The 72,089-nt window shown below is 35.3% G+C and overlaps 1 protein-coding gene, 1 long non-coding RNA gene, 1 other non-coding gene and 1 pseudogene across 4 annotated transcripts; all 4 read right to left on the reverse strand.

Moving 5' to 3' along the window:
* Window positions 1–27,422: 27,422 nt before the first annotated feature.
* On the reverse strand, window positions 27,423–30,629 carry LOC146949458 (putative leucine-rich repeat receptor-like serine/threonine-protein kinase At3g14840). The gene is made up of 8 exons (XM_085748529.1): window positions 30,453–30,629; window positions 30,051–30,213; window positions 29,795–29,926; window positions 29,392–29,510; window positions 29,087–29,297; window positions 28,745–28,982; window positions 28,456–28,606; window positions 27,423–28,029 (listed from the first exon to the last, which is right to left on the reverse strand). Exons 1-8 carry the CDS (start codon window positions 30,627–30,629, stop codon window positions 27,712–27,714), a joined length of 1,509 nt encoding a protein of 502 aa, XP_085604655.1. The 3' UTR covers window positions 27,423–27,711.
* On the reverse strand, window positions 30,453–33,331 carry LOC146949459 (uncharacterized; annotated as a pseudogene). The gene is made up of 7 exons (XR_015028071.1): window positions 33,175–33,331; window positions 33,014–33,085; window positions 32,764–32,835; window positions 31,505–31,564; window positions 31,320–31,382; window positions 31,201–31,236; window positions 30,453–31,092 (listed from the first exon to the last, which is right to left on the reverse strand). The product of XR_015028071.1 is annotated as an uncharacterized LOC146949459 (transcript).
* A 344-nt stretch (window positions 33,332–33,675) lies between these two features.
* Window positions 33,676–39,935, reverse strand: LOC146949460 (uncharacterized). The gene is made up of 4 exons (XR_015027278.1): window positions 39,861–39,935; window positions 34,033–34,104; window positions 33,847–33,918; window positions 33,676–33,750 (listed from the first exon to the last, which is right to left on the reverse strand). It is a non-coding gene; the product is annotated as an uncharacterized LOC146949460 (long non-coding RNA).
* Window positions 39,936–50,077: 10,142 nt separating this feature from the next.
* LOC146949461 (small nucleolar RNA R71) lies at window positions 50,078–50,184 on the reverse strand. Its single transcript, XR_015029407.1, has one exon. It is a non-coding gene; the product is annotated as a small nucleolar RNA R71 (small nucleolar RNA).
* Between the last annotated feature and the right edge of the window lie 21,905 nt (window positions 50,185–72,089).

Below are 72,089 nucleotides of genomic sequence, written 5' to 3' on the forward strand. Positions count from 1 at the left end.
AGTTTCATATTTTGCACTAAAAGTGTTTGTTAAAATGCCTAAATGAGAATGTTGGTGTTAGTTGTTTTAGATTGTGATAGTGTATATGTCCATGATGTTAGAATTGTGAGAATTCTCAATAAGAATTGTATTTTTGATAAATGTATATGATGATGTTGATGAATGTATATTTTTATTAATTTTGATGTCAATTTTAGAATGCTAATTTTGTTAATTTAATGATGATATTAGATTGTTTTTTAGTTAGTTTATGATGTTCATTTTGTTAATTTTTTTTCAATGATGTTAATTTTTTTAAACATATGTGTAAATATATCTGATCAAGAGCAGAGGTGTAACACCCCGTTTTCCCAGCCTAAAAATTTCATAATTAAAAATCAGAGTAATTCAACTTTAAACGGAATGCTACACTTCTTAAAAATTCATAAACTGAATAAATAACAATTTATTTTTCAAAATCATTTAACATAAGTAATTCAAAACTTCGCAGCAGAATTATTTCATTCAACATAAAAAGTTTTTGTCACGCAGGCCTCATCAGAAAATCTCATAAGTCTTAGTTCAATATTTATTCATAAAAGTTCATAAACAATACGTAAGGAATAGAAGTAAAGTCAAGTCTCATCCCGTTACGTATCAGAGCACCTAGACACACATGCGAGGAGTCCACCCACGACGCCTCTAATCTTGATTACCTGCAAGTTACCCATACGAAGAGCAACATTTCCAAGCAGAGGGGTGAGATTTCTCAAACAATAATATAAAGCATATAAATCATGTAAAGTACATTCAACAACTTAAACATCCTATAATTCATTAATCATATCTAGCAACTTAAACTTCCTTAACTAGTATCATTATCCTTCCTACATTAGTCATATACTTCATCAAGTAATCTCAATTATTATTCATAAAACATCTTATCTTAAATCATGATCATAAGCATCAATATCTAACACCAAATATAATCGTAAGCATCATCATATAATTCACATAAGTATCATACATCATCTTAATCATAGACATAAACATCATCATATAACATCAAGTACTAATCATAACCAAAATCATCAATCATAATCATCAACTCATAAACAAACATCATCATCAAAACAATCATGAACATCAACAACAATAATCATCATAACAACTTCTTAATCAAACTCATAATCGACTTCATAATCATAGTCATAAACAACTTCATGATTGACTCGACTCTTGACTTGACAATGCGACTCAACTCGACTGTGCAACTCTTATCATCTTAAATCATCTTGAATCATTATGAAAATGCAAATGCATGTGGTACCAATCTACAACATAAATGAGCTTAATTAGGCTCTTCAACGTGTGAGCATAAAGCTGCCGGGCTTAAAGCCCCCAACATAGTTTGAGCACAAGGCTGCCAGGCCTAAAGCCCCCAACTTTAATGAGTATGCAATGGACTCAATCTTCCTACAACTTGACAACTTAAACAACATCATGAACATCTATGAAATCCTAACATCTTGACATCTTGACAACATAACAACTTAACAACTTGATGACTTCATAACGACTCGACGACTTAACAACTTCATATCATCTTAACGTCTTAACATCTTAACATCTTAGCATCATGACAACATATGGATCACATAAATAATTCATTTCATATTATAATATAACAATATCAAATGATAATAAATCTTAAAACATCATATTCATCAATCATAAACAACATCATATAACATCATATTTAAACATCAACAATAACTCACTATGTATCTTTGTAAAAACATAATAAATTATCCACAACATATTTTCATGTCAAACCAAAGCTACTGGAAAGGTATCACAAATATCAACAACTTTCATGTTTACAGCAAAGATCAATTCAAAACAGAAACATATGAACAAAACGCAAAAACATGAAACAGAGAATGCTGTCACCGTACAATTTTGCTAAGACCTCCCTGTAGTATTTTCGTCATAACTCACAGACCAAACATCATTTTCACGTAAAACTAAAGCCACTAGAAAGCTAACAAAATTATCTAAAACTTTCATCTTTACGCCTAAGACCAATTCTGTACCGATCAGTACCAGTTTTTATTTTAAATTCGGAAAAGTTGTGCAGAAAGTCCGTAAAAATTCACTATGACCTACGTGCGGTAATTTGATCATAACTGAAGTTCTATAAATTCTATTGACGTGAGACCAACGGCATTGGAAAGCTAACATCCATACCTACAACTTTCGGGTTTACATCTAAACCCAGTTCGGAACTTAAACTTGTCAAACTGAGACAATAAAAACGCGTTTTGCACATTGACAGCAAAATCGCAGTTCGGCTGCGATTTCGCTTTGGGGAAATCTTTTTCACTTCGTATTCGATCCAATACTCTCCAAACTTGACCCTAATCATTACCCTATGATTACCCTATCATTAGAACATTAATTATTCATCAACTTACTGTATGCAAATTCAAAGGGTTCTCAAATCTATTAACAACCTATTACAATTATTAAACCCTAATTCTTAAACTCACCAACATCTCATCCAATTCCATGGTTTAAACCTCCAAACTACATCCAATAATCATCCTATGGGTTATCTAAGGACTGTATACAATTTTTACATCAATTCAACAAGTTTTCATCATCTAATCATCAAATCTCTCTCAAAACCCTAATTCTTAAATTCTTACACACTTTCCCCAACTTGTTAGATGCAATCTAATGATTTAACAACTTAATATTAATGCAAGATAGTCTCACCCTCACCTTAGATTAATTCCTGAATCAGCAGCAGCGTTCTTCTTTCCTAAGGTATTCTCCTCTTCTCTTGACTTTTCTCTTCTCTTCTCTTCTTTCTTGTTCTCCTCTTTTCCAAAAAGCGGTTTAACGTAAAACTCTTTCTAACCTAAGCTTCTCTATTTATAATACTAAACGCTCTTCCTAAATCTATTTCAGCCCAACAACTTATTCTTCTTTCTATTCTAACCCCCTTGTTATTTCTCTTACACCTCAAAACTACTCTATTCCTCATAATCTTATTTATTTCTAAATTAAATATATCTCTCCTCCACTTAATAATAATAATACACCAATAACAAATATATCTCTAACAAATAACAAATATATTTCTACACCAAATAACAAATATATCTATAACAAATAACAAATATATTTCTACACCAAATAACAAATATATCTATAACAAATAACAAATATATTTCTACACCAAATAACAATTATATTATGCTAGTAAATACCAACATATAACATACCAAAATATCACATAAATCATGTAAATCATACCAATCATATAAATATATTCTAAAACTAATTAAAATAATTAAATAAAAAGGAGGGCGTTACAAGAGGCATCAACTTGACCAAAATAGGACCATATATGATAGGCTTGCCATGACTAGCTAGTAGCGTCAGGCAGAAAAGGATAAACGCTCATATCCTAAAGAGGGGAAGAGACCAGAGGTCGAATCGCAATGATGGTGGAGACAGTTCTCAGCCTACACAGTCACGAGTGGATGACCCGACCTAGTACATGAATAATCAAGATCAGCTAGACAATGTCACAGATGGTGGTTATGACGCCAGCAGTTTTCGGATGTGCTTGATGGTGGCGACGTTCAGCAGGGCGAGGATGATGTGCATCAACCAGTCGAGGATGTTGTCAATCAAGAAGTTAGGGTTTTAAGTGTTTGATTTGTAAGGGTTTGATGAGCACATGTAGTTTAGAGACGAGGATTGACAAGATGCCTCTGAACGAATATCGAGGACACACTAAAGAAGAGGCAACCCCAAGGAAGAAAGGTATGATAGATCTCAACACTCAGGATGCTTTACTTGCTAGCATTAAACTTCTCATCATACAACTAGAAACTATAGTAAAGAGGTTGGAAGCTCATGAAGTTGCAAATCTTTCTGCAAAAACCAACTGTGAGCAAGCTCATGAAAATGGTGCATGTTTGCCAACAAGTTTGGGGTTTTCATAAGAGCAGGTAAAGTATATGGGAAATTATTCCAGGCAGCAGAGGAATCCATGCTCCAACACTTACAATCTAGGTTGGGTAGAACACCCAAACTTCTCTTATAGAAGCAACAATGTTCTACAACTACCACAGACAAACCACCCCCAGGAACTCAGCAACAACCACCAAGGACAAGTCTAGAAGAGGTTATGTCTCAAAATATGAAGAAAACTCAAGGAAAAATAGAGAAGCTGACTAAGGAGGTTGATGAAATGCAAAAGCGATACGAAGCTTGCATGAAGAACTCTAGACAATCTTAGCAATGAAACTTTCAAGATGATGGAAGTGGAAAAGGATGAAGAGAAGGAAGTTGATCCTCCGATGACAGAACGCGAGTTTTTAGAAGCGTATCAGTTATTGGCAAAGGAATTAAAAACTCTCAGGGATATCCTGAAGACCAGGAAAGTTACCCAAAACCAATGTTGCAACAACCTTCTAGAATGCTTATTCTCACCAACGGGTAAACCACTTTTTAATAAGATGGTAGCTGTTACTAAGGAAGATAGCAAGGATGAAAACAATTTCCCCAAGAAAAGGAAGACCCTGGATGTTTCAGTGTGCCAGTTACTATCAAGGGATTCTATGTTGTTGAAGTAATGTCTGACCTCGGATCTAGCGCAAATATGATGTCACTATCACTATTCAACATGATTGGTGGAATGGAGTTGAGGCCTTGTGAGGTAAGACCTTTTCTCGCTACTGCTCGGGCTATAATAAAGGTGGATCAAGGTAAAGTCATCATTAGACCAGGAGAAGACTATATAACTTATAAAGTTTTTGGACATTACCATCTCCTTAAGCATGATGGAGTGCCGAAGGAAGAACCAAACCTGAAAGTCGAGGAGGAGGATGAAATCAAGGAGCCTGAAGGACAGGGGCTCCCAAGCACAAGTCAGACATATCCGTCAAGCCCGGGAAACTAAACACGCGCTGAATAGGAGGCAACCAATTTTCGTCAAGCTAATGACTCAAAAGAAGCGCTGAATAGGAGGCAAACTATTGATCGTCGGGACTCAGACGTTAAACAAGCGTTGAATTGGAGACAACCCAGTATTTTTATTTTCTGCATTTTATTTTTACTAAGCTGAGATGATCTGACTAATCAATTTCTTTTCTTTTTATGCTGCTTTTCTTTCAAGTATTATCTAATAAAAATGTATTTTTTTTGCATTACATTTACAGCCTTTCCTTGTATGCTTAAATTTATTTTAGTCTTAGGTATTCATTCAAAGCATTTTAGGCAGATGCTAGTTTACCCATACATTCAAAAGCACGATACATTTTGGAGCTTGCTAGTGAAGGTACTTATAGGATCACCTACTCTTTTCCAAATAGCATAACCGGTGAGATTCAGAGCCAAATATTTCCATATCCATACAAGGTTGTTAGATACTTAAATATTTCCAATACATATTATGAGTGTTCCACATGAATGCTATTTTTGCTTGAATTTGCGGCAGTTCTTTACGGACGATCGGTTAGGTTACTATACACTCGAGGCAATTTTTATTTGATACCTTGAGCCTTTCAAGCCACCCTGTTTATATTCTTAATATCCTTTATAAAACCACTTTGAGCCTCCAGACGAATTTTTGTTTTCTTTATTAGTGATGAATCATGTCACAGTCATGCACTTACATGAACCCTGTTTAATTTCAATTGGAGTTAGATATGTCATTTTTATGACTGCACATGCCTTGAAACTAAGTTTGGGGTTGCTCTTTGTAATTAGCAATATTGTAAGTTTGGGGTGGGATAACAGTAGAACACATTTGTGAAAGAAAAAAAATGTAGATGACCATGGATCTACACAAAAAAAAAAATTGAAAAAAAGAAGAAAAAAAATCAAGAGCCAAAAATGGTCTCTTAAAAAAAGTATTTCAAAAATAAAAAGACAAAAGTTCTAATGTTTAACCATCTTGTTTGAATCAAGGAAGGAAAGATGATAGTGCATTAATGTTTTATTTGTGTGGGATGTTCAATGTGAGAATAGTTTTAATGAATTGAAGCAACGGTTGAAGACGGCTCCGGTTTTGATTCTACCCAAGCCTGATGAACCTTTGTTGTGTATTGTGATGCTTCCAAGTCCAAGTTGGGTTTAGGTGGTGTACTTATGCAAGATGGTAAAGTAGTAGCATATGCATCAAGGCAGTTGAAGATTCATGAACGTAATTACCCTACTCATGATCTTGAGTTGGCTGCAGTTGTTTTTGTACTTAAGATTTGGAGGCATTACCTATACGGTGCTAGATTCGAAGTGTTTAGATCTCATAAAAGTATAAAATATTTGTTTGATCAGAAGGAGTTGAACATGAGGCAGAGAAGATGGCTTGAGTTACTAAAAGACTATGATTTTGGGTTGAATTACCATCCGGGGAAGGCTAATGTTGTTGCAGATGCTTTGAGCAGAAAGACTTTACACTTGTCGGCGATGATGGTTAAAGAGATGGAATTGCTTGAACAGTTCAGAGACTTGAGTTTGGTTTGTGAAGTGTCGCCACGGAGTATGAAATTGGGAATGTTAAAAATCAACAGTGAATTTCTGAATAGTATCAGGGAGGCTCAAAAAGTGGATGTAAAGTTAGTAGATTTAATGGTTGCAAGCAATCCTGCTGTAGACAGTGACTTTAAGGTTGATGATCAAGGAGTGTTGAGGTTTCGAGGAAGAATGTGTATTCCTGATAATGATGAGATGAAGAAGATGATCCTTGAGGAGGGCCATAGAAGTAGTTTGAGTATTCATCCAGGAGCTACGAAGATGTATCCTGATTTGAAGAAGTTGTCTTGGTGGTCTGGATTGAAACGTGACGTTGTCATACCCTAATTTTGGACCTAAAAATACTAATTCAATTCTTCTTTTCTTGCATTATAAATCATTTGAACTGTCTCTGATCAATCGCATCTTTCTCTGCATTTTATTTCAATGTTATTTGCAAAATTCACATATAAGGGTATTTTAGTCATTTCCTATGTCAAATTTCTCTCAGTCTTTCAAAATTTTGTTTGAGTCCTTTCAAATAGTGTGAATAAGTCTCTGTTTCATTCTATGTCAAAATCCATTTTAAAAATTGCATTTGAAGTCATTCTGAGTCAGTTTTGCCCCTAGGGGCATTTTAGTCTTTTCATGTGTTAAAACCCTGTTTAAATCCTAAAAATTGTCTCTGAGCCTTTTAATTTTGCTTGTATGAGTCTTTGATTCAATCTCTGTCGAAAATCCATTTTTCAACTGCATCTGAGTCATTTTTAGTCGTTTTCAGCCCCAGGGGCATTTTGGTCATTTCACACGAAATTTCGGCAGAGAGGTACTTTAAAGTACCTCATTTAGGCCATTGGTTCGTTTTAGTCCGTTTTGTCAATTTTAATCGTTTCACTTTACGTTATTTTCCAATTACCAATTTTAATTCATTTTATTTTTATTTTTAGTCCTAAATTCCTAAAAATTGCATTTTAGTCCATTTTTGTCCAAGTCATAGTTCAGTGCCACATGTCAGTCTTTTATTTGTCCTAAAGTTAGTTACGCCACATGGCAGTTTGTTATTGGTCCAGTCCATACACTTGTCAGCTATAAATCCAGTCACAGGCCCAGTCATCATTCACTATTCATTTTTCCACTTTTCCCCATTCATCCTCTGCCACATCACCAACCCTAACCAACTATCTCTCTCTCTCTCCTCCAACTCAACTCCACCGTAACAACCCAAGTAACCACCACTTCGCCGCCCTAACTCCACCGCAACAAACCACGAAAACGCCACCAATCACCGCAATCCACTACTGATTCATCAAAATCTTCCATTATCAACATCAACAGATCAGGATCAAGCTTTCAAATTCAAATTCCATAAAAACCGAATCAAAGTCCAGAATCCAGAAAAGAATCGAAAACAGCAATCTAAGGCAAATCCAGCACATACGAATTCGAAATCGCACGAAGTAGCTGAAGGTTGAGCCGAATTCGAAAGAAGCAAGAGGACGTGGTTTCGTAACAATCTCGAAGGAAGGACAAGAAGATAGAGACTGAGGTAACTCACCTTTCCTCCCTTTCTATGCGTTTTGTTCGAATTTGTATGTGAAGATTCATGTGCTTGCGAACTTGTTCTTGAGACTTTTAAGCCAGATCCAATTCTTCAGATCTACTCCGATCCGTCTATTACTTTTGAAAACTGATTTCGGATTTGAAAAGAGGAAAGAATTTGACGCTTAAAAACGTAAGAATTTTTTGAATCGGAGTAGATTTGTACCTCCGGCACCGGCGCCGCCACCGGAAGGTGACCGGCCGCCGTGCCGGAAGATGAAGAAGAAGGTCGGAGAAGAAAGGATTCATGTGCAGAGCTTCTCTCTCTAACCTTTGTTAGAGAGAGAAACGTAAGGTCTTTGTGAGGCTTTCTTCATGAGGCGTGCTTCTATACCCCCTGTGTTCCTCTACGCGCGCGCCCTTATTCATACCATGCTCCTTAGGCCTTCGCAATAGTTGGATCTTGGATCTGATCCATGTGGATCAATCCAACGATCCCTGCGCTCTCTGGTGATCCGTTTTCCTCTTGTGAACGGGCTTGGGCTTATTTCTTGCAAATCCTGCATTTTCTCTTATTGTTCTTGCTATTTCACACCTTGTTTTCGCTTTTCACACCTCTGGCCATGTCCAAATTTCCTTAGAAAATTCCATAAAAATTTGCATGTATTTCTTGTAACTCTTTGTGATGATTTTATGCATATTGCTACTGAAAATCTTGATGAAAAAGTTAAGTGTATGTTCTTGCTTCATTTCTTGTTTTTATGCAAAAAATTCATGAAAATTGTTTAGTTCTACTTCAAGTTCTTGATAATTGTTGGTGATAAATGTTACTTGAATGTTATGCGTTTATTGCTACTGTTTGTATTTGATTTTGACTGCATGTGTGGGAATTTTTCTTAATTGCTTGGTTTACAAGTTATGTTTGTAAATAAATAGTGTAAATATGCCTAAATTCACTTCAAAATGCAAAGCTTATCATATTGCTTCGATTCTCCTTCTAAAACCTGAGTTTGTGCCTTTGGAAAATATGTTGAATTGTGAGAATTATAAGCCATATGATTCTTGCATTTTGTTTGTTTGAATTTTGGCTATATTTTGCATTGTTTTGGTTTTGTCTTGTGTTGACTTCTATTGCACTTGTTATGGTATCTTACTTGCTTTATCTTTACCATATTATACCTTATGCCACTAACCACTTTCATTTCATGTTTCATCATTTCACAAGCATCTCCATTTCATCCTATATTCATCTCTATTTCTTTCATGCAATTTAATTTGTACCAAAGTTAGAATGTAAACACTTAGGAGTTTTGTAATATTTTTCCTTCATGCACTTTTAATTTCTTGGCAAAGAGGCCATAGAATGTATCTAGGGTATGATGTAAAGGACAATGGACTCTAATGATGTACACCGACACAAGCACCGACACATGCACACACATCACTATATAGCTAGAATATGCATGTTTAGATGTATGTTTAGGATTGTATGTTTAGATGAATGCCTAGGATTCATACTTAGAAAAACCAATTTTCCAAACAAATGTGAACAACTTCACTCAAATCTTTTCCCAATAAACCTTGGGATCCAACATCCCATTGAATTTTCCTTTTATTTTCTTGATCAAAAATCCAATGAAAATAATCATACTTTGACTTGTTTTTGCAAATGACTAATTCAACCTCACAATTTTCCAATCTCATGCCCTTGAGGCCTCTTTCTATTCTTCAAACTCCATTTTCAAACTTAAAATCAACCAACAAAAACAAAAACATTTTTGAGAGAGAACTACGGTGGATTTGATCCCTTAATCGGGTACGTAGGCAAGGAACAAAATTCCTTCAATTCAACTAAAATAAAAATCCAAAAACATTCTTCTCCCTCCAATTCTTCACTTAGCAAACTTTAGGTTTAAATAATACTTTCAAATAAGCATTTAAAAATAGAGCGCGCGCGTAGAAATTAAAGACGGTTCCTATAGGTTACTATAGTCGTTATGGGTGCCTAACACCTTCCCGTAGCGAAAACAACTCCCGGACCTCGATTCTCAAGGGTTTTGCTTACTTTTTCCCTTCCCAAGAAAAAATAAGATATCACCGGTTTAAAAGGTTCAAACGTAATCAATGTTTGACACCCGAAAACCAAGATAAAACAGCTGGCGACTTCACTGGGGACATTCGAGAGTTACGCCTAGTCTTTATTTCCACGCTTGCGCTTGTATTTTTACTTGCTTCTTTTACTTGTTTTCTTATGTGAATAAATGTTTAAATTCTTGCAAACGTGTGGGGTGAGAATATCAAAAGTCCTGCACCCGGGCTGAGTGAACTTAGGATTTAGGAGGGATATAATCGACAATTCATTCCGGGGGTTGCCTCGTGTTTTGGATTATGCGATCAATCCCACATAGCTGAGGCATTTTGGGGGTGATGTTGTCGGCGCGTGTCGTCGCGTTTAGGCACTTTACTTCTAATTGTTCTATGACGCTATGAACCGTAGATAACCAAACCCATCCATGGCCATTTTCTAGGATGTAGTGCGGAGGCTAAACCGAGTGTTGTCTCGAGTTTTAGTCATCACGCGATACTACACTCAAGTTAGACCTTCCACGGATAATCATGGAGCGAGTGTTGTCTCGTGACACCGTGATGTACGTCGGAGAGGTTGCAACTTGGGAACCTTTTTAGAACCCGGTTACTATTATCCTAAAGCCCTAGTTTCACCGGACACCGTGTCCACCCATGACTCCTCGACTTTGAACTTTAACCCACCATGTTTTCTCCGTACTTGAACATAATCATGCATTCATGCATACATGCATACATGCATAAACTTTTTTCCATTCATTTATCGGAGGACTTAGACAAGTCATCTTTTGAACATCACGGATGTGAACACCCAGTGATACCATCTCAAGTAAACTTCTAGTTTTGCTCAAGATCTTCAAATAAAACCGTGTTTCTCCGTGATGTTCACAACCACTTTGACAAAGTCCTCTGACAAAAAAGAGTCTTTTCGCATTTGCATATCATGCATCATATGCATCATTCATCGGTCACAAATGGCTTCCCGTGCTCATTGTCTCCTGGTTCTTCTACCGCAGTCTGAAAAGTGGCTCGTGCTCGTAAGGTTTACCAACCAGATAGAGTTTATCAGACAAGATTGTACAATAGAAGAAACATGGCTAACCTTGAGGGAGAGAATGCCAGCCCCTCGGGCCAGCCCATTGAAGAGTCTAATCTGGACGAGATTTTGAGGCTTATTAAAAAGAGCGATTATAAGATTGTTGACCAGCTGCTGCAAACTCCGTCAAAGATATCCATCTTGTCTCTGCTCTTGAGCTCAGAAGCTCACAGGAAAGTGTTAATGAAAGTACTTGAGCAAGCATATGTTGATCATGAAGTCTCTGTGGATCAGTTCGATGGAATAGTGGGTAACATTACCGCTTGCAATAACTTGGGGTTTGGTGATGATGAGCTCCCCGAGGCAGGGATGCACCACAACTTGGCTCTACATATCTCGGTGCACTGTGGGTCCGACATGATATCCAACGTTTTGGTGGACACTGGATCATCGTTGAATGTAATGCCTGAGTCCACACTAAGGCAATTAAGTCATCACGGAATTTCTCTGAGGGGTAGCAGTTATCTGGTTAAGGCTTTCGATGGATCCCGCAAAGATGTTCTTGGGGAAGTAGACTTGCAAATTACCATTGGTCCTGAGACATTCCGAATTACTTTCCAAGTCATGGACATCAATGCTTCTTATAGTTGTCTCCTCGGAAGACCGTGGATCCACGACGCTGGAGCAGTCACTTCTACTTTGCATCAGAAGCTCAAGTTCATGAGGAATGGTAAGATTGTCACTGTGCATGGTGAAGAGGCATTTCTGGTTAGCCAAGTATCATCTTTCTCTTGTGTTGAAGCAGGGTCCGCTGAAGGGACGTCGTTTCAAGGCTTGACTGTCGAGGGTACAGAACCCCGGAGGGCTGGTGCTGGCATGGCCTCACTGAAAGATGCCCAGAAGGCTGTCCAGGCAGGGCAAGCTGCTGGCTGGGGCAAAGTGATTCAGATTCTGGAAAACAAGCGTAAAGAGGGCCTTGGATTCTCCTCGACATCCGCTGTTTCAAAAGGAACTTTCTACAGTGCTGGGTTCATCAATGCTATTACTGAAGATGCTGCTGAAGGTGGTCACGTGCCTGCATTTGTTATACCAGGAGGCACCGTGAGAAATTGGGAGGCCATTGATGTTCCCTTAGTCATGCATGCTTCCATGTAATGTGTCTTGTTGCTCATGTTTTTTTGTTTTCAAAATAACAATCCTTGCGCTTTGCCTAAGGCGAAAGTGATATCATTGTAAGGGCGTGTTTGTTTCGGCATTGCCGTTATCAATAAAAGTTGTCGTCTTTCTCATGACTCTTTGTTTTTTACTTTTTAGTGCCTTTTTCTTGGAAATAATGGTAATGCCAGAAAAAACCAAAACATCTGTATTTTCTTATTAATTTCAAAAATCTGCATGAAAAACACTTTCTAAAAATCATCCCAATCATATTATGCAGATTGAACCATAATAAACCCGTTGAACACAGTGACCCTATGGTTCCTCCAAATTTTGAATTCCCTGTATATGAAGCTGAAGATGAGGAGGATGATGAAGAGATACCGTATGAGATCACTCGACTGCTTGAGCAAGAAAGAAGAGCCATTCAGCCTCACCAGGAAGAGATTGAACTCATCAACCTGGGTACTGAAGAAAACAAGCGAGAGATCAAGATCGGTGCTGCACTTGAGCCAGAAGTGAAAAAGAAGATTATTCAACTCCTTCATGATTATCCAGATGTCTTTGCATGGTCGTATGAAGATATGCCGGGTCTAGATCCCAAGATTGTGGAACATCGGATACCGACTAGGCCTGAATGTCCTCCTGTCAAACAGAAATTAAGAAGGTCTCGTCCAGACATGGCTCTTAAGATCAAGGCTGAAGTACAGAAGCAGATTGATGCGGGTTTCCTCATGACAGCTGAATATCCTGAATGGATTGCCAACATCGTACCAGTACCAAAGAAAGATGGGAAAGTTCGAATGTGTGTTGATTACAGAGACCTGAACAAAGCCAGTCCAAAAGACAACTTCCCATTACCTCATATTGATGTACTTGTTGACAGTACTGCTCAATCCAAAGTGTTCTCCTTTATGGATGGTTTCTCTGGTTATAATCAAATATGAATGTCTCCTGAAGATAGAGAAAAGACGTCCTTCATCACTCCGTGGGGAACGTTAGGCTATAAAGTGATGCCGTTCGGCTTGATAAATGCTGGTGCTACCTATCAAAGGGGTATGACCACTCTGTTTCATGATATGATTCACAAAGAGATTGAAGTATATGTTGATGATATGATTGTGAAGTCAAGTGATGAAGAGCAGCATGTTGTGTATTTGAAAAAGATGTTTGAAAGACTGAGAAAGTACAAGCTGCGGTTGAATCCTAACAAGTGCACATTTGGTGTAAGATCTGGAAAGTTGCTAGGCTTCATTGTCAGCCAGAGAGGCATTGAAGTTGATCCTGACAAAGTCCGAGCCATCAGAGAGATGCCGGCCCCTCAAACTGAGAAGCAAGTCAGAGGTTTCCTCGGACGTTTGAATTATATTTCACGGTTCATATCTCACATGACTACTACCTGTGGACCAATTTTCAAATTGCTCAGAAAGAATCAGCCTGTTGTATGGAATGATGAATGTCAGGAAGCTTTTGATAGCATTAAAGAATACCTGTCGGAACCACCTATCCTTGTCCCCCCAGTGGAAGGGAGGCCATTGATTATGTATCTGTCAGTGTTAGAAGATTCAGTGGGCTGTGTTCTCGGTCAGCAAGACGAGACTGGTAAGAAAGAGCATGCTATCTACTATCTGAGCAAGAAGTTCACCGACTGTGAGACTCGGTATACAATGCTTGAAAAAACTTGTTGTGCTTTAGCCTGGGCTGCCAAACGCCTGCGTCATTATATGGTGAATCATACAACTTGGTTGATATCCCGAATGGATCCAATCAGGTACATCTTTGAAAAGCCTGCTGTTACTGGAAGGATTGCGCGTTGCCAAATGTTATTGTCTGAATATGATATTGTGTACAAAGCTCAGAAAGCAATCAAAGGAAGTGTCCTTGCTGAGCATCTTGCTTGTCAACCTCTAGATGATTACCAGCCAATTAAATTTGATTTCCCTGATGAAGAAGTTATGTATCTGAAGGCAAAAGACTGTGAAGAGCCACTGATCAATGAAGGGCCGGACCCCAATAGCAAATGGGGATTGGTGTTTGATGGCGCTGTTAATGCTTATGGTAAAGGAATTGGGGCCATCATTGTAACTCCGCAGGGGCACCACATTCCTTTCACTGCTCGAATAACTTTTGAATGCACAAACAATATAGCTGAATATGAAGCATGCATCTTGGGCATTGAAGAAGCCCTTGATCTGAGAATTAAGCACCTTGATATCTATGGAGATTCTGCACTTGTTATTAATCAGATAAAGGGTGAATGGGAGACTCATCATGAGAAGCTGATCCCATACCATGACTATGCAAGACGTCTGTTGACATACTTTACCAAGGTCGAGCTGCACCATATCCCTCGGGATGAAAATCAGATGGCTGATGCTCTCGCTACTTTGTCCTCCATGTTTCGTGTGAACCATTGGAATGATGTGCCCGTGATCAAAGTACAACGTCTTGATAGACCCGCTCATGTGTTTACTATTGAAAATATGCCCGATCAAGCTGATGAGGTTGTGAATGATAAAAAGCCTTGGTATTACAACATCAAACAATTCTTGCAGAATCGTGAATATCCACCTGGTGCTTCCAACAGGGATAAAAAGACTTTGAGACGATGGGCTAGCAGATTCCTTCTGGACGGAGAAATCCTATACAAGAGGAACTATGACATGGTCTTGTTAAGATGTGTTGACAAACAAGAAGCTGAGAAGTTGATGCATGATGTACATGACGGTACTTTTGGGACCCATGCTTCGGGTCACACTATGTCAAGAAAGCTGTTAAGAGCCGGCTATTACTGGATAACTATGGAGCGTGACTGCCACAAACATGCTAAGAGATGCCACAAATGTCAAATTTATGCTGACAAGATTCATGTGCCTCCACATGCTCTCAATGTTATCTCTTCCCCGTGGCCTTTCTCTATGTGGGGCATTGACATGATCGGAAGAATTGAACCAAAGGCTTCCAATGGACACCGTTTCATTCTAGTGGCAATTGATTACTTCACCAAGTGGGTTGAAGCTGCCTCCTATGCAAATGTGACCAAGCAAGTGGTTGTCAAGTTTATCAAGAATAACATCATCTGTCGATATGGTGTTCCCAACAAAATCATCACTGACAATGGTTCCAATCTGAACAATAGTATGATGCAAGCTTTATGTGAAGAATTCAAAATTGAACATCACAACTCTTCTCCTTATAGACCTCAGATGAATGGTGCAGTTGAGGCCGCTAACAAGAACATCAAGAAGATTGTTCAGAAGATGGTCACTACTTACAAAGACTGGCACGAAATGCTACCGTTTGCCTTGCATGGTTACCGTACTACAGTGCGCAGTTCAACCGGGGCAACTCATTTCTCTCTTGTGTATGGTATGGAAGCAGTTCTCCCTCTAGAAGTGGAGATTCCATCTCTTCGAGTGATCATGGAAGCAAAATTAACTGAGGCTGAATGGTGTCAAAGTCGGTATGATCAATTGAATCTGATTGAAGAGAAACGTATGGATGCTATGACTCATGGACAGTTGTATCAAGTGCGAATGAAGAATGCCTTTGACAAGAAAGTCCGACCTCGAGAATTCGAGGAAGGCGAACTTGTATTGAAAAGAAGAATAAACCAGCAACCCGACCCAAGGGGCAAGTGGACACCTAACTACGAAGGTCCTTATGTTGTCAAGAAGGCTTTCTCTGGTGGTGCTTTGATTCTTACACACATGGATGGTGTTGAGCTCCCAAATCCTGTTAATGCCGATATAGTCAAGAAATACTTTGTCTAGAAAGAAAAGAACAGCGTGGTAGGTAGAAAACCCAAAAGGGCGGCCTAGGCAAAAATGCGCTTCCCGGTGGATCGAAAACCCGAAAGGGCGATCCAGGCAAAAGTTAGGGACAAAAAAAAATGAATATGAAAGAGCTCGCTGAGATTGTACGCAACTCAGGCAAGAATGAGCGCCTCGATGAGCCGAAAACCCGAAAGGGCGGTTCATGCAAAAATGAGGTTGATAAAAGACAAGTAACTATATCTGGCAAATCACCATCACCCCTTGGGGCATCTGCAACTGTCAATGATCATCTTCATCAGAGGCTTCTGTACTTGTGAATTCAAAATTTCTATGAAATGTAGCGGTCATCGTGTTCAATGTATCACCAACCAATAAAATTACCATTTTCCAAGCTTTGTAAATCCGTGAGGTCATGCCTTTGGCTGATTTTCACTCTCCTACATCAATTTGAGCCTTTCTATTGTTTGAAACTCTATTTTTCTTTCTACCTTCAATGCTGTATATAAAACATTTTCTTTCTATTTGATGATGTCAATGTCTGAAACAAACATCTTTTGAAAATTGAAAAATCTTTTTCCGTCTATTTTGAAAGCAAACCTGAGCAATAAGGTACATTTCAATGAAACACGCATGAATGAATGAGTGTCAATGTCTATTTCAATACATGTTACAAGCAGGTTACTCCCCCGGGATGATCTGTGGTCAATGGCAAGAATGAAAAAACAGAATGAAAATGAAAGTGAAAAAATGAAAAAATGAAAATGAAAGGCTCGCTAAGTTGAAAACCCGAAAGGGTGGCTTAGGCAAAAATGAGCACCCCGCTGATTGACAACCTATGAAGGCAATTCAGGCAAAAATGGGGCAATGAAAAGAATATTTATTCCCCGGTGAATCAAAAACCCGAAAGGGCGGTTCAGGCAAAAGTGGGGTTTGAAAATAAAAAATGAAAGAATGAAATATATAAAAGCATTGACCACAGATGCGAACATCCAATGTTTACCCAGCACTAACACGCCTAGCAACGGCGACCTGTATCCAAGAACCTTCCAAGGGTCCTCCTTTACAAGTTTTATTGCCCTCAGCCATGGTTTTGATACGTCTCTCAAACGACGGTCTCTCCAAAGAGGTTTTCCCCTGTGAATATGTCGCAGCACGAGCCACTACGTGCCCAATCTTCCAATGTCTTGTCTGCCTTTGTGAAATTTCTCTGCCAAATTGCCAACCAATCATGCATTCCAAGCATTCATACATGCATAATCATGCATTTTATGTGCTCATACATCCAATAATCTTGCTATACCATGCATACATGTTGCATATCCAACTGTCAACTGTCAAATTCAACTTCAAATTTCAATCTCAATTTCAACTGTCAAGTTCAATTCAATTTCAAATGTCAAATTCGAAGCAATTTCCAATCTCAATTTCAATTCAATGTCAATTCGAAGCAATCTCCAATGTCAATTTCAATGTCAATGCCAATGTCAATGTCAATACCAATCCAATGTCAATGTCAATGTCAATATCCAATTTCAATGTCAAATGTCAATATCCAATGCCAATGTCAATGTCAATGCCAATGTTAATGTCAATGTCAATGTTAATGTCAATGCCAATGTCAATTTCAATATCCAATGCCAATGTCAATGTCAATGTCAATGTCAATGTCAATGCCAATGTCAATGTCAATGTCAATTTCAATATCCAATGCCAATGTCAATGTCAATGTCAATGTCAATGCCAATGTCAATGTCAATGTCAATTTCAATTTCCAAGCCAATGCCAATGTCAATGTCAATTTCAACTTTCAATTCAATTCAAATCAATGTCAATTTACTCTCAATTCACTTTTGGGCCAACAAAAATGGTCATGTCTATTTCCAAATCAAGTCAATAACAATTTACCCTCAATTGGTATCTTGTTAAACCATACTTTCAATTTGTATCTTGTTACTGGTCAAGTGCCAGGTTCAATCCAAAAAAGAACCACTTGTACCCGCTTATATACCTATACCTCCGGACAAACGGCAAGTTCGATATGAAGAACAGTTTGTACCCAGCTTATGCTTTGTTATCGGTCAAACGGCAAGTTCGATCTAAAAAGAACAGTTTGTACCCAGCTTATGCTTTGTTATTGGTCAAACGGCAAGTTCGATCTAAAAGAACAGTTTGCACCCTCCCACATGACGTGGTGATAATCCAACAAGCAAGTTCGATCCAAAGAACAGCTTGTATCAACCCTTTTGACTATGTTTCCAGCCAAACAGCCAGTTCAATCCAAAAGAACAGTTTGTGTCTGCCTATCTGTTTGTATCTTCAACCAAGTGCCAAGTTCGATCCAAAGAACAACTTGTATCTGCCTATATGTCTATGTTTCCGGTCAAGTGCCAAGTTCAATCCCAAGAACAGCTTGCACACATCTCTTGTTTTGTATTCCTTGGTCAAGTGGCCAGTTCGACCCAAAGAACAACTTGTACCCTTTTCTACCCCCTGGTTTGTCTACCCTGTCAATGTCCACCGGAGTCCCCAGTGACATGACAGGTTCCATAGACTCCAGTTGTTTGTCTTGCATTCATAATCAACATATTGCATAACATTCATGTTTTTCAACTCTGAAAACGTATTTTTATGTCCAAAAGCAGTGCAAATGTTAATATTTAAGTATCTTCGTCCCGTCAACTCTAAGACTTCGTCTCTTGACTCTCCGGACAAAGAAACTTAAATAGGGGCAGCTGTCATACCCTAATTTTGGACCTAAAAATACTAATTCAATTCTTCTTTTCTTGCATTATAAATCATTTGAACTGTCTCTGATCAATCGCATCTTTCTCTGCATTTTATTTCAATGTTATTTGCAAAATTCACATAAAAGGGTATTTTAGTCATTTCCTATGTCAAATTTCTCTCAGTCTTTCAAAATTTTGTTTGAGTCCTTTCAAATAGTGTGAATAAGTCTCTGTTTCATTCTATGTCAAAATCCATTTTAAAAATTGCATTTGAAGTCATTCTGAGTCAGTTTTGCCCCTAGGGGCATTTTAGTCTTTTCATGTGTTAAAACCCTGTTTAAATCCTAAAAATTGTCTCTGAGCCTTTTAATTTTGCTTGTATGAGTCTTTGATTCAATCTCTGTCGAAAATCCATTTTTCAACTGCATCTGAGTCATTTTTAGTCGTTTTCAGCCCCAGGGGCATTTTGGTCATTTCACACGAAATTTCGGCAGAGAGGTACTTTAAAGTACCTCATTTAGGCCATTGGTTCGTTTTAGTCCGTTTTGTCAATTTTAATCGTTTCACTTTACGTTATTTTCCAATTACCAATTTTAATTCATTTTATTTTTATTTTTAGTCCTAAATTCCTAAAAATTGCGTTTTAGTCCATTTTTGTCCAAGTCATAGTTCAGTGCCACATGTCAGTCTTTTATTTGTCCTAAAGTTAGTTACGCCACATGGCAGTTTGTTATTGGTCCAGTCCATACACTTGTCAGCTATAAATCCAGTCACAGGCCCAGTCATCATTCACTATTCATTTTTCCACTTTTCCCCATTCATCCTCTGCCACATCACCAACCCTAACCAACTATCTCTCTCTCTCCTCCAACTCAACTCCACCGTAACAACCCAAGTAACCACCACTTCGCCGCCCTAACTCCACCGCAACAAACCACGAAAACGCCACCAATCACCGCAATCCACTACTGATTCATCAAAATCTTCCATTATCAACATCAACAGATCAGGATCAAGCTTTCAAATTCAAATTCCATAAAAACCGAATCAAAGTCCAGAATCCAGAAAAGAATCGAAAACAGCAATCTAAGGCAAATCCAGCACATACGAATTCGAAATCGCACGAAGTAGCTGAAGGTTGAGCCGAATTCGAAAGAAGCAAGAGGACGTGGTTTCGTAACAATCTCGAAGGAAGGACAAGAAGATAGAGACTGAGGTAACTCACCTTTCCTCCCTTTCTATGCGTTTTGTTCGAATTTGTATGTGAAGATTCATGTGCTTGCGAACTTGTTCTTGAGACTTTTAAGCCAGATCCAATTCTTCAGATCTACTCCGATCCGTCTATTACTTTTGAAAACTGATTTCGGATTTGAAAAGAGGAAAGAATTTGACGCTTAAAAACGTAAGAATTTTTTGAATCGGAGTAGATTTGTACCTCCGGCACCGGCGCCGCCACCGGAAGGTGACCGGCCGCCGTGCCGGAAGATGAAGAAGAAGGTCGGAGAAGAAAGGATTCATGTGCAGAGCTTCTCTCTCTAACCTTTGTTAGAGAGAGAAACGTAAGGTCTTTGTGAGGCTTTCTTCATGAGGCGTGCTTCTATACCCCCTGTGTTCCTCTACGCGCGCGCCCTTATTCATACCATGCTCCTTAGGCCTTCGCAACAGTTGGATCTTGGATCTGATCCATGTGGATCAATCCAACGATCCCTGCGCTCTCTGGTGATCCGTTTTCCTCTTGTGAACGGGCTTGGGCTTATTTCTTGCAAATCCTGCATTTTCTCTTATTGTTCTTGCTATTTCACACCTTGTTTTCGCTTTTCACACCTCTGGCCATGTCCAAATTTCCTTAGAAAATTCCATAAAAATTTGCATGTATTTCTTGTAACTCTTTGTGATGATTTTATGCATATTGCTACTGAAAATCTTGATGAAAAAGTTAAGTGTATGTTCTTGCTTCATTTCTTGTTTTTATGCAAAAAATTCATGAAAATTGTTTAGTTCTACTTCAAGTTCTTGATAATTGTTGGTGATAAATGTTACTTGAATGTTATGCGTTTATTGCTACTGTTTGTATTTGATTTTGACTGCATGTGTGGGAATTTTTCTTAATTGCTTGGTTTACAAGTTATGTTTGTAAATAAATAGTGTAAATATGCCTAAATTCACTTCAAAATGCAAAGCTTATCATATTCCTTCGATTCTCCTTCTAAAACCTGAGTTTGTGCCTTTGGAAAATATGTTGAATTGTGAGAATTATAAGCCATATGATTCTTGCATTTTGTTTGTTTGAATTTTGGCTATATTTTGCATTGTTTTGGTTTTGTCTTGTGTTGACTTCTATTGCACTTGTTATGGTATCTTACTTGCTTTATCTTTACCATATTATACCTTATGCCACTAACCACTTTCATTTCATGTTTCATCATTTCATAAGCATCTCCATTTCATCCTATATTCATCTCTATTTCTTTCATGCAATTTAATTTGTACCAAAGTTAGAATGTAAACACTTAGGAGTTTTGTAATATTTTTCCTTCATGCACTTTTAATTTCTTGGCAAAGAGGCCATAGAATGTATCTAGGGTATGATGTAAAGGACAATGGACTCTAATGATGTACACCGACACAAGCACCGACACATGCACACACATCACTATATAGCTAGAATATGCATGTTTAGATGTATGTTTAGGATTGTATGTTTAGATGAATGCCTAGGATTCATACTTAGAAAAACCAATTTTCCAAACAAATGTGAACAACTTCACTCAAATCTTGTCCCAATAAACCTTGGGATCCAACATCCCATTGAATTTTCCTTTTATTTTCTTAATCAAAAATCCAATGAAAATAATCATACTTTGACTTGTTTTTGCAAATGACTAATTCAACCTCACAATTTTCCAATCTCATGCCCTTGAGGCCTCTTTCTATTCTTCAAACTCCATTTTCAAACTTAAAATCAACCAACAAAAACAAAAACATTTTTGAGAGAGAACTACGGTGGATTTGATCCCTTAATCGGGTACGTAGGCAAGGAACAAAATTCCTTCAATTCAACTTAAATAAAAATCCAAAAACATTCTTCTCCCTCCAATTCTTCACTTAGCAAACTTTAGGTTTAAATAATACTTTCAAATAAGCATTTAAAAATAGAGCGCGCGCGTAGAAATTAAAGACGGTTCCTATAGGTTACTATAGTCGTTATGGGTGCCTAACACCTTCCCGTAGCGAAAACAACTCCCGGACCTCGATTCTCAAGGGTTTTGCTTACTTTTTCCCTTCCCAAGAAAAAATAAGATATCACCGGTTTAAAAGGTTCAAACGTAATCAATGTTTGACACCCGAAAACCAAGATAAAACAGACGTGGCACAGTTTGTGTATTCGTGTTTGATTTGCCAGAAGTCGGAGGTGGAGCATCAGAAACCTGTTGGGTTGATGACACCCTTAGATGTGCCAGAGTGGAAATGGGATAGCATATCCAAGGAAATATATCTCTTGTGAAGGTCGTTTGGGAAGGAGCAGCTGGTGAAAGTTTGACATGGGGATTGGAGAGTAAGATGCGATAGTCTTACCCAGAATTGTTTGAACACGGTACATTTACGAGGACGTAAATATTCTAAGTGGGGGAGAGTTGTAACACCCTATTTTTAATATTTATTATTTAATTGATTTATTGCGTTTTAGTAGAATATTTTATGATTTATTATACATATTTTGATGGAAAGTATATATATTAATAATTGATATTATATGTTAATATTATTGCATATGGGGGAGAATTATAATTATTAGAAATAAATAAGTAAGAGGGGAGTAAGTAAATTGTGGTGAGAAGAGTAATTATAAAATAGGTTAAGAGTCAGTAGGAGTTAGAAAATCAGAACACGTACGTTTTGGAGAAAAGAGGAGAAAGAGGAGGACTCAGAGGGAGAACCCTAAGAACGAAGAACGCAACCGTTGGGATTCAGAAAAATAATCTAAGGTAAGGGTGGGATTCATATTCTCTAATCTTAAGTCTGTTTTTTTAAAATTGGGTTTGACAGAAGTTGTAGGTTGTGAGTTTTAGGGATTAGGGTTAATCTTATGTTGTTGTTCATAGTTTTGTTGTTTGAGAAATTAAGTCTTTGAATTATGAATTTAATTGTTGAAAGTGGATAAATTTCCCATGAATTGCTATGTTGAATTGATGTTCAGGTCTTAGAATGATCATAGGCAATGTTCCCTATCAGATTTGGGGTTTGGGTAATTGAAAATTGGGTTTTAAGAGTGATTCTTAAGCGAAAAACGCATTGTTAAACTGATTTTTGAACTGCTGAGAAGCCCAAAATTGGCCACCGAATTGTCAAAATCGGCCACCATTTTCTGATCTGAATTTCCAGCTTTAGTACTGGAAAAATCGGCCCCCGATTTGTCAAAATCGGCCACCGATTTTCTGTCAGGCCAATCTAGGAAATATTCACATTTTTCACCCGTTTCTGTTTTGAATTAACTTTCGGTGTAAAGTTGTAGATAATTGAGTTGGCTTTCTAATGCCTTTGGAGTGACTAGAAAATTATTTGTAGATTTTGAGTTATGATAAAAATAGTCCAAGTGAGTCTTCAGAAAACTTTAAGAAAACTTAGCGTAACTGATCCCAAGTTAGTCCAAAAACTTATGGTTGGTTTCCCAACTTCAAACTTAAGTATTAGGGATTTAGTTGAGGTGTTTTATGAGTATTTGGCTTATGTCTTATTGATCAAACTTGATTTGCTTTTGAAGAATGTTTTGGACTTCGATATGAATGAAATTGATTAATGTATATGTTGTTATTGTTGTTGATATGTTGGAATACATTATGTGAGTATTGTTTGATACATAATATTATGATGTTATGCCATTCAAGTTGTTGTACGAAATTATGTTGTTGCATTAGAGTTGTGTCGTTGCATAGTCAGAGATGGGGGCTTAATGCACGACAGGTCCATTTATGACCTTAGAGATGGGGGCTTAATGCTCGACAGGTCCATTATGACCTTAGAGATGGGGGCTTAATGCCCTGGTGGTACCACATGCATATTGAAGTTGTCTAAGATGTTGTTGTTAAGATGAGGAGTTGTCGTTGCATTGTAGAGTCGTCATGACATGAAATAAATGATGATTGCTTAAGCTGTTGTTGCTGCCCTTGATGATGTTGTTGCCATTCTGACCTTAATGGATGATATTAGTTAATGTTATATATTGATGAATTACATGCTTATTATTTTTGATTATATATCTCACCCCTTCTGCTTGAAAATGTTGTTCTTCGTATGAGTAACTTGCAGGTAGCGAAGAATAGTACAGTTGTGAGTGATCTCCGGTCGTGTCGTCTAGGATACTTTGATACGTAATGGGATGAGGATTGTCTGATGCATTGTTTTCCTTGTTACGTATTTCTTTTTAATAATGTTGAAGTATTTTATGAAGACTATTTTAAGATGTTAAGTTGTGGCCTTTTTAGTGCCAAGGATTTTATGAGATGATGTAAACTAAATTCCGCTGCATTTGATCATTGAATTTTATAAGACAGGTTGCTTTAATAAATGGTATTTTTCTATTACTATGATTGTTGGAAATGATGTATTGATGAATGTGATGCTCCGTTTATGATGATGGACTCTGATAACTTTTTTGAAATTTTTAAGTTGGGAAAACGGGGTGTTACAACACAAGTCTCTCTTTAAGTTTGAGTCAACTCAGTCTTATTCAATAGAAATCTGAAATTCAGATTCTTTCTTATTTTTATAGCATGCAACAAGTTCTAACCTTAGCTTTAGCATCAAGGGAAAATGGGTATTCTAAATTCATGCACTTTAATATGCTAATAATTTGTGACTCTACATACCCAATGTGCCATAAAACCACCTAGACCATTTGCAAAAGTTTATGGCAATTTGTTTGAAAAGTATCACGTAACCACCTGCCATTAAGTTTTATCGAACAGTAACAAGAAAATAATTAGTTTCGTTTGTTACTGTTTTGTAAAATAGTACGTGGCAGCTTACATGATTTTCTTTAATGTTCCAAACATTTTCTTATTTTATTGTTCGATTTTTTTATTCACAATATGGTTTTGATTTTTGAAAACAAATTTCAATCAAATTCAGACTCATATAGGTGAATTTCTTGTGGGGTATCGTTTGGTAGACATGACAAGTAACTTCTTCGGCAAGTAACTTCTTCGGTAGACATGACAAAAGATGTATTTTTATAATTTGATTTATCCTTCTTATATTTAGGGACAACTGAACCATAATAAGTAACTTCTTCGGTAGACATGACAGTTCGAAACGTCTTAAAATTGTTGTTTTTGGATTCCCAAACTGTTGTATTTTGGTTTTCCAAATTCTATTTTCTACCGAAGTTGTTACTAGGTTGAGTCACGACCAGGTCGCTCTCTTTAAGACGTTTCGTGGCACTGCCCAAAATTGTGCAAAGCAGACTATCAACCACGCCGTCTCCAGGATAAAACAAGCCCAGCTACAACTGTTCGATTAACTACTGCACTGTAGAAAATCGTTCGAGACACCTCCAATATGGTACCAAGACCATTCTTTTAATACTGAAACCACTTTAATATGGTATTGTTACCACTCTGTTATGGTGCTGAGACCACTCAAATATGGTGTTATCACCATTCTAGCTTTAATTTCTCCAAAACATCAATATGGTACTACGACCACTCAAATATGGTGATACCACCATTTCTCCTCAAATAGAAAAATTATTGTTATAATATTTATATACAGTTAAAATCATTCTTGATTCCAACGGGACATTGTTATTCCAAATAGGGACTATGATCTTAAAAGTACTCTTTATTCCGAAGGGACTTATATTACCGAAGGGACTATGTTTTAAGACCATTCTTAATTCCGAAGCGACATTATACCGAAAAGGGACTATGGTCTTAAGAACACTCTTAATTCCGAAGGGACAAAAAAATGAGATGAGGAGAAGAATAGCTCGTTAACACAAGCTGGAGGGAGAAGAGAGAAAGAGTTCCGGACAACTCAATGAAACTCTTTGGTGTGTGGAATGCACTATGTGAGTTCTCTATTTATAGGGAAAATTCACAACTAATAAGTGAGAAACTTTGGGAACAAGTAATATGAGAAACTTTGGGAACAAGTAATATATTACTTTGTGATTAAGTAATTCACATATTAGATCTAGTACAAAAATATCTTAATTGAGTACCAAAATATATTATATTATGTACCAAAATATATTTCAGAGTACTAAAATATATTAGATTGCATACCCAAATATTTTAGCAAAACTTGGGGACTAAGAAAACACTTTCTAATAATGATTAAATTAATTTTTTAATTTATCATTTCCAAATAATAAAATATATCAATATATATTTTTTCTCTAGTGCTTACTTCGTTCACATAATTATGTACCCCCATTAATTAGAGGTACACCCCCAGTATATAAACACTACTAATGTGTGTGTTCCATCCGATGTGAGACTTCCACTTTTTTCAATTCACACAACAGTAGTTCTACCCAACATGGGAATTTGTGTTTAGTCTTTTTACTCAATTTCCACACACATGTTCCAACAATAACCAGTCCGGATTATACTAATTTAACAATATGAAGGTTGGAGAATATAAAATCTATTCAATGTCAAGCATTCAAGCCACGGAAACAATATGAAGTTTTATACTAATTTAACAATTTTTTATTTTTTTTGAAAAGATAACAACTACATATTATTGGAGTTATAGGTACTACAATTGTCACATATTTGAGTTGTTATTAGAGTCATTTTATACAAAGTTTTATATTGGTTTACTGATAAAACAATAAGTGTCTATATACAATCTTTCAAAAAAAGTGTATATATACAAAACTGGTTTTTCATGATTCTCATTGAGTTTCTGCAGATGTCAGCTCAGAATATAGTGATTGACAGACAAAAACTTTATTATCTATTCTCTTTGGGAGTATGGACACTGAGGGTCAAGATTGAAGAGCAAGAATTATACACAATAGTTTCATTATCTTTAGCTTCCATAAATACAGTAGTTACCTATACATACTTCCCCTTCTCTCCACCCTATACGACATTTCGATTATTCATTCTCAACATTTTCCATCAACCACATTCTATAACACAACTTCAATTGTGCAAACAACAAATAAAATCAGAGATATACAAGAGTAAAAAAGATTTTTAGATCGAACGATGTAGATCTATGGCGAGAACATGAAATTGATGGCGAAAAAGTGAAATTGATGGCGAAAATGTGAGATTGAGAGATCGAGATTGATGAAACAAGAGCTATGGAGATTGAGAGATTATGACATCGAGAGCGACAACGAGATGAGTTCCGGGAGTGTTTCTGGTAGAACAGATTTGTGTGATTGTTAAATAGTAAAAAAAGACTAATATTATAAATTACGGTCAAATGACAGTTAATTAGCTTGAGATTTATCAGAAACACAATTTGAAGCAAAAATATAGTAGCAAATTATGTATTTCTTGGTGGAGTCGACGACAACCAGCTCTGACACTAGTTGTTAAAATCGGTAATCATAATAACTAGGAAACTAAATTGAAATACTACCTTTTATTTAATAATTCTAGTTAATGAGGCAAGAATTTGTATTACAACAGGAAATCTAGTTTATAAAATTATAGGAGAGAAAGCAAAGGGAAATTAATATACTCGCAAATAATTGCCTTGTTACTTCCCATTCAGCTTCCCTATTTATTCAAAAATTGCCTAAAAACATAATTGTCTGCTTAATACATAACTGTCTGCATAATACGTAACAGTCATTTCGAACCTCTACGCCTCCTTTGTATCAAGAGGTCTAACACACTAAATTTTTTTTATCCCATTAGGAAGAATCAATTGGTGGAGATGAAGAAGTAGTACATTTCCCATCAATTTCTTCCATCTGAGAGTAATACTGCCTCATTACTTCCAACTTCTGTTTACCTATTACTTCATTTGAATCTGAAACAAATTCTGGAACCACATTCCTTCCTTCAAGCATACTTACCACTGATGACATAGAGGGCCTAAGGTTTGAAGTGACATTGGTACATAGGAGTGCCACATTGATCATCACCATAGCTTCCTTTTTGTTGAAATCTGAACCTAATCTTCTATCAATTAACTCCATTAGGTCACCACTTTCTTTCAACAAATGTGCCTGTTAAGAAAAAAACAAAGTAGTTTGATTTGAAACCCAAGTCATTTACAATAGGTACAATAAACTTCAGAAAATTCTTCAAAGTACGAAATTGGTCGTATTTATTTTTAATATATAAAAACCAATATGATTTCACTCGTATGTTACTTAGCTTCTTCGTGATATCGAGATTTTATAAATGGAGATTATACGATATGTATTATACAATTACTTCCCTTTTCAATCCCCATCACCGTTTTTCTAGGAAAGTGTAAGACTTCAACAAAGAAAGTTTCTACTATAAAAAGGGACACATTATTTTATTTCGTCTAGAGTTATTACGTGAAAACGAACACAATATATATGACACAAAATGAAGTGTGGGTAGACAGTACTATGGATAATCAAATTTACATGATCAGTGGAGAACACAGAATAGTAAGTTACCCATTCCAAAAGATAGAATGCTTCCTCCTTTGACTGATACATGCTGTTGCTCCTTCCACTAACAATTTCCAAAGCAACAATTCCAAAACTATAAACATCTGCTTTGTCTGTCAAATAACCATGCATTGCATATTCAGGAGCCATGTATCCACTGCATAATTGAAACAACTTGATATCAGTACACAACATGATATCAAAGTATTGTTTAAATATCTTTTGAATTGAATTTGAGAACTTTTTGGAGTACTTTTCAATAGACTCCAAGAAGGAAATAATTCAAGTTACTCACTAGGTCCCAGCAATTCTAGTGCTAATGTGAGTTTTGTCCTCCTCATCAAGCTTTGCCAAACCAAAATCCGATATCTTTGGGTTGAGATTTGCATCAAGCAAAACATTAGTGGCCTTGATGTCCCTGTGAACAACCTTCAGTATTGATTCTTCATGAAGGTATGCCAAACCTCTAGCAATACCAACACATATTTTCTTTCTTGTTGACCAATCTAATCTTATTTGGTGTTCCTGTGGACCTTCATTGTGAATGTAATAAAAATCAGAGAATGATGCTACATAATAAAGTTCTGAAATAGAAAATGTGAAATATCACAAAAATAGACCATACAGGAAAAATTACCAAATAGAGCACGAGCTAGACTATTGTTTTCTAAGTATTCATATATTAGCAACAACTGATCTCCCTCCACACAACAACCATGTAGTTTAACAAGATAAGGGTGTTGCAAAGCAGAAATCATGCCTATCTCGTTTAAAAACTCACGATTCCCTTGCCTTGAATTAGAAGAAAGTTGTTTGACTGCTATCAATGTCCCATTGGGTAAACATCCCTGCATTTTGAGGAATGTTATTTTCTGAAAAATACATGTAAAATTATGATCTAACCATGACACTCAAGAGGATCGGTTATATTATAAAAAATACCTTGTACACAGGACCAAATCCACCTTCGCCAATCTTATTGGATATATCAAAGTTATTTGTCGCTTCTTTGATTTGTCTCAAGGTAAATAAGCCCGTCTGTAGCTCCAAACTATTTATCTCTGTTAATTGAAGTAAATGAAAGATTAAAGATCTCTTAAACTAAAAAATATTACACATGAACACTCTGCATCGACAATCCATCGGATGTAAACTTGCAACTTTCTTCTTATCAAGATAATTCCTTATTCTCAGGGCACATAACATGATATACTAATAAAAGTATATAGTCAAATCTACTCTATTAAACGATGTGGACACGTTTATTTTTATCGCTTTAGTAATTCATGTATTTCATAAAAACGATTAATAGTAATGACAACAAAAGTAGTTTCTTTGTGATTACCTCTTGTTAAAGAATTTTTCTTTCCAAAACATCCTTTCCACCAAAGTATACCAAATATAAGAATGATAACAATTGTTGCTGCAATCACAATTCCAACCACATCTCCTGCAGATAGGCTTCCAGAATGAGAGCCTGTTTGATTATTGTACAGGAGTTTTAAATGTTAGAACATTACATGGAGATCATAGTATAAGATTAGGAACGCCCAAACCACCACCCACCGGATTTCACAGATATATAGCTGATATAAGAGGACCATATACTGATCTATTTGGGAGATACTGTGTCCCTTTTCCAGCCCAATACAAGCGGATCTCCAAGGTATTACTAGTAACATCAACATTGAACTGTCTTACGACTTTCTTACCAACTCCTCCTGCTTCATCTGCAATATTAAAGTCCTTTTGCACCTGCTGTCCCTGCAACATTTTAATCACAACGTTTATGCTTCCTGATGATTATGGCCTACAAATATTTGATTTGTATTTGGTTTTAGAAATAATGCAAAACAAGTGAGCTTCTAATCAGTTTTAATTGAAAAAAACAAACAGTTTGACAATGTCCCTATAGGAACCCAGTGATCACTTGACTAACGACGTTAATTTATTTTTTCTGAAATACTGAGTGACTGCTGACAGAAAATTGTTAAACAGTATACCTGAAGGTAGATATCAAATACACGCCTTCCAAGACTATGGAAAGTTTGATCGTCTGTGAACATTATTTCAGCAAAATGTAGATATACTGTGTAGCTTCCATTTGCCAAGCAATACCCATAATAAGTCAAAGAAATAGGAGAAACACGTGCATCCATGTACAGTTCAGCATCCTCCATAGTAACCTTAGTGATATTTTGAGGGGAATGATTTTGAGGGAAGTAAGTTTTTCCAAATTGACCGCCATCGATGAATATACCAGTGGTGCTAAATGCCCAATTTCCTGTTGGACTGCCATGAAATCTAGCTGATCCAGATGAATCTGAATCACCATCATAACTTTTTCCATTGACTATTGCTTGCTTTCCACCACAATTTATATAAAGAGAGTTTGCAGCTGGGTTGGGCAGATTATGTGAGCAACTTTGGAAATTTTAAGGAAACAACTAAGAAAATCAAACAAAAAAAAAAAAACACTTTCCTTGAAAAATCATACTTTAAATCATTGTTTTTCAAGCAATGTTACAATTAATATTAGTACAAGCTTCAGATAAAAATTGTGAGATATTAGCTTTCTATTGTAAATTCATCGTAAGAAACTCACGTTTGGGACATTCAAAGCTCAAACACGAAACTGTTCCTCTGAGAGAATAATGGAAGGGATAGAATAAGTTAGCATGATTAGCTTAGTATAATAAGACTCATCAAATAGTAAGAGGGGAATAGAAAGGATGTATATTCTAAACTTACATGTCATTGCGTGCCCATGAGGGAGAAAATATGTTTCTGTAACATATTAGAGAAGATGGTGTCTCAGAAAGGTTCTTAAATTTGCAAACAAATAAACACAAATGCAAGGAAGTTCTTACATATTTTCATCTTTACAGAACTGATTCCCTTGGCTGATGCTGAAGTTATTGTATGAAAGATCTCTATATACAAGTTATAAAATTTGATTCAGAGTACGTTAGGGTTCTTTGAAACAATAAAAGCAGAAAGGTACACAAGAGATTCTAATCCAACGAATCATACAGGTATTAGAAAGATAACTTACATGTGGACATTCTTTCTCCATGAAGGCACTTGTCCAGTGAGATTGTTTCCGGTTAAAAATCTACCATAAATTACCAAGATATCAATATACAATGCTTCATATTTATCAAGAAAAATAAGCTAGTCAGCATTAATCAGACCCTCTTTAATTCACATAGAATGTGTTAAAAGCACTCAAATATTGCAACTATAATTAATCAAATTCAAACATAACTCGATCGTACTTTACTATTGTTAAGAGTTTCACATTGGATGATGTTTTCGTACACCTTAAGGGGCCGTTTGATGGCCGGGATAAGGAGGCAGGATAGGATAACCATATCATACCCTATCCAAATCTTCCGTTTGACGTGCCAAATGGATATGATAAATTAAACCTTTGATTAATCCTATCCTGTCAAGCCTTTGTATTTCATATCCTAAGTATAGGCTGGGTTAGAAATATCCAATCCCCTTTTCTTATTTTTCCCACGCTCCACCTGAAACAACTCGGAATCTGTCTTTTCTCCTATCCTCTACCTTCGCCTACCTCCCTCCCTCCATCTTAATCTTAATCTCTCATCATCTTCTTCCTTTTTGTTTAAATATTGTGATTTTTTCCCCTGAATATTTGATTTATTAGTTGATTGTTTCCCTAATTTCAAATCCAATGAGAGACGGTGAAAACATTCATCAACATTTCCATCGTAGGTTGATTGAAATTGTTGCGCCTAATAACTGCTTCTTTCTCTTCTTCACGTTCAATTGAAAATTGCTTTCTAATTTATCCACTGATATAATAAAATAAATCAATCATACCAACCCAAAATAAAATATTCTCCACCGATTGAATATTGGATTTAGCATCTAGTTATTATCCATACTTAATTTTCTTTCTTAATTTTCTGTGATAATTTTGCAGATACTTGTTTTTAATAAAAATGAAAATTTATAATTCCAGTGATTTCTTTTAACATAATTGCTTTGGGGAAGAAACAAATATTGAGGGAATGCATCGAATATTGAAGAAGATGATATTTCTAAGGTTATTTTATTAAGATCTGGTTTTTCGAAGAAGATGATAAAAAGGATAATTTTGTCATTTTATTATGATTTATATCCTATCAAGTCATAATCAAGTTGCGCATCAAACATATGATATGATAAATGTTATCCTGTCAACATCCTATCCTATCGTTATCCAGTATCATATCCTATCCTGTCTGTATCCTATCCTGACCATCAAAAAAGTTGCACTAAGAAACCGATGAATTTTCGTACATGTATTCCAGTCTGTTTTTGGCAGCATAGGTAATAGGAATTTCTCCACTTAAGTTGTTAAAGCTGAGGTCTCTGAAAAAGAAATCATACTGAGAATGAGTAAAAAAAACTGCAAAGAATATTAGTTTGTCATCAAAAAACATCCATGCCAAATAATAGGCTGGAGAGCTATATAAATGTTATATATATGTTAAAAGAAACTTTAATGGTGAGTTAGAGTAAAAAAAAAATATAACAAGTATGCAATTACAAGTGTTTTAATGTTGTCATATTCCCTAAATATTTAGGTAGTGTTCCGTTGATATTGCAATTCCTTAGGATCCTGTGAAACAACAATAGATTATTAGTGCTTCTTTTCTTGCTGCTTTTTTTCTTTTTAAATTTCTGAAAGAAGCAGAAGAATCAACTCACAGAGTTTCTAACAATATCATATTATTTAGTTGTGGCAAAGGTGCATGTTCAGATCCCTTCAAATCACTAATTATCCTGAATATCACATTTGAATCAAAGGTAAGTAAACATAATTAGTATGAAAGTTAAATTTCAACCCTTTCTTTATCAGTAACATAAAATATCATACATACAAGTCAGTTAAGTTTCTCAAGAGTGAAATTGCAGATGGAATCGGCCCGCTTAATCCGCTTCCTTGAATCATTCTGTCAAGATTAAAGTAAGAAATGGTAATTATTTTAAAAAGTCAAGAAATACAAAAACAAATAAATTTGAGGAAAATAAAAATGAAAAAGGATAGTGCATACAGTTTTTTGATACTTGTCCAGTTCTGAATATAATCAGGTATCTTTCCAGAGAATTGGTTGTCCTCAATTCGGCTGCATTGAAAGAGAGCATAAAAATTCATAGCATAATTAAATCCATGTCTTAATTTAGTCATCAACATAAAAATATGAAGCTTACAAATCTTTCAATTCAGTGAGCTTGGCCAATGTCATAGGTAGTTCTCCAGTAAAATTGTTGGAGGAAATTCGTCTATATATAATTGAAAAACAGCACAGTAAATTATGATTAGGCTTTCATATTTCACGGAAAACATCAATTATGCAAAAACTTAAATAAAGTACTTACAATGCTTGAATTTGGGTAAGATTCCCAAGCTCGGGAGGAAGATTTCCAGACATTTGATTGTTCCATAACTCCCTATCCATTACAAGTTATAGTTAAGTTCCACTGAAAATCTTAATATTGAGCTCATACCTATTTACGTAATTATAGAAGAATTTTATCTGCTAAGGTGGGTAATTAGAAACTCACAAGATTTGGAGAGTAGATAGGTTTGCAATCTCCACTGGTATTGAACCCGTTAATCGATTGCTGGTGAGAGAACTATGATGATTAAGAAACATGCTGTCATTAGCTTACTGTATTTCATGTAATTACTACAAGTCTACTAGAAAATGAATGCAATATATAGAATCTAAAATAGAACCCATATATCAAGCATATAATATATGAAACAATCAATGATTAAAAATCAGAAAAGAAAAATAAGAGACAGATCATGTAACGCCCACTTTTTTTAATTATTTGATTTATTCTTTGTTACTTGATTTATTTGGTTTATTTATTGAGCCTAGAAATATATTTATATATATTTATATGAATTATGTGATGAGATGTGAATATTGATATGACTTATATGTTTATATGAACTATGTGATGTGATGTGTATATTTATATGATTTTATATGATTTATATGATGTGGTGTGATTTTATGTGATTATATATGTGATGTGAATTTAGAATATATTTATATGATTTATGTGTTTTGAATAATTATGTAATGTGAGCCTGGAAATATATTTATATTTATGTGATGTATTTATGTGAATATATGTTATTCGGTGTATAATATACTTGTTATTTTGTGTGAAAATATATATATGTTATTTGGTTTATTATTTATTAGATTATATTTAGTAGGTAATTATAATTATTAGAAAGAGTAAATAGAATAGTTGGAGGGTTATAAATATGAGAGACTAGGTTGGAATAGCTATTACGTAGAAACTATTTTGTGAGAAGAGTAGCCACCAAAAAGAAGAGAGAAAGCAATTTCCGTTTTTCTGAAACCTACCTCAGTAAAACAATGATATCTCACTCGTTAACCGTTGGATCGTGACGATTTTTGGACACAGCATTCACAACACCTGGGTCTACCTTTTCACCGTTCGGATCGTCGAAACAAGCTCTGAGTTGAGAGAAAACTATCGCGCACTGAAGCAGTATTTTTGGGTGTTTTCATCACTTTGTTTTTCGCAAGCTTTGTTCATCTGAATTAAGGTAAGGGTGAGACTAGCTTTCAATATAATTAAGGGTATGGTTCTGAGAATTGAATTTAACATGATTAGGTTGAGTTTTGGTGAGAATTGAGATTAGGGTTAAATGACCGATTTGATGATTAAACCATGAAAAGATGTTAGATTGATGCAAAATTAGTTTACAGACCTTAGATATTGTCTAGGGTGTTAATTAGATGCCATATGGATGAAAGAATCATGAAGATAGGTGAAAAGTTGTGATTTTTATGTTTCTGGCCGTACTGACATTCATCGCTCGCAACTGCGAGTAGAAACACTCGCAACGGCGAGCTGCACCGCATCGCTCGCAACTGCGAGCAACGTTACTCGCAACTGCGAGTAGGACCTTCGAGCTCGCCATTGCGAGCAAATTACTCGCCACTGCGAGTTAGGCTGTTAGTTGCCCAAAATTGTCCCGATGCGATCCTTTCGCACGTGTAGTCATGAGTTGATCTTATAAGTAAGAAAAATGGTTGTTTAGGATACTTTCAGAAGTTCCAGAGGTCTGTTTAGGTGACTGAGATTAGTGGTGATGATGTATAAGAATTATTTAAGATGCGTTATGATTATAAGTTGTTATGATTCATTCCCTTTAATGTTGATATGTTATTTAGACGCTATTATATGTTGTATCTTGCTGCTGTTTTCTGTTGTCGACTGTTAGTGTCTTGAGGTTGCATGAGTCGGTCTATGTTGTTGGAATTTAAGAAGTTGTCCATGATTATGAGTCGTATGAGTTGTACACGTCGTTGTCTAAGTTGTTGGAAGTTGAGTCCATTGCATACTCATATAAGTTGGTTGAGGGCTTGATGCCCTGGAATGCTTAGTCATTCACATGATTGGTGAGGGCTTGATGCCCTGGAGCTTTTGCTCACTATGTTGGGGGCTTGATGCCCTGAAGAGCCTAATTACGCTCATATAAGTTGGTTGGGAGCTTGATGCTCTGTATTGGTACCTCATGCATGATGAAGTTGTCTAAGTTGTTGATGAGGTTGTCTAAGTTGTTGTTGAGGTTGTCTGAGTTGTTGTTGAAGTTGTCTGAGTTGTTGTTGAAGTTGTAGTTGCATTGTAGAGTCGTCATAACTTATATTTAATGATGATTTAACGATGATGTCTGACGATGATGCCTTTAATGATGATGTTTGATTATGTTTTGATGATGATGCTTTGATGATGACGTTTGATTATGATTTGATGATGATATTTTGATGATAATGTCTGTTTATGATTGATGATGATAATAATATGATACTAAATGATTATTAATGCTGATGTTTATGATGTCTTAAGTTGTTAAATATATGATGATACTTGATTATGACTTAATGATGATTTTTGCTTATGAATTAGAGATGATAATTGTTTACGAACTAATGATGATATTTGACAATGATAATTGAATATGATTTGATATAATGCTAAATGGTAAATGTTTTAAATGTAAATGATGATTTATGTTGTTAAATGCATTTTGACGAATTATATGTTTAATTTATTGACTGTGAAATCTCACCCCTTCTGCGTATATGTTGCCTCGACCGTGGGTAATGTGCAGGTAATAAAGATTAGAAGTGTTCGTGAGAGGACTCCTCACTTGTGTCTAGGTGCTCTGATATGTAACGGGATGGGGCTTGCTTTCATGAACTTTTTATGAATAAACATTAACTAAAACTTATGAGATTTCTGATAAGGCCTGTGTGCCAAGACTTTTATTATGTCGAATAATTTCCGCTGCATGATTATAGATTTTGACGTTGAATTTTGAAAGATAATTATTATTATCTATTTTGTGGTTTTAAGGAAGTATGTGACATTCCGTTTGTGATTTAAATACTCTGATTTATGATGAAATTTTCAAGTTGGGAAAACGGGGTGTTACAATTGGTATCAGAGCAGGTCGGTCCGTCCGGCCAAGTAGTAGAGTCGTGTCAAGCAACGTAGTGTTGTGTAATAATTTTACATTGTCTTTTGTTGTTCTGACTTGTTGTTTGATTGTATGTTGTTTAAAATTGTTGTTTGTGGTATAGACTAATCCAGAGTTGTTTGCAGGATGTTCAATTTTCGAGGACGAAAATTCTTTAAGTGGGGGAGAGTTGTAACGCCCACTTTTTTTAATTATTTGATTTATTCTTTGTTACTTGATTTATTTGGTTTATTTATTGAGCCTAGAAATATATTTATATATATTTATATGAATTATGTGATGAGATGTGAATATTGATATGACTTATATGTTTATATGAACTATGTGATGTGATGTGTATATTTATATGATTTTATATGATTTATATGATGTGGTGTGATTTTATGTGATTATATATGTGATGTGAATTTAGAATATATTTATATGATTTATGTGTTCTGAATAATTATGTAATGTGAGCCTGGAAATATATTTATATTTATGTGATGTATTTATGTGAATATATGTTATTCGGTGTATAATATACTTGTTATTTTGTGTGAAAATATATATATGTTATTTGGTTTATTATTTATTAGATTATATTTAGTAGGTAATTATAATTATTAGAAAGAGTAAATAGAATAGTTGGAGGGTTATAAATATGAGAGACTAGGTTGGAATAGCTATTACGTAGAAACTATTTTGTGAGAAGAGTAGCCACCAAAAAGAAGAGAGAAAGCAATTTCCGTTTTTCTGAAACCTACCTCAGTAAAACAATGATATCTCACTCGTTAACCGTTGGATCGTGACGATTTTTGGACACAGCATTCACAACACCTGGGTCTACCTTTTCACCGTTCGGATCGTCGAAACAAGGTCTGAGTTGAGAGAAAACTATCGCGCACTGAAGCAGTATTTTTGGGTGTTTTCATCACTTTGTTTTTCGCAAGCTTTGTTCATCTGAATTAAGGTAAGGGTGAGACTAGCTTTCAATATAATTAAGGGTATGGTTCTGAGAATTGAATTTAACATGATTAGGTTGAGTTTTGGTGAGAATTGAGATTAGGGTTAAATGACCGATTTGATGATTAAACCATGAAAAGATGTTAGATTGATGCAAAATTAGTTTACAGACCTTAGATATTGTCTAGGGTGTTAATTAGATGCCATATGGATGAAAGAATCATGAAGATAGGTGAAAAGTTGTGATTTTTATGTTTCTGGCCGTACTGACATTCATCGCTCGCAACTGCGAGTAGAAACACTCGCAACGGCGAGCTGCACCGCATCGCTCGCAACTGCGAGCAACGTTACTCGCAACTGCGAGTAGGACCTTCGAGCTCGCCATTGCGAGCAAATTACTCGCCACTGCGAGTTAGGCTGTTAGTTGCCCAAAATTGTCCCGATGCGATCCTTTCGCACGTGTAGTCATGAGTTGATCTTATAAGTAAGAAAAATGGTTGTTTAGGATACTTTCAGAAGTTCCAGAGGTCTGTTTAGGTGACTGAGATTAGTGGTGATGATGTATAAGAATTATTTAAGATGCGTTATGATTATAAGTTGTTATGATTCATTCCCTTTAATGTTGATATGTTATTTAGACGCTATTATATGTTGTATCTTGCTGCTGTTTTCTGTTGTCGACTGTTAGTGTCTTGAGGTTGCATGAGTCGGTCTATGTTGTTGGAATTTAAGAAGTTGTCCATGATTATGAGTCGTATGAGTTGTACACGTCGTTGTCTAAGTTGTTGGAAGTTGAGTCCATTGCATACTCATATAAGTTGGTTGAGGGCTTGATGCCCTGGAATGCTTAGTCATTCACATGATTGGTGAGGGCTTGATGCCCTGGAGCTTTTGCTCACTATGTTGGGGGCTTGATGCCCTGAAGAGCCTAATTACGCTCATATAAGTTGGTTGGGAGCTTGATGCTCTGTATTGGTACCTCATGCATGATGAAGTTGTCTAAGTTGTTGATGAGGTTGTCTAAGTTGTTGTTGAGGTTGTCTGAGTTGTTGTTGAAGTTGTCTGAGTTGTTGTTGAAGTTGTAGTTGCATTGTAGAGTCGTCATAACTTATATTTAATGATGATTTAACGATGATGTCTGACGATGATGCCTTTAATGATGATGTTTGATTATGTTTTGATGATGATGCTTTGATGATGACGTTTGATTATGATTTGATGATGATATTTTGATGATAATGTCTGTTTATGAATGATGATGATAATAATATGATACTAAATGATTATTAATGCTGATGTTTATGATGTCTTAAGTTGTTAAATATATGATGATACTTGATTATGACTTAATGATGATTTTTGCTTATGAATTAGAGATGATAATTGTTTACGAACTAATGATGATATTTGACAATGATAATTGAATATGATTTGATATAATGCTAAATGGTAAATGTTTTAAATGTAAATGATGATTTATGTTGTTAAATGCATTTTGACGAATTATATGTTTAATTTATTGACTGTGAAATCTCACCCCTTCTGCGTATATGTTGCCTCGACCGTGGGTAATGTGCAGGTAATAAAGATTAGAAGTGTTCGTGAGAGGACTCCTCACTTGTGTCTAGGTGCTCTGATATGTAACGGGATGGGGCTTGCTTTCATGAACTTTTTATGAATAAACATTAACTAAAACTTATGAGATTTCTGATAAGGCCTGTGTGCCAAGACTTTTATTATGTCGAATAATTTCCGCTGCATGATTATAGATTTTGACGTTTAATTTTGAAAGATAATTATTATTATCTATTTTGTGGTTTTAAGGAAGTATGTGACATTCCGTTTGTGATTTAAATACTCTGATTTATGATGAAATTTTCAAGTTGGGAAAACGGGGTGTTACAGATCATACATTCTGTTAATATTCATCATGGAGCCCCATTCTTTAGGAATTGAACCATTCAAGTAGTTGCGAGTGAGGTCACTGTAATAGAAAGATGGAGAGAAAGAGTTTGCCAAGCAAAATAATATATAGATATAAAAATAGTTATAACATTGTTAATTTGGGCTGTTCAAAAAACATTGTTAATTTGGATGTGAGAGAAAGTATGGGAATTACATACATAGTTTGAAGGTAACGTAGCCTGTTAAATTCCAGTGGAAGAGTGCCGGCGAGATTTTGCTCTTTCAAACTTCTGTATATTCATTTTTCCATGAAAAAGTTAAACATAAACAATAAGCAAAATAAAGTTAGAAGTTCTTGCAACAAGCTCCTCTACTGCAGAGTTTAAAACTTATTTTAGTATTTGTCAAACACAATTTTTGAAGAAATACATATCTTTGGCAATATTGGTTTTAGTTTCAAATCTTAGTTTCACTATATCTAAGGGAAGCAATTTTGTAATAATAAGAACTTTGAATTTAAGAACTTTGAAGTATACCAGATAAGTTTGTTACATGATAGTGACAAATCTAACTCATGTATATACACACACACATATACAATGTCAATACCTACCTCTATATTAATGTAAATACTTGATTTCCATGGTAAATGAAAAAATCAAATAGATTATAAGTACTGATAGCAATGAGCCACTTCCACAGAAAGGGGACTTACATTTCAACAACATGGCAGAAGTTGTCACTGCCTACAGAGCAGTTACAGGTGACTTTGTTCGCTGCATTTATAAACCAGTTAGATTTGTTGCTGCATGGATCTATGTCGAAGTTCCAATTCTTCTTACCAAGTGATTTGGCTATATCTTCAAGAGCTTTCTCTAAATATACAATTGAGAGCTATCAGCTATTAACTACTGAAAAGTCTTCTACACTTCACACTAGTGTATGTGTGTGAGTAGTTATTCAAAATTTCTAGAAATTATGAACAAAATATACAGCATATTTACTAACATGAATCCTTAGATAAAAAGACTAGAAAAGAAAGATCAATGAAATTCTTTATGTATGGTTGCTATAGAAGAAATACATATCATACTTTCGTCGGGGTGAATAGTATTAGCTCCAAAAACAGTTAAAGATATGAACCAAATGAGAATGAGTGAAAGGAAGAAAAAATGAGAGGAAGTATTCATTTTAAAGTTATCAAGGAAAAGAGAGAGTTCAGATATATCGATAATTTAGAGGTAGATATCTAGTCTCAATATATGTAGCATGCATTTGGAATTTAAGAGACTAAGGAAGTCCTTAATAAATGTGAACGCAAATCATCAATTTGTCCCTTGAAATTGTAGGGTGTTGTCAATTTATTCCTTGAAATTATTATTATGCGAAAATAGTCTATGAAATCGAAAACCTTCAATCATATTACATTAGGACTTTGTCTCCTCTTTTGACTACACAAGAGAGTATTAACTCATAAAATTGTTGATACAATGCATTCTCACTTTGACTACAAAATTACTAATCAAACAACAAATCAAAATTAGGAAATTATGGCATTTCTTTCACGTGGGGAAGATTTTGCTGTTTAAGTAATAAGATATGTTTGTAATTTTACTTGCGAGCGTCGGTAAAGTTACTCGTCCTGTGCCCATCCTGATTGTATCGTCTGATACCTGTGTGTACAAATTAAAAGGAGGAAAATGACATCGGAAAGTTCAGGAGAAGAATCAGGAAAAGGATATATATTGCAAGTCAAGCTTTAAACTATTGTTCACATGTACTATTGATGTGATGTCCAACCTAGGAATAATAACAAACCATAAACGGCAATAAGCAATGATATTCAAAAACAGCATGCATGTTTTATTTGAAGGAAGATCAATTTAAAAATAATTACTTACTTTGAACCTGAACTCTGAGAACTAATTTCATTTACTTCACGGTGAAAAACCATCTATATAATCAACTCAGATCCGATCTTCCACTGTGAGGACTCCACCACCGCAAAGCTCAGCCACTCATCACTGTGAACTTCACGCTTGCGCACTTCTTCCATCATGAACTCTGAATGTAGCTTCACCTTTTCTCAGTTATTATAGTGCTTATTACAAATAAGCATAGAAGAATTTTTTTCCAAATAACACTTATTAATAAATATTTATCCTCCCCGTATGTTCTTAAAAGTCTCTAAAAAATATTTTTTGTCCAAATTTATCTTCTCTGTATTACACAATTTGGACAGGATTTTTCAGTTGTATAATTTGAACACGTTTTTTCTGTGCATGTTGATAATTTTGAAACTCGTCAATATCATCATGTTTCCAATGCATCAAGTTTGGAATATAACATCTCATAATTATATCGAACGAAAATCTTGTAGAAACATAAAGGGAAATGTTAACTAGTGCCCCCATGACACTACTTGAGGAAAACTAATATAGAAACTTTATATTGGGAAGTGGTAAAAAGTAGAATGTTGCACTTTATGCAAGTCAAAAAGTTGTTGTTTTCAATAAAAAATTTATATTTTTACTTCCTTAACTAGTGCCAACATGACCCAAACATAAAACACTTTAAAGACTTTTGAGAATCATCTTTACACGAAACTTAACAAATATTTATAAAATAGTTACAAAGTGTAAGATACAATACGGAAATCCGAACTCTAGACTCAACTTGTGATCCAACTTCGACCTAACTTATTGAACAACTGTTGAGTACTTATAACTCACATTCCTTCAATGTTTATTGATACCTAAAAAAGAAACATCAAAATTGGATGAGATATACTATCTCAGTTATTTTTCGAATATGGATAAAAAATAAAATTGTCCTTTGAAATCATTAGTTGAAACTCATATTAAAGTAATCTTGTTATTAAAACATCACACATTCATAATTCTGTTAAGATTTAATCTTTATATTAAAACATCACTCACTTTTAACTGCCTAGTGCTTAATTACGCATTTATATAAATCTTGGATATCTGAACATTAATTTCTTGACATCATGCACTATCATTCATACTTAACATTTTCATTACTAATTGTACTTTACAATGTGAGTCATTTACTTGACAAACATGTTACAACTTGAATAAACATATCTAAACTTATAGATTATGCATCCAAGATCATTCATCATATAAATACATCAGATTAATGTATTCAGAGTATACTCAACATTAACTATACTCATTAATACTTTCTTAAGCAACACCAATATACTTGAATCTTTGTGTGGCCAAGTACTTAGCCATACATCTATTGCTATCCTAAACGTCTTAAAGGGGCTATGGTATTGACATAATCCATTGGAAGTGATAAGGAACATTGGAGACTATGTTCAATCACTCATACACTCCATTTACATCAAAATAATAAAAATTGGCAACACAAGCCCCGACACCGAAGCAAGTGTCATGGGCATCGGTGCAAGAAAATTGTCTGGTATTTTTAGAACTATCTAGACCTTGAGCATCGAAGCCACAAAAGTGTGCATCAATGCCCACCGGCTTATTGCGATTTTTTGCACTTCAAATAATAAGGAATTTCCAATCAACAATGGTCAAAGTTCACTCAAACAGTACCAAGAGCAAATATAACCTGGGTTTAGTCCTCTCCATTATTTATAATTATAAATAGAGATTGTCGTTATAAAAGAGATGGACACTAATACCGGGTGTGGGTCCTATCATTAAATAGATTATACCATCATTAATTATTTTAAAGACTGTTTGTATCTTTATTCATTCAAATAAAAGAAATGGAAAAGTGTTTAAATGAAGAGATCCAACTCATATAACACATTCTATCACCTACAAGGGTTTAAAGGGAGGGTACTTGTAATCATCAAAAATAAAAAATAAAAAAATCATCTATTAATACTCTAAGAGGGGCGTGAATTCTTAGCGCAATTTTTACTCCTAATTATAATTATCCTCTTTTCCATAAAGAGGGAAATGTGGGGTGTTACATATGGACAATCCAGGTGCATATAATTGTTAAAATCCTAACATACAAGGTCTTTATTTATATGGCCAAGTCTTTGCATATTTATTTCTATTCTCCAATGCAAAACTTTTTTTCAACACTAATTCAAGGCGTATTTCAATAATCTCCACCTTGACTTTAATTCTTTTTAGATAACCAGATGCTCCAGATGTACTCGAAGTAACATATATGCCAAATGCATTACACATAATGCCGACATGAGCCTGCTCTGCCTTAGGCCTTGCCCCTCCAAGGGCAATCAAGAACTTCTAACATTGAGCAAGTTCAAACAATGTTGAAACTTGCTATGCAGAACCGCCTTGGTAAACATATCAGCTGGGTTGTATACTGTACCCACTTTGTTTACCTTCATCCTCTTCGTAGTTCTAAAAAAAATGGTACCTCACATCAATGTGTTTTGTGTTCTTATGGTGAACTGTCATAGTACAATGAAGCTTGATCGTGATGTAGACCCAAGTCACTGACTAGTCCTTTCTACCAGATTCCCTCCTTAGAAGCTTCTGTCAAAGCAATATATTCTTCCTAATTCGTAAACAAAGTCATTGTAGGGTGCAAAGTAGCCTTCCAACTCACAACAGAACCACCAAGAGTGAACACATAACCGGGCATTGATCTTCTAATGTCCACATCTCCAGCATAATCAGAGCCTGAGTGACTAGATACTAGACACTGACTATCACCACCAAAACTGAGACCAATATTAGATGTACCCTTGAGATACCGAAAAATCCTCTTCACTGCTTGTGAGTGTTCCTTAACAGGATCTCCCATGAACCTACTGACAGCACTAACTGCATGTGCAAGGTCCGGTCTAGTGCGGACCATAACATACATCAAGTTTCTCACCACACTAGCATAGGGAACACGTGCCATGTATTCCTTCTCCTCATATGTTTTAGGTGAAAATGCTACAAATAGATGTGCATTTGAAGCACTATGAGTATCAATAGGCTTAGCAGTAGTCATTTCAAGCCTTGATAGAATCTTTTGAAAATATACCTTCTATGACAAGAAAACTTCTTCTGTCTTCTATCCCTGTAGATCTCCATTCCCAAATTTTCTTAGCAGCACCCAAATCCTTCATTTCAAATTATGTACAGAGTATCCCCTTTGACCTTGTTATAGTAGACACAAAATATATGAAGGAACCATCTTTGACCTTGTTATAGTAGACACAACTTTCATACGGGCACCTCGAATCACCAATCTCAACCATCTAGCTATCGAACCGTTTATACCAACTTGAAAACATAATCCTCTTTTTTGCGTTCTTGAAAACCATCTGGCTGAGCCATGTATATCTCCTCTTCAAACTCTCCATGTAAGAAAGTTGTCTTCACATCTAGTTGTTCGAGATCCAAGTCTTGATGTGCAACTATAGCAAGTACCACCCTGATGGAAGTGTGTCTGACTACTGGTAAGAATATCTCATTATATTCCACTTCCTCTTTCTGACAGAAACCTCTAGTAACTAATCGAGATTTATACTTGACCCTCTTAGCTGGCGACGACCCTTCCTTCTTCTTGAACAACCATTTACAAGTCACTACATTTCTCCCCGGTGTTCTTCTAGCTAACTCCAAAATTTGATTCTTCTGGAGTGACTCCATCTCATCTCTCATGGCAGCAAGCCATTGGACATATTTAGTACCAGAAACAACTTCCTTGTAGGTGGATGGCTTATGAGGATTTACTTCCTCTGCAACCTACAAAGCATAGGCAACCATGTCCTCATAGGCATACCTCATAGGAGGTACCCTATACCTAGCTATTGTAAACTGAGTAAAAGTTATATTGTGATGTTCCCCTGGTGATAATGAAACAACTGACATTTCTACCTCTGAATGTGATCGACTAAGGAGATCCCTCCTCTACTTCACAAGTAGCCTCAATTTCTCTCTGCTCCACCTGCTTCTCAAAACCACAGTCTTCCAGAATAGTGAACTTTACAGTTGGGCTAAACATGAAATTTTCATCAAAGACAACATTCCTACTTAAAACAACCCTCCTCTCATATAGGGACCAAATCCTATATTCTTTTACACCATCCCCGTTGCCTACAAATAATCCCTTCTTCGCTCTTGGCTCCAACTTCCCCTTATTGACATGATATTAGACAGTGTAACCAATAACCCTTAAATTAGAGCAATCAACAAATTTCCCATACCACATTTCATAAGGGATTTTTCAGATTTATACCTGTGTGAGATCCATGATTTATCAGATAGGATGTTGTGTTAACTACTTCCGCCTGAAAAGTTCGTGTAAACCCAACATTCGAGAGCATACACCGAGCTCTCTCCAGAAGTGTCCGATTCATACGTTCTATTGCACCATTATGTTGAGGTGTATTCCTAACCATATGATGTTTGGAAATCCCCTTAGTCTTGCAAAACTCATTAAACTCATACCAACAGAATTCCAAACCATTATCAGTTCACAACCTCTTAACCTTCTTCCAGTTTGATTCTCCACTAGTCTCTTCCACTACATGAAGTTCTTGAAAACATCACTCTTATGCTTCATTATGAATATCCAAGTCATCCTTGAATAATCATCAATTAGTAACAGAAATTACTTGTGACCCTCCAAAGACTCCACACGTGAAGTCCCCCAACAATCAGTGTGTATGTAATCTAGTGTGCCCTTTGTTCTATGAATCACTTTAGCAAACTTGTTGTGATATAGTTTCCCAAAAACACTAAGTTCACAGAACCCAAGATCCTTTATCTTGAGCCCACAAATAAGATAATATTTAGGCAAAATTTGCATCCCCCTCTAACTCATATGCTCAAGTCTCATATGCCACAACTTCGTCATATCTAATTGGTCAATCTCGGAGGAAGCAGCGATAGTAGAATCAGATAGCTTAGTACCTTTTAGAAAGTATAGAGTACCCCGCTTCACACCTTTCAGAATCACACTTGATAGAGATATCAGATTCTTTGTCATATGTGGAACATGTCTAAATTTGTTCAGTTTACAAAATTTACAATCATGCATTATTAATAATCATGATAGAGCCCATCACAACCACATTGCCACCTTCCAACTTCTCATAAGTTGAAAACCATTCTCTCCTAGAACAAATATGATAAGACGCTTCGGAATCTATAATCCACACATCTGTGTAATGTGTGGGACCATCAGCAACTAAGGCGATATCCTCTTTGGAATGTGTACCATCCTCGACAACAGCGACAATACCTAATGTAACACCCTACTTTTATTTTTTATTAATTTATTGAGATTAGATGTCCTTTTATAATTTAGTCGATTTATTTTGATGAGTGATATTTTGTTATGTTATACGTTGGTATTTACTAGTATAATATATATGTTATTTGGTGTAGAAATATATTTGTTATTTTGTGTGGAAATATATATGTTATCTGGTGTAGAAATATATTTGTTATCTGGTGTAGAAATATATTTGTTATTTGGTGTAGAAATATATTTGTTATTTGGTGTATTATTATTATTAAGCGGGGGAGAGATATATTTAATTTAGAAATAAATAAGATTATGAGGAGAAGAGTAGTTTTGAGGTGTAAGAGAAATTAAGGTTTTAATGTTAAAGAGTCAGTAAGAGGTAGAAGTTAGAAAGAAAAAAAATATCAGAACGCGTACAAGAGTTTTTGGAGAAAGAGGAGAAAGAGGAGAACTCAGAGAGAGAACCCTAGGAACGAAGAACGCTGCTTTTGATTTCAGAAAAAACAATCTAAGGTAAGGGTGGGATTCATATTCTCTAATGTTAAGTATGTTTTTCTGAAATTGGGTTTGACAAAAGTTGTAGGTTGTGAGTTTTGAGGATTAGGGTTAATCTTATGATGTTGTTCATAGCTTGTTGTTCGAGAAATTAGGTCTTTGAATTATGAATTTAATTGTTGAAAGTGCATGAATTTCCCATGAATTGCTGTGTTGAATTCATGTTCAGATCTTAGAATGATCATAGGCAATGTTCCCTATCAAATTTGGGGTTTGGGTGATTGAAAATTGGGTTTTTGGGGTGAAAAATGGTGTAAAAATCGTAACAGCCTGTGCCAAATCGTGCTCCGATTTTGTCAAATCGTACTCCGATTATTTACGAATGAAAATGCTAACTTTGACCCAGAAAATCGTGCTCCGAGTTTCCAAATCGTACTCTGATTTGACAGCATCCCCTGTTTTGCGTTCTTGCATCTTTTTCACCCATTTATGTTCCGAACTGGCTTTTGGCGTAAACATGAAAGTAGTAGATAATTGAGTTAGCTTTCTAGTGGCTTTGGTTTGGCTTGAAAATGATTTTTAGATCTTAAGATATGAAGAAAATACTCCAAGGAGGTCTTAGTGAAATTTTATGAAAACTAACCCAAAACTTATAGATTGTCTCCAAACTTCAAAGCTTGAGTACTATTGATGAGTCATAGATAGTATTATTTATTGCCTTATTTAGTTTAGTTTTATTTTAGATTTGATTTTATTTTATTGCATTTTATTTTAGTTTAGAATATTTTACTTCAAATTGTCTTTTATTTTATTTTAGGAATAAATATATGGTGGAAGGTGCCTTGGAGCAAAAGAAAGAGGACTGGAGCAAATACAGCGCAAGAATACGAAGATACAGGACAAAAATAAGTTCCCCCAAACTCAGAAGCTTGGCACGGCCCGTGCCAACATGTGGCACGGCCGTGCCCGTCCCCAGAATACTCTTTTGCTGCTTTTCTTCAAGCCCAAGTTACCCTGTTGCAGCTTTACCGTTTTATCCTTCTAGTTGCTTAGTTTCTAAGTCAGATGTAAAGCTATAAATAGAGTAGCTCTCCACCATAAACAATCATGCTTTACTTTGTTTATTTCAATTGCTATTTTAATAAAAGTCTTTATTTTCCCTTTTACTTTCTTTGCAATTTATTTCACCGTATTTCTCTCTTCTTCCTCCATGTCTACGATGAACATGAGTGAGTAGACTTCTTAGTCTTAGGATTGTTGGGGAGTCTAATGACTCAATCCTAAACAAAACATGTCTAAACCCTAATTTCCATGTAACCCTAATTTCTAATCTAGATTCACCGTCTTAACGTGGATTAACAATTATCAAACTGTGGAAGCGAAAGCGGAGGGTTTGATAATCGTTAATCCATCATCCCAAACATCATTCATAAAGCGAGAGCGGAGTCTTGATGTTGGAACAAGTGAATCTAGACAATAATTGCAAAACAGTGAAATAGTCTTTGCAATTATTGAGACAAAGAGTAGTTTCAATCCTCTATGCATCTTCTAGTAATCATGTCAGTGAAATAGGCTTGGTTGCTAGAAGTAAACTCTCACCGGACTTTCATCGGAAAGGTGAGGGGCTAAGGGAAACCGGTCTTTAGAAATTAGTGTGTAAATCATGAAATTAGATGTTTAGGTTTTGTCTAGTGAAGGATTAGTTATTAAGATGAACCAATGATCCTAAGGCCCTTTTATTATTATTGTTTTTACCTTCAGCAATCAAACCCTTTCTTATCAACTTTCTCTCCTCTAATCATTCATTAAAAGTTAATTAAGTTGAACAACTCCCTAGCGGAACGATACTCTACTTACTACTATTACTTCGATAGGCCGTGCACTTGCGGTTTGGCCCTATCAAGTTTTTGGCGCCGCTGCCGGGGAGTTAACTAATTTAATTAGCTTTTTCTTAGTGATTAGAATTCTCTCTTCTTCTCTTTCTTTTTCTGTTTTTATTTTTATTTTTATTTTTCTGTTATCACTAACTTCTTGGGTTCTCAAATTCTTATGCGAAAAACCAGAAATCGAGTTGTAATAATCAACGAGATCGAAAGGTATTTGCATAGACGAAGGAGAGACGCACAAAATAACACCGCCATGGCCAATCGCACTCTCAAAGAGTATGCAACGCCGTCTACGGCTGAGCCACAAGCTGTTATTGTGTACCCAACGGTTGAGGATGACAATTTTGAAATTAAGCCTGCCCTACTTAACTTGGTGCAGCAAAACCAATTCTCGGGATCCCCCACTGAGGATCCCAATCTTCACATCTCTGTCTTCCTACGAATTAGTGGAACCATGAAGGAGAACCAAGAGGCCGTAAGACTTCATCTCTTTCCCTTTTCCTTAAGGGATAGAGCTAGCGCTTGGTTCCATTCCCTCGAAGTCAGTTCCATTACTTCATGGGATTATATGAGGCAAGCATTCCTTGCCCGTTTCTTTCCACCATCTAAAACCGCTAAACTTAGAGACCAAATCACGCGGTTCAATCAAAAAGATGGGGAATCTCTCTATGAGGCGTGGGAGCGTTTCAAAGAAATGCTAAGACTTTGTCCCCACCATGGCCTAGAGAAGTGGCTTATAGTCCACACTTTTTATAATGGCTTGTCTTATACCACTAAGATGTCTGTTGATGCAGCTGCAGGTGGAGCACTTATGAACAAGAATTACACGGAGGCGTATGCCCTGATCGAAGACATGGCTCAAAATCACTACAAGTGGACCGACGAGAGAGCCATCACTAGTTCTTCACCCTCCAAAAGGGAGGCAGGTATACACGAAGTCTCTAACTATGACCACCTTGCTTCTAAAATTGATACACTAACCGAAAAACTTGAAAAATTCAATGTTAGTGCTATCAATTCTGCTTCTACTTCTTCTTGTGAAATATGTGGTATAACTGGTCATGCTGGTGTTGATTGCCAACTAGGTAGTGCTATTAACGGTGTTGAGCAAATGAATTATGCTCAATACAACCAAGGGATGAGACAAAATCAAAATTTTTATAAAAACCAAAATCCCTATGGACAAGTAGCACCACCCGGTTATGCAAACAACCAAAGATTCACTCAAAAATCCAATTTGGAAATTTTGTTGGAAAACTCTATTGCCAACCAAAACAAACAACTTCAAGAACTCAAAAACCAAACTGGATTTCTGAATGATTCTCTTTCCAAGCTCAATACCAGGGTTGATTCTATTGCTACTCACTCTAAAATGCTTGAAACACAAATCGCCCAAATAGCCTAACAAGTGGCTACATCTTCCCAAACACCGGGAGTCTTTCCTGGTCAAACCGAAGCCAATCCCAAAGCCCAAGTTAATGTCATATCTTTTGGGGGTAGTAAGTTAGGCGAAACTTTTGCTAAGGTTAAAAACATTGGGAAAGAAAGTGTCAAGCCTTTAGGTGATAAAATTGTGATAGAAGAAGCAAAACCGCTTGAAGAAAACAAAACTCCATCCCCCTTAAATCTTGATAAGCTTAAACTAGAGGGTAAGTTTGAAAAATTTGTTAACATACTTAGGAAGATTTGCATTAAACTTCCCCTTGCTGAAGCTTTGTCTAGGATGCCTCTATATGCCAAGTTTTTAAAGGAAATTTTTTCAAAGAAAAGGGCTATAGAGCATAATGAGACAATAGCCTTGGCTAAGGAAACTAGTGCAATCATCCAAGAAGCACCCCCTAAGCTTAGAGATCCAGGTAGCTTTGCCATACCATGTGAAATTGGGAATGAAACCATAAACAAAGCTTTATGTGACTTAGGAGCTAGTGTTAGTTTGCTGCCTTTGTCTCTTCTTAAAAGGATAGGGATAGGAGAATTGAAACCTACCGAGATGGAATTGAAAATTGCTGATCGTTCTACCATGAAACTTGTAGGATTTGTCGAGGACATACCTGTTAAGATAGAGGGGATATACATCCCCACTGATTTTGTAGTCGTTGACATTGAAGAGGACGATGACGTCCCTATAATCCTAGGTAGACCTTTCCTTGCAACTGCAGGAGCTCTCATTGATGTTAAACTTGGTAGGATAGTCTTTCAAGTGAGTGATAAAATGGTAGGATTTGAGTTGGAAAACGTTATGAAAGGTCCCGCTCTTTACTCTTGTTGCATGCTTAACGATCATGTTGTGAAAGAACGTTTTATAGCGTCATCTACACAATATGATATCTTTGATCCATTCTAAGGACCCTTTCTAACCGTCAAGCTAATGACATTAAAAGAGCGCTTCGTGGGAGGCAACCCACGCATTTTACTGCTTTTGTTTTGTTTTTCTTTGTTTTAAGTTGTTTTGTAGGTACTTGTCCGAGTTGATTCGAAAAGATGGAAAAATTTTGAAGCCCCAGGACCAGAAAGGTGGCACGGCCCGTGCTAGGTATGGCACGGCCGTGCCAAGTTTTTAAAACAAATTTGGAATGTTGAAGTCAGGAAGATGGCACGGCCCGTGCCAAGGATGGCACGGCCGTGCCCGTGTTCTAGCCAATATAAACCTACTTTTTCTTCTTCTTCTCCATTCATTCTCAAACCACAAACCTCTCTCTACCTTCAAACTTCTCTCTAAATCTCCATAACCTTCAAACCTTCAAACCTCCCTATCTCACTCAAATCTTAACCAAACCACTTAATTCTTTCACCAATCAACCACAAACTTCATCCAAAACAAAAACCACCAATCAAAAACACCCTTCATCCATTCAAACCCATAATTCACCAAAACCCTAATCTTTCAAAACCTAACCCAAACACCACAAAACCTCAACCAATCTCCATAACTAAACCCTTAAACCTTACTTAAACATCCACCCCAACCCAAAACCAATCCTTTTCACCAAAAATCTTCCAAAACCCCAAACTTTCATACCAACCATAACCAAGGTCAAATGGCTTCAAGAAGAAGAAGTGGAAAGGAGCCAGCAAGTTCCTCCGGTCCTCCCCCAAAGAAGCAAGCACAAGTGAAGAATCATGGAATTCAGTTCAAAGACAACAAACAAAGGGACAGGTACAAAATTCTTACTTCTAAAACCTTACATCCCTCTAGATATCCTGATTCCTATGATTTGCAAGTGCTAGAGCTTAGAGATGATGTTTTTAGGTTGATGGGTAGGCTAGGTTGGACTGATATGCTAACACCTATGAGGGGTTATGAGAATTTTACTTATGAATTTTTAAGCTCACTTGTTTTTACCAAAGATAAGTTGAATTTTGATAACCCTAATCATAGAGTTGTTTTCCGGTTAATGAACATTGATTATAATATGTCTCTTCAGCACTTTTGTGAAGCCTTAGGTTTTGTCAATGAGGGGTATATTCATGATCATTGGGATGATAGTCTGAAACCGGATAACTATGACCCAGCTGCCTTTTGGAACCGTATCACCGGCCTTGATAACTATGTCCCTAGAGCCAACAAAGCTAGCAACATTCACAACCCCGTACTTAGGTACCTTCATAGGGTCATGGCTTGCACTATTTGGGGTAGAACAGAGCTAGGAAACACTAGAACCGATGAGTTGTTCATGTTATGGGCAATGCTCTACAACCACCCCGTCAACACTGGCTTTTATTTGATTGATTACCTAGACTTTGTAGCTACTAGACCAGCCGGTAGGGGAGACATAGTGGTGGGTGGCATCATTACATATATAGCTAAGTGTTTTGGTGTGAGTGAGGATGAGGGGATCAAACCAATTGAGGGAAACAATAAGCTTAACCGGGAAACCCTCATTGCTATGAATTTCATTAAACATCGTCCACCACTCCATTACCAACTTAAGCTAAATGTGCCAATCGTGTTTTTATTGCCTAACCCATCTCGGACTACCACCGAGGTGGAAGAAAATTGGTTGTATGTTGATGATGTGCAGGTTCTAGAACAACAAGATGATGAAGGAGAAGGTGCTAACTTGCACCAAGAGGGGCACCATGGCCATGAAACCGGTGAGCTTAATGAGAACCAAAGATGGACATGGATGAGCACCGAGCAACAAAGGCAAGGTGTTGAGATCTCCGGCCTTCGCAATGAAGTTCAAAGGGGCAACCGTGTCAATAATGAAAATAATGAGATGCTCCGTCGGATGATGCAACACCTCCAACTTCAAGGTCCTCCTTACGGACCTCAATAAACAAATGTGAGCTTTCCTCTTCCTCTCTTCCCTTCTTCTTCTTCCTATCTCTCTCATTCTTCTTCTACTCATCTCTTTCTCCTACTCTTCTTCTATTCCTTCTTTCTTCTTCTACTTCTTCTCCTTCTTTCATTTCTTTTTCTTTTGAATCATTGAGGACAATGCTTCCCCTAAGTGTGGGGGGGGGGGGGGCTAATAAAGTGTCTAGAGTCGTAGTGTTCCCAAACTCCCTTGAACTTTATTCTTTTGTTTTGTTTTTATAGCAAGAGGCATAACTAAATAGCTTGTTTTTAATGTAAATATGGCATGAAAATTTTTGTTTTGTCTCTTCCTTAGGTTGCTTCTTGTACATGAAAGTAGTTTCTTGTGTTTCTTATGTTCTTGCTATACCCATGTCTTGTTTTAATGTGAAAATTCTCCAATGAGAAAAGCACCCGGTTGCAATCCTTGAGTAAATGTATAAATAGGTATTTTAAGGAGCACGTTCTATCTTTAGTGTTAACTTAGACCCTTTAAAGTCTTAAGAGTAAAAGTAGTATAAGTTTGTGTGGGAAAATTAATCAAATTGATTCTTAATTGTTATAGTCTCCTTAATTTGTTAATGTTAAATGGGGCAGGAGAATGGCACCAACATGTGGGGGAAAGGACAATTACATCCTAACTTCCTAATTGTGGTGGTGACTCCTTAATTTGAACTTAAAGTGAAACAAATTCATCAATGCTAGGGGGAAAGGACAATTACATCCAAAAAGACTTCCTACGCGGAGATGAAACAAATAATAATTTTGCAGCACTGCTTAGGGTGATTTTGAATCTAGGGGGAAAGGACAATTACATCCGAGAAGACTTCCTACGAGGATAGATAGCCCCTAAGCATCTGCAGCCCCTTGTGCTTAATTGTTAAATTAATTCAATCTTAACTTTAATTCCCATCACTCTTATACGAAATGAAGAAAGGACTTTTCTCGGTTACTTTAGCATTAAGGATAGAACCTATTCCTCATAATATCTGTCTTATACAGGAGCAAGAAAAGGGTTGGACTGCACACACACACTCACTTGAGACTTGATGTTGGGTAGAATAGGTTCATGAGAAGTGTTTTAAGTTGTAATTAGTGTACTTGAAGCAAAGCCTTTCTTTTGAGACACATTGTTCTTAATATTGCCATAATCAATCTTTTGTTGCTACTATGTTTGTTGCCTTTTGCTTGAGGACAAGCAAAGATTCAAGTGTGGGGGAGTTTGATGAGTCATAGATAGTATTATTTATTGCCTTATTTAGTTTAGTTTTATTTTAGATTTGATTTTATTTTATTGCATTTTATTTTAGTTTAGAATATTTTACTTCAAATTGTCTTTTATTTTATTTTAGGAATAAATATATGGTGGAAGGTGCCTTGGAGCAAAAGAAAGAGGACTGGAGCAAATACAGCGCAAGAATACGAAGATACGGGACAAAAATAAGTTCCCCCAAACTCAGAAGCTTGGCACGGCCCGTGCCAACATGTGGCACGGCCGTGCCCGTCCCCAGGATACTCTTTTGCTGCTTTTCTTCAAGCCCAGGTTACCCTGTTGCAGCTTTACCGTTTTATCCTTCTAGTTGCTTAGTTTCTAAGTCAGATGTAAAGCTATAAATAGAGTAGCTCTCCACCATAAACAATCATGCTTTACTTTGTTTATTTCAATTGCTATTTTAATAAAAGTCTTTATTTTCCCTTTTACTTTCTTTGCAATTTATTTCACCGTATTTCTCTCTTCTTCCTCCATGTCTACGATGAACATGAGTGAGTAGACTTCTTAGTCTTAGGATTGTTGGGGAGTCTAATGACTCAATCCTAAACAAAACATGTCTAAACCCTAATTTCCATGTAACCCTAATTTCTAATCTAGATTCACCGTCTTAACGTGGATTAACAATTATCAAACTGTGGAAGCGAAAGCGGAGGGTTTGATAATCGTTAATCCATCATCCCAAACATCAATTCATAAAGCGAGAGCGGAGTCTTGATGTTGGAACAAGTGAATCTAGACAATAATTGCAAAACAGTGAAATAGTCTTTGCAATTATTGAGACAAAGAGTAGTTTCAATCCTCTATGCATCTTCTAGTAATCATGTCAGTGAAATAGGCTTGGTTGCTAGAAGTAAACTCTCACCGGACTTTCATCGGAAAGGTGAGGGGCTAAGGGAAATCGGTCTTTAGAAATTAGTGTGTAAATCATGAAATTAGATGTTTAGGTTTTGTCTAGTGAAGGATTAGTTATTAAGATGAACCAATGATCCTAAGGCCCTTTTATTATTATTGTTTTTACCTTCAGCAATCAAACCCTTTCTTATCAACTTTCTCTCCTCTAATCATTCATTAAAAGTTAATTAAGTTGAACAACTCCCTAGCGGAACGATACTCTACTTACTACTATTACTTCGATAGGCCGTGCACTTGCGGTTTGGCCCTATCAACTATGAGTTTAATTAAGATGTTTATAAGTATTTAATCTATGTTGTGATGAATCTAACTTGATTTGACATGAATATCTTTAATTGATGAATTACTATATGAAGGCATATGTTGTTAAATATGATAATATAAGATGTTGTCTATGATTGATAAGTTATGATAATGTCATGTGAAGATGTTGTTGTTTTGCTGTTGTTGACCATTAATGTCATAAAGTGGTATATGTCGGTCTAAGTTGTAAAGTTGTAAGATGTCGTCCAAAGTATTGGAGTCATATAAGAAGTTCATGATGTTCAGGATGTTTAAGATGTAAGATATGACTCCATGCATAGTCAATTAAGTTGAGGGCTTGATGCCCTAGAGCTTTTGCTCAAATACGTTGGGGGCTTGATGCTCTGGAGCTTTTGCTCAATTATGTTGTGGGCTCGATGCTCTGGAGCTTTTGCTCAAATATGTTGGGGGCTTGATGCCCTGGAGCCTTTTTACGCTCAATTATGTTGGGGGCTTGATGCCCTGGATTGGTACCACATGCATTTGCATTATTGAGATGATTTAAGATGATAAGAGTTGCATAGTCGAGTTGAAGTTGCATAGTCGAGTTAAAGTTGCTTAGTCGAGTCAAAGTCGTCAAGTTGATTAAGTTGATTTATGATGATGTTGATGAATGATTATGAAGTTGTTTATGATGATGTTATGATGCTACATGATTATTATTATGATTTGTTGATTATGTTTATGATGATGCTATGATGCTATACGATTATTATTGTGATTTGTTGATGATGTTTATGATGATGCTATGATGCGACATGATTATTATTATGATAATGTTTATGTTGTTAAATGTAATTGATGAATTATATGCTTATTATTATTGAATGTGAAATCTCACCCCTTCTGCTTGAAAATGTTGTTCTTCGTATGGGTAACTTGCAGGTAACCAAGATTAGTTGCGGTCGTGAGTGGGCTCCTCACAAGTGTGTGTGTCTTAGGTGCTCTGATACGTAACGGGATGGGAATTTTGTCATTGTTTTCTGTTCCTTACGTATTACTTTATGAATTTTTCAAGAATTATTATTGAACTTAGATTTTATGAGAATTTATGTTGAGGCCTTTGTGCCAAAGACTATTTAAGATGTTGAACTATTCCGCTGCGAAGTTTTAAATATTATGTTGTTTAATTTTGAAGGATTAATATTTATTATTCCGTTTATGATTTTAAGAAAAGAATGTGACATTCCGTTTATGATTGTGAAATTCTAATTTTTATTATGAAATTTTTATGTTGGGAAAACGGGGTGTTACAATTGGTATCAGAGCAGGTCGGTCCGTCCGGCCAAGTAGTTGAGTCGTTTGTGTCGTGTGACAGTTGAATATTGTCGTTGTGTTTTTCTAATTAATGGTTATGTTTTATTATGTGGTCATGTTTAACTGACTAACTTTGATGTGGTTTGTGTATATTGTTTGAAGTTACTATTTAGTTATATATGGTTTATGATATTTAAGCAATAATTAAATTCATTTTTCTTTTGTGCTTTGAATTTCGAGGACGAAATTCTTTTAAGGGGGGTAGAGTTGTAACGCCCTACTTTAATTATTTATTAATTTATTGAGATTAGATGTCCTTTTATAATTTAGTCGATTTATTTTGATGAGTGATATTTTGTTATGTTATATGTTGGTATTTACTAGTATAATATATATGTTATTTGGTGTAGAAATATATTTGTTATTTTGTGTGGAAATATATATGTTATCTGGTGTAGAAATATATTTGTTATCTGGTGTAGAAATATATTTGTTATTTGGTGTATTATTATTATTAAGTGGGGGAGAGATATATTTAATTTAGAAATAAATAAGATTATGAGGAGAAGAGTAGTTTTGAGGTGTAAGAGAAATTAAGGTTTTAATATTAAAGAGTCAGTAAGAGGTAGAAGTTAGAAAAAAAAATATCAGAACGCGTACAAGAGTTTTTGGAGAAAAAGGAGAACTCAGAGAGAGAACCCTAGGAACGAAGAACGCTGCTTTTGATTTCAGAAAAACAATCTAAGGTAAGGGTGGGATTCATATTCTCTAATCTTAAGTATGTTTTTCTGAAATTGGGTTTGACAAAAGTTGTAGGTTGTGAGTTTTGAGGATTAGGGTTAATCTTATGTTGTTGTTCATAGCTTGTTGTTTGAGAAATTAGGTCTTTGAATTATGAATTTAATTGTTGAAAGTGCATGAATTTCCCATGAATTGCTGTGTTGAATTGATGTTCAGGTCTTAGAATGATCATAGACAACGTTCCCTATCAAACTTGGGGTTTGGGTGATTGAAAATTGGATTTTTGGGGTGAAAAATGGTGTAAAAATTGTAACAGCCTGTGCTAAATCGTGCTCCGATTTGGTCAAATCGTACTCCGATTATTTACGAATGAAAATGCTAATTTTGACCCAGAAAATCGTGCTCCGAGTTTCCAAATCGTACTCCGATTTGACAGCATCCCCTGTTTTGCGTTCTTGCATCTTTTTCACCCATTTATGTTCCGAACTGGCTTTTGGTGTAAACAAGAAAGTTGTAGATAATTGAGTTAGCTTTCTAGTGGCTTTGGTTTGGCTTGAAAATGATTTTTAGATCTTAAGATATGAAGAAAATACTCCAAGGAGATCTTAGTGAAATTTTATAAAAACTAACCCAAAACTTATAGATTGTCTCCAAACTTCAAAGCTTGAGTACTATGAGTTTAATTAAGATGTTTATAAGTATTTAATCTATGTTGTGATGAATCTAACTTGATTTGACATGAATGTCTTTAATTGATGAATTATTATATGAAGGCATATGTTGTTCAATATGATGATATAAGATGTTGTCTATGATTGATAAGTTATGATAATGTCATGCGAAGATGTTGCTGTTTTGCTGTTGTTGACCATTAATGTCATAAAGTCGTATATGTCGGTCTAAGTTGTAAAGTTGTAAGTTGTCGTCCAAAGTATTGGAGTCATATAAGATGTTCATGATGTTCAAGATGTTTAAGATGTAAGATGTTGACTCCATGCATACTCAATTAAGTTGAGGGCTTGATGCCCTGGAGCTTTTGCTCAATTATGTTGGGGGCTTGATGCGCTGGAGCTTTTGCTCAAATATGTTGGGGGCTTGATGCCCTGGAGCCTTTTTACGCTCAATTATGTTGGGGGCTTGATGCCCTAGATTGGTACCACATGCATTTGCATTATTGAGATGATTTAAGATGATAAGAGTTGCATAGTCGAGTTGAAGTTGCATAGTCGAGTTAAAGTTGCTTAGTCGAGTCAAAGTCGTCAAGTTAATTAAGTTGATTTATGATGATGTTGATGAATGATTATGAAGTTGTTTATGATGATGTTATGAAGCTACATGATTATTATTATGATTTGTTGATGATGTTTATGATGATGCTATGATGCTATACGATTATTATTGTGATTTGTTGATGATGTTTATGATGATGCTATGATGCGACATGATTATTATTATGATAATGTTTATGTTGTTAAATGTAATTGATGAATTATATGCTTATTATTATTGAATGTGAAATCTCACCCCTTCTGCTTGAAAATGTTGCTCTTCGTATGGGTAACTAGCAGGTAACCAAGATTAGTTGCGGTCGTGAGTGGACTCCTCACAAGTGTGTGTGTCTTAGGTGCTCTGATACGTAACGGGATGGGAATTTTGTCATTGTTTTCTGTTCCCTACGAATTACTTTATGAATTTTTCAAGAATTATTATTGAACTTAGATTTTATGAGAATTTATGTTGAGGCCTTTGTGCCAAAGACTATTTAAGATGTTGAACTATTCCGCTGCGAAGTTTTAAATATTATGTTGTTTAACTTTGAAGGATTAATATTTATTATTCCGTTTATGATTTTAAGAAAAGAATGTGACATTCCGTTTATGATTGAGAAATTCTAATTTTTATTATGAAATTTTTATGTTGGGAAAACGGGGTGTTACAATTGGTATCAGAGCAGGTCGGTCCGTCCGGCCAAGTAGTTGAGTCATTTGTGTCGTGTGACAGTTGAATATTGTCGTTGTGTTGTTCTAATTAATGGTTATGTTTTATTATGTGGTCATGTTTAACTGACTAACTTTGATGTGGTTTGTGTATATTGTTTGAAGTTACTATTTTGTTATATATGGTTTAAGATATTTAAGCAATAATTAAATTCATTTTTCTCTTGTGCTTTGAATTTCGAGGACGAAATTCTTTTAAGGGGGGTAGAGTTGTAGCACCCTACTTTTATTATTTATTAATTTATTGAGATTAGATGTCCTTTTATAATTTAGTCGATTTATTTTGATGAGTGATATTTTGTTATGTTATATGTTGGTATTTACTAGTATAATATATATGTTATTTGGTGTAGAAATATATTTGTTATTTTGTGTGGAAATATATATGTTATCTGGTGTAGAAATATATTTGTTATTTGGTGTAGAAATATATTTGTTATTTGGTGTATTATTATTATTAAGTGGGGGAGAGATATATATAATTTAGAAATAAATAAGATTATGAGGAGAAGAGTAGTTTTGAGGTGTAAGAGAAATTAAGGTTTTAATATTAAAGAGTCAGTAAGAGGTAGAAGTTAGAAAAAAAAATATCAAAACGCGTACAAGAGTTTTTGGAGAAAAAGGAGAACTCAGAGAGAGAACCCTAGGAACGAAGAACGCTGCTTTTGATTTCAGAAAAACAATCTAAGGTAAGGGTGGGATTCATATTCTCTAATCTTAAGTATGTTTTTCTGAAATTGGGTTTGACAAAAGTTGTAGGTTGTGAGTTTTGAGGATTAGGGTTAAGCTTTTGTTGTTGTTCATAGCTTGTTGTTTGAGAAATTAGGTCTATGAATTATGAATTTAATTGTTGAAAGTGCATGAATTTCCCATGAATTGCTGTGTTGAATTGATGTTCAGGTCTTAGAATGATCATAGACAATGTTCCCTATCAAATTTGGGGTTTGGGTGATTGAAAATTGGGTTTTTGGGGTGAAAAATGGTGTAAAAATTGTAATAGCCTGTGCCAAATCGTGCTCCAATTTTGTCAAATCGTACTCCGATTATTTACGAATGAAAATGCTAATTTTGACTCAGAAAATCGTGCTCCGAGTTTCCAAATCGTACTCCGATTTGACAGCATCCCCTGTTTTGCGTTCTTGCATCTTTTTCACCCATTTATGTTCCGAACTGGCTTTTGGTGTAAACATGAAAGTTGTAGATAATTGAGTTAGCTTTCTAGTGGCTTTGGTTTGGCTTGAAAATGATTTTTAGATCTTAAGATATGAAGAAAATACTCCAAGGAGATCTTAGTGAAATTTTATAAAAACTAACCCAAAACTTATAGATTGTCTCCAAACTTCAAAGCTTGAGTACTATGAGTTTAATTAAGAAGTTTATAAGTATTTAATCTATGTTGTGATGAATCTAACTTGATTTGACATGAATATCTTTAATTGATGAATTATTATATGAAGGCATATGTTGTTCAATATGATGATATAAGATGTTGTCTATGATTGATAAGTTATGATAATGTCATGCGAAGATGTTGCTGTTTTGCTGTTGTTGACCATTAATGTCATAAAGTCGTATATGTCGGTCTAAGTTGTAAAGTTGTAAGTTGTCGTCCAAAGTATTGGAGTCAAGATGTTTAAGATGTAAGATGTTGAGTCCATGCATACTCAATTAAGTTGAGGGCTTGATGCCCTAGAGCTTTTGCTCAAATACGTTGGGGGCTTGATGCCCTGGAGCTTTTGCTCAAATACATTGGGGGATGCTCTGGAGCTTTTGCTCAAATATGTTGGGGGCTTGATGCCCTGGAGCCTTTTTACGCTCAATTATGTTGGGGGCTTGATGCCCTAGATTGGTACCACATGCATTTGCATTATTGAGATGATTTAAGATGATAGGAGTTGCATAGTCGAGTTGAAGTTGCATAGTCGAGTTAAAGTTGCTTAGTCGAGTCAAAGTCGTCAAGTTGATTAAGTTGATTTATGATGATGTTGATGAATGATTATGAAGTTGTTTATGATGATGTTATGATGCTACATGATTATTATTATGATTTGTTGATGATGTTTATGATGATGCTATGATGCTATACGATTATTATTGTGATTTGTTGATGATGTTTATGATGATGCTATGATGCGACATGATTATTATTATGATAATGTTTATGTTGTTAAATGTAATTGATGAATTATATGCTTATTATTATTGAATGTGAAATCTCACCCCTTCTGCTTGAAAATGTTGCTCTTCGTATGGGTAACTAGCAGGTAACCAAGATTAGTTGCGGTCGTGAGTGGACTCCTCACAAGTGTGTGTGTCTTAGGTGCTCTGATACGTAACGGGATGGGAATTTTGTCATTGTTTTCTGTTCCCTACGTATTTCTTTATGAATTTTTCAAGAATTATTATTGAACTTAGATTTTATGAGAATTTATGTTGAGGCCTTTGTGCCAAAGACTATTTAAGATGTTGAACTATTCCGCTGCGAAGTTTTAAATATTATGTTGTTTAACTTTGAAGGATTAATATTTATTATTCCGTTTATGATTTTAAGAAAAGAATGTGACATTCCGTTTATGATTGAGAAATTCTAATTTTTATTATGAAATTTTTATGTTTGGAAAACGGGGTGTTACAATTGGTATCAGAGCAGGTCGGTCCGTCCGGCCAAGTAGTTGAGTCATTTGTGTCGTGTGACAGTTGAATATTGTCGTTGTGTTTTTCTAATTAATGGTTATGTTTTATTATGTGGTCATGTTTAACTGACTAACTTTGATGTGGTTTGTGTATATTGTTTGAAGTTACTATTTTGTTATATATGGTTTAAGATATTTAAGCAATAATTAAATTCATTTTTCTCTTGTGCTTTGAATTTCGAGGACGAAATTCTTTTAAGGGGGGTAGAGTTGTAGCACCCTACTTTTATTATTTATTAATTTATTGAGATTAGATGTCCTTTTATAATTTAGTCGATTTATTTTGATGAGTGATATTTTGTTATGTTATATATTGGTATTTACTAGTATAATATATATGTTATTTGGTGTAGAAATATATTTGTTATTTTGTGTGGAAATATATATGTTATCTGGTGTAGAAATATATTTGTTATTTGGTGTAGAAATATATTTGTTATTTGGTGTATTATTATTATTAAGTGGGGGAGAGATATATTTAATTTAGAAATAAATAAGATTATGAGGAGAAGAGTAGTTTTGAGGTGTAAGAGAAATTAAGGTTTTAATATTAAAGAGTCAGTAAGAGGTAGAAGTTAGAAAAAAAAAATATCAAAACGCGTACAAGAGTTTTTGGAGAAAATGGAGAACTCAGAGAGAGAACCCTAGGAACGAAGAACGCTGCTTTTGATTTCAGAAAAACAATCTAAGGTAAGGGTGGGATTCATATTCTCTAATCTTAAGTATGTTTTTCTGAAATTGGGTTTGACAAAAGTTGTAGGTTGTGAGTTTTGAGGATTAGGGTTAATCTTATGTTGTTGTTCATAGCTTGTTGTTTGAGAAATTAGGTCTTTGAATTATGAATTTAATTGTTGAAAGTGCATGAATTTCCCATGAATTGCTGTGTTGAATTGATGTTCAGGACTTAGAATGATCACAGACAATGTTCCCTATCAAATTTGGGGTTTGGGTGATTGAAAATTGGGTTTTTGGGGTGAAAAATGGTGTAAAAATTGTAACAGCCTGTGCCAAATCGTGCTCCAATTTTGTCAATTCGTACTCCGATTATTTACGAATGAAAATGCTAATTTTGACTCAGAAAATCGTGCTCCGAGTTTCCAAATCGTACTCCGATTTGACAGCATCCCCTGTTTTGCGTTCTTGCATCTTTTTCACCCATTTATGTTCCGAACTGGCTTTTGGTGTAAACATGAAAGTTGTAGATAATTGAGTTAGCTTTCTAGTGGCTTTGGTTTGGCTTGAAAATGATTTTTAGATCTTAAGATATGAAGAAAATACTCCAAGGAGATCTTAGTGAAATTTTATAAAAACTAACCCAAAACTTATAGATTGTCTCCAAACTTCAAAGCTTGAGTACTATGAGTTTAATTAAGATGTTTATAAGTATTTAATCTATGTTGTGATGAATCTAACTTGATTTGACATGAATATCTTTAATTGATGAATTATTATATGAAGGCATATGTTGTTCAATTTGATGATATAAGATGTTGTCTATGATTGATAAGTTACGATAATGTCATGCGAAGATGTTGCTGTTTTGCTGTTGTTGACCATTAATGTCATAAAGTCGTATATGTCGGTCTAAGTTGTAAAGTTGAAAGATGTCGTCCAAAGTATTGAAGTCATATAAGATGTTCATGATGTTCAAGATGTTTAAGATGTAAGATGTTGAGTCCATGCATACTCAATTAAGTTGAGGGCTTGATGCCCTGGAGCTTTTGCTTAAATACGTTGGGGGCTTGATGCCCTGGAGCTTTTGCTCAAATATGTTGGGGGCTTGATGCCCTGGAGACTTTTTACGCTCAATTATGTTGGGGGCTTGATGCCCTAGATTGGTACCACTTGCATTTGCATTATTGAGATGATTTAAGATGATAATAGTTGCATAGTCGAGTTGAAGTTGCATAGTCGAGTTAAAGTTGCTTAGTCGAGTCAAAGTCGTCAAGTTGATTAAGTTGATTTATGATGATGTGGATGAATGATTATTAAGTTGTTTATGATGATGTTATGATGCTACATGATTATTATTATGATTTGTTGATGATGTTTATGATGATGCTATGATGCTATACGATTATTATTGTGATTTGTTGATGATGTTTATGATGATGCTATGATGCGACATGATTATTATTATGATAATGTTTATGTTGTTAAATGTAATTGATGAATTATATGCTTATTATTATTGAATGTGAAATCTCACCCCTTCTGCTTGAAAATGTTGCTCTTCGTATGGGTAACTTGCAGGTAACCAAGATTAGTTGCGGTCGTGAGTGGACTCCTCACAAGTGTGTGTGTCTTAGGTGCTCTGATACGTAACGGGATGGGAATTTTGTCATTGTTTTCTGTTCCTTACGTATTACTTTATGAATTTTTCAAGAATTATTATTGAACTTAGATTTTTTGAGAATTTATGTTGAGGCCTTTGTGCCAAAGACTATTTAAGATGTTGAACTATTCCGCTGCGAAGTTTTAAATATTATGTTGTTTAATTTTGAAGGATTAATCTTTATTATTCCGTTTATGATTTTAAGAAAAGAATGTGACATTCCGTTTATGATTGAGAAATTCTAATTTTTGTTATGAAATTTTTATGTTGCGAAAACGGGGTGTTACAATTGGTATCAGAGCAGGTCGGTCCGTCCGGCCAAGTAGTTGAGTCATTTGTGTCGTGTGACAGTTGAATATTGTCGTTGTGTTTTTCTAATTAATGGTTATGTTTTATTATGTGGTCATGTTTAACTGACTAACTTTGATGTGGTTTGTGTATATTGTTTGAAGTTACTATTTTGTTATATATGGTTTAAGATATTTAAGCAATAATTAAATTCATTTTTCTCTTGTGCTTTGAATTTCGAGGACGAAATTCTTTTAAGGGGGGTAGAGTTGTAACACCCTACTTTTATTATTTATTAATTTATTGAGATTAGATGTCCTTTTATAATTTAGTTGATTTATTTTGATGAGTGATATTTTGTTATGTTGGTATGTACTAGTATAATATATATGTTATTTGCTGTAGAAATATATTTGTTATTTTGTGTGGAAATATATATGTTATCTGGTGTAGAAATATATTTGTTATTTGGTGTATTATTATTATTAAGTGGGGGAGAGATATATTTAATTTAGAAATAAATAAGATTATGAGGAGAAGAGTAGTTTTGAGGTGTAAGAGAAATTAAGGTTTTAATATTAAAGAGTCAGTAAGAGGTAGAAGTTAGAAAAAAAAAATATCAAAACGCGTACAAGAGTTTTTGGAGAAAAAGGAGAACTCAGAGAGAGAACCCTAGGAACGAAGAACGCTGCTTTTGATTTCAGAAAAACAATCTAAGGTAAGGGTGGGATTCATATTCTCTAATCTTAAGTATGTTTTTCTGAAATTGGGTTTGACAAAAGTTGTAGGTTGTGAGTTTTGAGGATTAGGGTTAATCTTATGTTGTTGTTCATAGCTTGTTGTTTGAGAAATTAGGTCTTTGAATTATGAATTTAATTGTTGAAAGTGCATGAATTTCCCATGAATTGCTGTGTTGAATTGATGTTCAGGTCTTAGAATGATCATAGACAATGTTCCCTATCAAATTTGGGGTTTGGGTGATTGAAAATTGGGTTTTTGGGGTGAAAAATGGTGTAAAAATTGTAACAGCCTGTGCCAAATCGTGCTCCAATTTTGTCAAATCGTACTCCGATTATTTACGAATGAAAATGCTAATTTTGACTCAGAAAATCGTGCTCCGAGTTTCCAAATCGTACTCCGATTTGACAGCATCCCCTATTTTGCGTTCTTGCATCTTTTTCACCCATTTATGTTCCGAACTGGCTTTTGGTGTAAACATGAAAGTTGTAGAGAATTGAGTTAGCTTTCTAGTGGCTTTGGTTTGGCTTGAAAATGATTTTTAGATCTTAAGATATTAAGAAAATACTCAAAGGAGATCTTAGTGAAATTTTATAAAAACTAACCCAAAACTTATAGATTGTCTCCAAACATCAAAGCTTAAGTACTATGAGTTTAATTAAGATGTTTATAAGTATTTAATCTATGTTGTGATGAATCTAACTTGATTTGACATGAATATCTTTAATTGATGAATTACTATATGAAGGCATATGTTGTTCAATATGATGATATAAGATGTTGTCTATGATTGATAAGTTACGATAATGTCATGCGAAGATGTTGCTGTTTTGCTGTTGTTGACCATTAATGTCATAAATTCGTATATGTCGGTCTAAGTTGTAAAGTTGAAAGATGTCGTCCAAAGTATTGAAGTCATATAAGATGTTCATGATGTTCAAGATGTTTAAGATGTAAGATGTTGAGTCCATGCATACTCAATTAAGTTGAGGGCTTGATGCCCTGGAGCTTTTGCTCAAATATGTTGGGGGCTTGATGCCCTGGAGACTTTTTACGCTCAATTATGTTGGGGGCTTGATGCCCTAGATTGGTACCACATGCATTTGCATTATTGAGATGATTTAAGATGATAAGAGTTGAATAGTCGAGTTGAAGTTGCATAGTCAAGTTAAAGTTGCTTAGTCGAGTCAAAGACGTCAAGTTGATTAAGTTGATTTATGATGATGTTGATGAATGATTATGAAGTTGTTTATGATGATGTTATGATGCTACATGATTATTATTATGATTTGTTGATGATGTTTATGATGATGCTATGATGCTATACGATTATTATTGTGATTTGTTGATGATGTTTATGATGATGCTATGATGCGACATGATTATTATTATGATAATGTTTATGTTGTTAAATGTAATTGATGAATTATATGCTTATTATTATTTAATGTGAAATCTCACCCTTTCTGCTTGAAAATGTTGCTCTTCGTATGGGTAACTTGCAGGTAACCAAGATTAGTTGCGGTCGTGAGTGGACTTCTCACAAGTGTGTGTGTCTTAGGTGCTCTGATACGTAACGGGATGGGAGTTTTGTCATTGTTTTCTGTTCCTTACGTATTACTTTATGAATTTTTCAAGAATTATTATTGAATTTAGATTTTATGATAATTTATGTTGAGGCCTTTGTGCCAAAGACTATTTAAGATGTTGAACTATTCCGCTGCGAAGTTTTAAATATTATGTTGTTTAATTTTGAAGGATTAATCTTTATTATTCCGTTTATGAATTTAAGAAAAGAATGTGACATTCCGTTTATGATTGAGAAATTCTAATTTTTATTATGAAATTTTTATGTTGCGAAAACGGGGTGTTACAATTGGTATCAGAGCAGGTCGGTCCGTCCGGCCAAGTAGTTGAGTCATTTGTGTCGTGTGACAGTTGAGTATTGTCGTTGTGTTTTTCTAATTAATGGTTATGTTTTATTATGTGGTCATGTTTAACTGACTAACTTTGATGTGGTTTGTGTATATTGTTTGAAGTTACTATTTTGTTATATATGGTTTAAGATATTTAAGCAATAATTAAATTCATTTTTCTCTTGTGCTTTGAATTTCGAGGACGAAATTCTTTTAAGGGGGGTAGAGTTGTAACACCCTACTTTTATTATTTATTAATTTATTGAGATTAGATGTCCTTTTATAATTTAGTCGATTTATTTTGATGAGTGATATTTTGTTATGTTATATGTTGGTATTTACTAGTATAATATATATGTTATTTGGTGTAGAAATATATTTGTTATTTTGTGTGGAAATATATATGTTATCTGCTGTAGAAATATATTTGTTATTTGGTGTATTATTATTATTAAGTGGGGGAGAGATATATTTAATTTAGAAATAAATAAGATTATGAGGAGAAGAGTAGTTTTGAGGTGTAAGAGAAATTAAGGTTTTAATATTAAAGAGTCAGTAAGAGGTAGAAGTTAGAAAAAAAAATATCAAAACGCGTACAAGAGTTTTTGGAGAAAAAGGAGAACTCAGAGAGAGAACCCTAGGAACGAAGAACGCTGCTTTCGATTTCAGAAAAACAATCTAAGGTAAGGGTGGGATTCATATTCTCTAATCTTAAGTATGTTTTTCTGAAATTGGGTTTGACAAAAGTTGTAGGTTGTGAGTTTTGAGGATTAGGGTTAAGCTTATGTTGTTGTTCATAGCTTGTTGTTTGAGAAATTAGGTCTTTGAATTATGAATTTAATTGTTGAAAGTGCATGAATTTCCCATGAATTGCTGTGTTGAATTGATGTTCAGGACTTAGAATGATCACAGACAATGTTCCCTATCAAATTTGGGGTTTGGGTGATTGAAAATTGGGTTTTTGGGGTGAAAAATGGTGTAAAAATTGTAACAGCCTGTGCCAAATCGTGCTCCAATTTTGTCAAATCGTACTCCGATTATTTACGAATGAAAATGCTAATTTTGACTCAGAAAATCGTGCTCCGAGTTTCCAAATCGTACTCCGATTTGACAGCATCCCCTGTTTTGCGTTCTTGCATCTTTTTCACCCATTTATGTTCCGAACTGGCTTTTGGTGTAAACATGAAAGTTGTAGATAATTGAGTTAGCTTTCTAGTGGCTTTGGTTTGGCTTGAAAGTGATTTTTAGATCTTAAGATATGAAGAAAATACTCCAAGGAGATCTTAGTGAAATTTTATAAAAACTAACCCAAAACTTATAGATTGTCTCCAAACTTCAAAGCTTGAGTACTATGAGTTTAATTAAGATGTTTATAAGTATTTAATCTATGTTGTGATGAATCTAACTTGATTTGACATGAATATCTTTAATTGATGAATTACTATATGAAGGCATATGTTGTTCAATATGATGATATAAGATGTTGTCTATGATTGATAAGTTACGATAATGTCATGCGAAGATGTTGCTGTTTTGCTGTTGTTGACCATTAATGTCATAAAGTCGTATATGTCGGTCTAAGTTGTAAAGTTGAAAGATGTCGTCCAAAGTATTGAAGTCATATAAGATGTTCATGATGTTCAAGATGTTTAAGATGTAAGATGTTGAGTCCATGCATACTCAATTAAGTTGAGGGCTTGATGCCCTGGAGCTTTTGCTGAAATACGTTGGGGGCTTGATGCCCTGGAGCTTTTGCTCAAATATGTTGGGGGCTTGATGCCCTGGAGACTTTTTACGCTCAATTATGTTGGGGGCTTGATGCCCTAGATTGGTACCACATGCATTTGCATTATTGAGATGATTTAAGATGATAAGAGTTGCATAGTCGAGTTGAAGTTGCATAGTCGAGTTAAAGTTGCTTAGCCGAGTCAAAGTCGTCAAGTTGATTAAGTTGATTTATGATGATGTTGATGAATGATTATGAAGTTGTTTATGATGATGTTATGATGCTACATGATTATTATTATGATTTGTTGATGATGTTTATGATGATGCTATGATGCTATACGATTATTATTGTGATTTGTTGATGATGTTTATGATGATGCTATGATGCGACATGATTATTATTATGATAATGTTTATGTTGTTAAATGTAATTGATGAATTATATGCTTATTATTATTGAATGTGAAATCTCACCCCTTCTGCTTGAAAATGTTGCTCTTCGTATGGGTAACTTCCAGGTAACCAAGATTAGTTGCGGTCTTGAGTGGACTCCTCACAAGTGTGTGTGTCTTAGGTGCTCTGATACGTAACGGGATGGGAATTTTGTCATTGTTTTCTGTTCCGTACGTATTACTTTATGAATTTTTCAAGAATTATTATTGAACTTAGATTTTATGAGAATTTATGTTGAGGCCTTTGTGCCAAAGACTATTTAAGATGTTGAACTATTCCGCTGCGAAGTTTTAAATATTATGTTGTTTAATTTTGAAGGATTAATCTTTATTATTCCGTTTATGATTTTAAGAAAAGAATGTGACATTCCGTTTATGATTGAGAAATTCTAATTTTTATTATGAAATTTTTATGTTGCGAAAACGGGGTGTTACAATTGGTATCAGAGCAGGTCGGTCCGTCCGGCCAAGTAGTTGAGTCATTTGTGTCGTGTGACAGTTGAATATTGTCGTTGTGTTTTTCTAATTAATGGTTATGTTTTATTATGTGGTCATGTTTAACTGACTAACTTTGATGTGGTTTGTGTATATTGTTTGAAGTTACTATTTTGTTATATATGGTTTAAGATATTTAAGCAATAATTAAATTCATTTTTCTCTTGTGCTTTGAATTTCGAGGACGAAATTCTTTTAAGGGGGTAGAGTTGTAACACCCTACTTTTATTATTTATTAATTTATTGAGATTAGATGTCCTTTTATAATTTAGTCGATTTATTTTGATGAGTGATATTTTGTTATGTTGGTATGTACTAGTATAATATATATGTTATTTGCTGTAGAAATATATTTGTTATTTTGTGTGGAAATATATATGTTATCTGGTGTAGAAATATATTTGTTATTTGGTGTATTATTATTATTAAGTGGGGGAGAGATATATTTAATTTAGAAATAAATAAGATTATGAGGAGAAGAGTAGTTTTGAGGTGTAAGAGAAATTAAGGTTTTAATATTAAAGAGTCAGTAAGAGGTAGAAGTTAGAAAAAAAAATATCAAAACGCGTACAAGAGTTTTTGGAGAAAAAGGAGAACTCAGAGAGAGAACCCTAGGAACGAAGAACGCTGCTTTTGATTTCAGAAAAACAATCTAAGGTAAGGGTGGGATTCATATTCTCTAATCTTAAGTATGTTTTTCTGAAATTGGGTTTGACAAAAGTTGTAGGTTGTGAGTTTTGAGGATTAGGGTTAATCTTATGTTGTTGTTCATAGCTTGTTGTTTGAGAAATTAGGTCTTTGAATTATGAATTTAATTGTTGAAAGTGCATGAATTTCCCATGAATTGCTGTGTTGAATTGATGTTCAGGACTTAGAATGATCACAGACAATGTTCCCTATCAAATTTGGGGTTTGGGTGATTGAAAATTGGGTTTTTGGGGTGAAAAATGGTGTAAAAATTGTAACAGCCTGTGCCAAATCGTGCTCCAATTTTGTCAAATCGTACTCCGATTATTTACGAATGAAAATGCTAATTTTGACTCAGAAAATCGTGCTCCGAGTTTCCAAATCGTACTCCGATTTGACAGCATCCCCTGTTTTGCGTTCTTGCATCTTTTTCACCCATTTATGTTCCGAACTGGCTTTTGGTGTAAACATGAAAGTTGTAGATAATTGAGTTAGCTTTCTAGTGGCTTTGGT

This window comes from Medicago sativa, chromosome 2 (genome assembly GCF_051527215.1).
Source record: "Medicago sativa cultivar Bolivia chromosome 2, Bolivia_mono, whole genome shotgun sequence".
Classification (NCBI taxonomy): Eukaryota; Viridiplantae; Streptophyta; class Magnoliopsida; order Fabales; family Fabaceae; genus Medicago; species Medicago sativa.

Coding starts and splice junctions, on each gene's coding strand:
- LOC146949458 (XM_085748529.1), bottom strand. CDS start 30,629: ATGGAGGATGCTGAACTGTACATGGATGCACGTGTTTCTCCTATTTCT. Junction 28,983..29,086: donor TCTAGCTCGTGCTCTATTTG/GTAATTTTTCCT, acceptor TTCACAATGAAG/GTCCACAGGAACACCAAATA. Junction 28,030..28,455: donor CATTCTATCTTTTGGAATGG/GTAACTTACTAT, acceptor TTTTCTTAACAG/GCACATTTGTTGAAAGAAAG.